Source organism: Talpa europaea, assembly GCF_964194135.1.
Source record: "Talpa europaea genome assembly, chromosome: 3".
Taxonomy (NCBI): Eukaryota; Metazoa; Chordata; class Mammalia; order Eulipotyphla; family Talpidae; genus Talpa; species Talpa europaea.
Window position 1 is genome coordinate 92,503,666 of NC_140069.1, and position 72,089 is coordinate 92,575,754.

A 72,089-nucleotide genomic window follows, 5' to 3' on the forward strand; every position below is an offset into this window, starting at 1 on the left:
TTAAGCCAGAAAGAAAAAGAAAAATACCAGATGGTCTCACTCATAGCATGAATCTAGAGAACTTAAATAAGGGACCAGGAAAAAGAATAAGAAAGTGAACATCAAAATCAACAAACAACTATGAACCAGACACTTTATAGGGGGTTGGGGGTGGGGAGGGGATGGATTGTGGTCAAAATAAGGGGGTCACAATTGTATGGGGAAATAAAAATTAAAAAAAAATTTATATACATAAAAAATAAAAAACCTATGAAACTAGAACTTGGATGCTGGGACATAAGGCACAAAAATCAAGTCTTCACAATCTCCATTATTAGCAGAAAACAATGCAAAGCAGCAGGAAGATGACCTTCAGCTGACTTCTGCCTTCCAAATCTCAACAAGTGCATCTAATTGGCTGGACCTAATTTACATTTACAATTTCAATTATACAGGAATCTGGCAAAGGCAGTTTTCAGCTTTTCAGTCTCTGCAGTATAGAAATACTATATAAAGTAGGGAACTGTTATCAATTGGCCATCACTCTGTGATTCAAAGACTTTAGAAATCTCTTATCCAACATCATAGAACTAGCCAGTGCTGGAGCAATGACCTTGAATCCCAAGATTTTGGCCACTTGCCCAGTGCTCTTTCCACTACATCCATTTACAGCACTGATTGCTACTCTCTGAAGACATTTGCCAAAGGAGACATATTCTCAAATCTTGTGCTAATTATATTTTTTTCACTGAAGCTTTAATGCAGGCCTTGTGAATATTGTTACCTTTTAGTCTTATGTCAAACCTAGTTCTCCTTCCAAACTCAGATTAATCTTATTTTACAGTACTTACAGTTAAACCAACATTGCAAGGGTTTAATACCTTTGAGTATTTTTCTCAGCAGGCTGCTATTTAATCCATTTAACGTCAATAACACAAACCTTTTTAAATGGTGAAAGAACATTATTAGAAATTGCATCAGTAGCCTTCCCTCTGCTTGTTAATACTTACCAGTATGGCAGTATTTGTACCTTATTTTAATGTAATATGTGTCTTCTACTACCCATATACAGAGAAAACATTCAAAAAGGAAATATTAAATGCGCTTGAATTAATCACACATGAAAAGAAAAATAAGATGCAAGTTCTCAGGGAGATTTTCCTAAATTGGTATTTCAGCATTAAAAACAATATAGACTATACAATAAAATATTTGAATGACTTGGAAAATTTTTAATGCATTAGTAATATCAATTAACAATAACTTTCATTCCAAATGCTTTTTAAAACAACGTTGGGAACATATTTTTACATACATATCCAGTGATCTAAGTGCAGAAATCCCTTCTCTATACATGAAAAGAATATAAATTACAAATTTTTGTTTAGACTTATTAACAATACTATGTTAAAATTAAAAGAAGGCATTAAGTTCATGTTTCTGCAGAAAAAAATCAGTTCTTGCTGAAGTTAACAGTTAACTTGAGTTGTTTAAGAACATTCAAAGATTGCATTTGATGCCTTTCATATAGTTTCTGTGTACAGTCAAAGCACTCTAGCAAGATTCACATTGATGTTCTTGCTAATATAGGTATTTGTTGACTTTTTGTTGGTGATAGTGATGGTGGAAGTTGTGATTTGCTTCTAAGAATCATGAAAAAAAAAAATTGTCATAAATCTGAGCCCTTTAAAAATTCTAGCTGAAGGGCCTCCCCGGTGGTGCAGCAGTTGAGCGCTGGGTTGTGAAGCTGCCCGCAGCCTCTGCGGCGCCGGTTTGATCCCCGGCTGCTCCCCGGCCACCAGAGGAGGGTCCCACATGGCGCACAGACCTCTCCTGCCGCCCGCTGCTCCCCTCAGCAGTGTACTTCGGTCCTTCTGCCTGCTCTGCTCCCTGCTCTGGCTCTGGTGAATTCTCTCACCCTCCCGCGCTTCTGACTGTACCCAGTGCATGTATAAACAAACAAACAATAAATAAATAAATAAATAAATAAATAAATAAAACATGCCTCTATTAAAAAAAAAATTCTAGCTTAAATAAGTAAATGTGGAAAATATAATAAATATTTGAAAGCTTGGCTTCTGAAGAATCTAGATAAGATTGTTCACCTTATAAGCTAATCTAGTTGTTAATCTTTTAAGGGCCAGTGTACTTCAAGATAATTATTAGATTTTCATGCTCATCTTAATAAACACACTTGTTTTATATGATTGTTTATAGATTCATATATCTAGAATGGAGTCCACGCAAAGCAGTAACTACAAAAATGTAAGACATTTGTTAAAAAACTGGAAATAAATTGAATCCTAATGCATTGCCATTAGGCCTTGCCTCTCTAAAGGCAGATGGGAACTCCATCTATGTTCAGGCAGGAAAGTAACTCAACTAAAGTTTTATTAGGGAAATTCTTATACCATGCCTTAGGAGGGAAGGGTGGAGAACATGCTGTTTATACAGGACATTCCACCCTCAGCCACATCCCCTCAATTAATTATGTAACTGGATCTCTTTTATCAGTATCAACTTACCAATCAGGTAATAGCAGATTTTTCTGATGCTTGTTATAGGGTTCACTTGAGGAAGGTCCTAAGAACAGTACATTTGGTACATGTTTAGCATAGCATTAATGTGAAAATATGTAACTAACCTGGGATACAAATTAGCATTTTCCCCAAGTGGTTAAAAAATTGTATTTCAGCCGCATTCCTTACAGCTATAAATACTGCATATTAATCGATAATAAAGTATATTCCAAAAGGTGGAGAAATAATTTCAGTTTACTCTATAAGAAAAAGTGAAATGTATTTTAAGTTATTAGAAACTATTAGCACTTTAGTATTTATTGCTGACTGGTGAATACAGCAAAATGAATAATTTTTGACTGGTGAATACAGCAAAATGAAAATACACAACTAATTACACATATATTTTTTAGCTCATAAAATGGAAACTAAGTTTGTCCTCAGACTGAAGACGCGCAAATATTTCACTTGTCTCTTCTTTCATTTATCTTCCATCTGTTTCCTGGAATATTAAAGGAGAGAGCAAGTTCTATAGCTTTATCTTATGTAATTGCTGAGTAATTAATATATCAGTCCTGGTCTCACCTCTCACTCAAACAGTTGTCAGGTTTCAAGTAGTTATTTAATATATGAATTTTAAACTGGAGGGTAAATACTTATGTTTTACTTTTACTCTTTATTTTTTGTTTTATTGTGAAAATTTTTCAGATGGAAAAGTAGAAATAACAATGCAACAAACACCAACTTACCCTTCAAAAGTGTGTTTATTTATAAATATATATACTAATTTATTTTTAAGGCCAGATCATTCTAAACTGCAGACACCAGGACATTCCATACTTATATGTTGTAGCATATGTTTCCTGAGAATAAGCAGCTTTTCCTACATAGCCTCAATATAGCTATTAACCTCTAAAATTCCTGATGCCCAAGCTACAACCTAGATCAACTACTTAAAATTTTCTGAAAGGGGACCCTAGATATCAGTAATTATTCTATGTTTTCAACAAAGAACACTTTAATTTTTAAATATTTTTTACTGAGGTAACATTAGTTTACAACACTCCTCATGATTTAGAATATAGGGTCTTGCCCTTCATTATCGGTATTTTTTAAAGTTCCACATACTACAAAACTTGAGGATTCATGTCTTGACTTTGAGTAAACATTTTCAAAAAAGAATACATCTTTTTTTTTAAATAGGCTTTCTCTTGTGCTAGTCTTTTAAAATGTAGGACATCTAAATTACAGATTTTAGGTCAGAGTGTCACAATAATTTGCATCACCTTTATCTTTTTTATCATATTAATGTAATTTTGTTTATAAAAATATATTTGATTTCTTCTCTATCATGATTTGAGAAACATAAAAAATGTGTTGTTATGTAACTCTTAAATACATTGTATTTAACTCTAAAGTTACATAGCTTTAAGCAAAAATATTATACATGTTATTTAATGTTTACTAAATCAGATATGAATCTTAGCGTATGAAACAGTAAGCATTCTCATCACCTTTCCCACAATCACATTTCTCATTTATATGAAAAGGTTGAGATAGCAAAAAATCAAAATCTAAATCTATTACATGTTAATATTTTAATAATGTTTTTTCATGTGTTAAAATTTTGATGTTTCCTACAACAAAAAAGTATCCCTAATAGAAATAATCCACCCTAAATAATAGGAAAATTGTCATTTTCCTGTAGTTTTGCATTCTACAACAGCAACTTATAAAACCCAGTATCATGAAGATAAGATGAGCTTAAAAGGAATGAGTACAATTTAATTAGAAGTTCTGAGCTACCTGGAGTTTGTGGTTTGCATGGTGTGCAATTGATGTCACTGTGTTGGCCTTGAAACCTTAGAGTATCTCCTGGTGGTAGTGCCCCTTCAAGTTTGTAATGGTGCCCTCAGGCTCCCTCAATACAGTTTGGGAAGCATGGACTTTGTTTTCTAAAATATTTGATATAAGGATAATGGGTGATCTAAGCTATAAAAGCAGAATATGAATGAAATAGAGCATACTGAGGGCCTGGGATATGTTGCCACAGAAATGAAGAGGTAAAAATTATGATAAATGTTTTGTCTGTATGAAATGCCCTTCCTTCCCCTCTTGACTTAGAAAATGCCTACCTGTCTCGAATTCAGCTCAGCTGCTTTGGAGCAATCTCCCCTAATCAAGCCCAAGTTCACTACCTATTAAACAGCCTCAGAAAACTCATTTCACACTTATTGCAGTTGCCATTATACATTTATTTGTAACACACTTCATTAATTCTTTTCCAGCAGAATGTTAAGTGCTAAGAGGATAGGATTGTCTGGTGTTACAGTAATGACAGTATCTGGTAAAAGAGCAGAAACCTTGCTGAATGAATTGAATGAATGCATGCACTTGTGACTGGATAGAATAAGCATCCATTGTAGTTATTTTCCTTTATTCTAAAAGAGCTGCAATTTGTAAACGCATTCCTAAAACTATTACTATACAATTTTAATCTTGTCTATACAAAGATCCTTTACTTAACTAAACTTGTAAAGTATTGACAATATAGATAAAATTATAATACAGAAATGATTTTGGACAATGAAAATCCTAAATTCAAACAGGAAATAAGGGTGTGGAAGTAGGAGAAAATAAGACAGTTACAACTAAAAACTTTTAAAAGGGTGAACTTCTTAAAAAATCATCAAATATTGATTCAAAGGAGCTTTATATTACATAATCCTGAAATTATGTTTTGACATTCATTTTTTTTACCCTTAAAGTTCCTGTGCAAGGAGGAAATGATTTGTTTATGTATGTTAAGTAGAATGGCTATAGATAAGAATACAGAGATGAAAGATAAGGTAAGGTAGAGATAGTTGACTATCCCTGGATTGGTAATCCATAAACAGCAAAACTCCCCTGTATGCAATTTTCTTTGGAAATTTACACCATCTTTTATCTTAAATTGAAAGCTGGCTTTCCCTAAAGCTATCATTTTCCTAACAGTACTCTCAAGTGGGTTCCTAATTTTTCTCTCATCACACATTCAAGGTACAGAGTTAATATCCACCTAGTTACCTGTCACCACTTCCCAGATCACTTTAACTTTATACACTTGTAAACTTAAAATAGAACAAAAACCTCAACTGTGCAGAGTTGTTGCTCTGTAGCTCATACTAGACTAACCTCCTCATCACCTCTTTATCATTCTGTGCAAAATTACTAGCTACCTATATCTTACCAACCATTCTCCATTCCACCAACCTTGTAGAGCAGTGCTTCTCAAAATTTTCACTGCTTCTCAAAATGTGCTCCTAACTCACCTGGAAGATCTTGTTAAATTCAGATTCTAACTCAGTAAGGACACTGAGACATTTTTTGCATTTTTCACAACTTTCATTTTTCACTGCATTTTTCACAACTTGTGGATTATTTTGAACAGTAAAGCACTAGAAACGATTATGCTGTTATCTAATCTACTAAAGTCATAATTCCCCATTTCTGCTTTGGCACTCATTTCCTCCTACTTTGAATATTTTTAATAGCTATTGTTCCTTTACCACTCCTAGTCTTACTTGCATGGCTAATGGGCTAATTGCAATCTCTCTCCTGTACACTTCCTCCCCCAACTGCTTAAGTATTGCCCATTTCAAGAAAACACACAAACTCCTGATTTAACTCTCCATTCCCCTAGCTATGTTCCTATGTGTCTCTCACAACTAAACTATTAAAAAAAAAGTGTTTGCTAATGTCATTTCTTCATCACCAGTTCAGCTCTGTATTCACTTTAATCTGATTAATATCTTCTTTTTCACCTACATGCAAATATTTTCTGAATGTATGCCTCCAGCTTATATGTCTCCTTTGAGTTACAAACTAGCATATCCTATTGTCTACTTGACATCTTCTTTTAAATATCTCAAAGATGACTCAAACAAAGGAAATTCAAAGCTAAACGAACAATTTCTCCCATACCACTACAAGCCATTATCACATGGCCAGTCACAGTCCTGAAAACTATTTTTATAGTTTTGACACATGTTGTTCCCTCACTGCCAAAAATATCCTCCATATTCCAAGAATTCTCAAGTATCTGTGAAATCTATTCACATTTCTCCATCTCCACTATCACTTCCACCCAAACTACCCCACCCAGCCAGTATCAATAATTGTTATCTCTTCACTGGCCTGTTACAAATGGTTTCCCAAGCAGTATTACTTCCATCCATGCCACTCTGCTCTTCTCTTCTTAATCTGTTCTGTGTCCTGCAGATATGGTGATATTTTGAAATAAAAATGTGTCCTCCTTTGCTCATGCTGAAATTGTTTCAGTCACTCAGATCTGCCACACTCTTACCCACTAAGGATTGCTGTCCATCCTGATCCATTGACTTGGCATTCTCTCTCTCTCCTTTCTCCTGGGTAATCTTACTTTATCCCTTGCACCTCAACTCAATCATCATTTTGCCTCAATGACTAGGTCACATTTATGTACTAGAAAATTATGCAGAATCATGTACTTCTCCATTAAAATACTCAGAGTGCATTTCTGTTTTTGTTCACTATAGTCTTCCCAGCCTAGTTTCTGGTACAAAAACTATGATTTGCATAATTTCTGGCACATAGGACTCACTCACAAAATATGTATTGATTTAATTAATGTGTGCTAATATCAGTGAAAGAATCCTTAATGACATAGCATTTGAGCTGGACACACACTTTCTTTTATTATTGAATATGGTGGAGGAAGATGAGTTAGGGCCATTGCAATGAACAAAATTTTGTAGTACTTACTGAACTATTTAGGCAGAAGTGGTATGGAATAAGTGAATATGACTCATGTTAACCTGGGGGATGGAATAGCCAACAGAGCAAAATTTCAGCTAAAGGAGATTTTGCTTTCTATTTATTGAAGCACTGAATTTGACAACAAACTCACAGGTAGAAACAATTTGAAAGCTTTTTAAAATGTAGGATGGCTGTTGTGATGAGATGTCATCTAGACGTTCTTATCTGGATGCCTTTCTGATGACAGACATTTCCTTTCTGTGTTTACTATTTTGATTAATAGCATAGGAAAGGTCTGAAATCTTAGAGGCATTTGAGATTGCTCTCTCTCCCTCATTAAAATTTTCTATTATCTACATTTTCTCTCTCATCTCCACCTTCACTGTCACTTCCCTGGACTTTAACATGGACTGTTTCAACAACCTATTTTCCTTGCATCCACTTTCCATCTACTTTGTTCATATCTGATTATTGACTTTATTTTTTTTTATTTTTAAAAATTTTTTTTATATATTTTTACATCTTTTTCATTTTTGTACAATGTAAGCATTTTCATCTTGGTTATAGTCCCCATACAATTCCCTCACCCCCCCACCCCCGTTTTGATCTTGCACCCTCCTCCCCCCTTCCCTCCTCCTCCCCCCAGTGTGTGTCTAGTTTATAGTTGCTTGTTGATTTTGGTTTTTACTTTATTATAATTAGTCTTTTTTCTGGTCCCTTATTTAGGGTTTCTGAATTCCTGCTATAAGTGAGACCATCCGGTATTTTTCTTTTTCTTTCTGGCTTTTAAAAGGCTTCTAGCACCTACAGAGTAAAGATCTATATTCTTTATCAAGGCTTCATGATTTGATTCTAGAATAACTGAACTTCATTTCCAGCTCCTCTCTCCAACCTCACCAGAGTGCTTCGTTCCTTTCTTACAACCCTAGGGAAACGTGATGGAATAACAAAGTTATTCGGGTGGGGTAAAGACATTATGTCTAGTATGGAGGCCCCCCCAAAAAGCCCCAAAACCCCTGCTAGCCTTCCTGTTTCAGCTCAAATGTGGCTTCCTGATGCACTAGGGAAATTCGGAGCGCCACCGTTTCTCTGCCAGCTCATAGTAATTTTTAGCAAAAAGTTAGCTGAGTCACTGTCTCTCATATAGAGGATGTTACGTTCTCTACTTGGCATATCTGTCCTTGAGACAATAGAACTTCAAGAGCTTGGCTCCACATAACGTTGTCACACCTCTTTCCCAGGCAGGGGATGCGTCCAGAACCTTTTCGACCTCACGAAAGTGGCTACTGGGTGACGTGGGCACGTATTGCGTCATCACGTGCCGCCAGGGTGGGGCCCCTCGGGGAGCGGGAAGAGAGGCGGGGCTAAGGTGGGCGGGGCGGGGCTACGAGGGGCGGGGCGGGGCTGCTGCGGGGTCTGGGCTGCTTCTGCAATTCAGCCGGCGCGGCGCGGGAGGCGGCGGGGGCCGTCCGCTGATTGATCGCCCCAGAGAGCGTGTGTCGGGGACCTTCGGCTCAGACCTGCGGCGGCCGCGTAGGCGAGAGGAAGCGGGTGGCACCGAGGAGGAGGACTGGCGTCGGCGCCCGAGCCCCGCTGGCGGGAAGCACCCAGCACCGGGGAAGCCCCGAGAGCTAGGTTCGCGGCGCCTCCCTTACCCAAGGGGCCACGGCGACGGTCCTGGGGCGCGGCGCCACCGCCCACGACCCGGGCCGGGATTCCAAACAGGCAGCGCAGACTCCTCCTCCGCCCGGCCGCCTCACCTGTGGGCAGCGCCGCGCCGCCTCCCTGGGCTTAGACGGCACCTGCGCCGCGGGGCTCGCGGGTCTCCGCCCCTCGTTCCCCAGCGGGCCTGGGCGGCGCACCTGGACGCGCGGGGCTGCGGAGTGGAGGCTGGTGGGGGCGCGGTGTGCTCACCCAAGCCCCGGGAGAAGGCAGGTGCAAGGGGCGCGGCTTCGCGGAACCCGGCGGCCGCCAGGTCTTGGGGACCCGGTCACCCGCGCCCGAGAGGAGCCGCCGCAGCCGGGGCACCATGAACAGCAGCAGCGCCAACATCACCTACGCCAGTCGCAAGCGGCGGAAGCCAGTGCAGAAAACGTGAGTGTCCCGGCGATTCCGCGCGGGGACTGGGCAGTCAGGCACGCGGGTGCGGGGCGGGGGGCGCCCCTCCCCACCCCAAATCCCCGCGGTCGCGGGAGTAGGTCCCTTGGAGTCAGTCGGGGGAATCGAGATTTGGAGGCTCGGGTAGAGATTGACTTCCTGCATTTCCCCGTTTTTAATTATTGCATTTTAAACAGTCACCCCACCCCCTCCCCAGCATACAAAGCACCCCCGGGTGCCCCCCACAGATTTGCAGCTCTGTTTTCTGTTTCTGTGGTCCTAGTTTGTTGACAGCTCTGGTCTGCCCCGCGGGGCTGGTGGATTACTTAACCTAAACCCTCCTTGAAGTCCCGTCCACTTTTAATATTCTCATCGGTTAGTTTAGAGGCTGGTCTCATTCCTAGGGGGGTGCTTCATAGAGGGAGGTGTTTTGAAGAGCTAAACACGTGCCAAATGCTGGAAAGGTGCTGGGTGCCTCTGAAGGTGTCATCTTGCTCCGATGCAACAGACTTTTGCTGCCCTCTTACTTATTTGGTAGTAATTTTGTAACCCTCAACGTGGGTCATATCTGCAAAGTGTGTAAAAATGATAGCAGGTATGAATATAGTGGACCGGATACAGTGGGAGTTTTGTAATATCAGCAACCTTTTGGGGAAGCTTTCTTATCAATTTGGGGGTGATTATTTAGAGTTTGTAAAGTAGGAGATCTGGAACTAGAATTATTTAAACAGACGTTTTCTTTCTGTCGTTCTTTCTCTAATTTTCTTTCTCTCCCCTACAAAGTTTTGGAGTTGTAAGAGCGTGATTACAGATTTATACTTGTTTGTTTTGGTGGAATATTTGGTGAGGTTACATGACAATACTTTAAATTTTTTAAATCCTTGCTTCAGACAGTTCTGTTTCTGCGAGTTCGCTGTATTCACATGTTAATTTAGTCTTCATTAACTCTGAGTTATGTTTTTCAAATTTTAATAAGCAATTCAGATTTAAAAAAAAAACACTCTACAAATCAGAAGTGTGTATTTTGCTTAAATCTTGTTATTCACTACCTAGAACCAGAGGAATAACAGCTTTAGATGTAGGCTAAATACCAGTTACTGCTTTAAAAGTTTCATTATTTTGGAGATTTCATTTTCTTTTAGAATTTCCATGACCTTAGTTCTGTAGATCTGAATTTGTTATTAACAAGATAATTATTTCAATTAGATTGATTAAAATTTGAAAGTCTTAACTTTGTAGTGTGACTGACACAAGAAATACTGCCGAGTCAGCAATTGTGTCTGGACATTTTTGTGGTTTACATTATTTTGCATTTTGTAGAGTTGTTTTTTATATAAAAATGTATTTGTCTAATTTAACTTTGTCATTGATAGTTAACTGTGAGACATCCTAAACGTGTCTTCTGTGTATTATTATTACAGTAGTACATTTAACAATAAAAAAGGGTATCATGGGTTTTATGTGGTTGGTCAGGAACTTGGAGATCTCCCTGAGAAGTTTTTGAGTTTTGCCTTATAATCAATGTTTTACAAAAGTTCAGAGATGAGATGGTTTTTTAAAAGAAAATCAATCATTATGAGGTTTAACATTGTTAGCTTCTAGCTAGCATTTAAGATTTCCCTTTTAAATATAATATATTTTTATCTATGTAAGATGTACTTTTTATTATGTTACCTCAATACTTTTGTATATTTCATGAGACTAACATAGTTGTAAATAATATCTCCTAATACAATATAACAAATATTTTCCTCATTTTAGTTAGCTGCATTGGTGGTCATCAGCTCTTTATTGAGCACGTGCATTACTTCTAATCATATAAATGCCTTAAAATGTCAACATCACTACATAAGGAAAGCCTAATGTTGATATTTACAGAATCATGTGAAATTATTTGTCATTTACTTTTACCTGAATAAAAAATGGTTAACTTTACATTGCAGTTAAATGTGATTTTAAGAATGTGGTTGTTAAACATAATACTAGGTTTAATATGAGTTTCCTAGTTACTAGTTTGTGCCTAATGGGACTTAAAATATGCCAGCATTGTCAGAAGAAATACATAGTGCTTAAGCTGAAAATGCTATTGAGATTCTTTCGCTTTTGATCCTTAAATGATATCCATTTTATTTTACTCAAAGGGAAAATAGGTTGTAGTGTAATTAGAGACTTGTTAATAAAATGGCCACTTAAATATACAGTTCCATAAAATTTTGCAATCAAGTTGGTGACATAATTCTAATGTGAAGATCTTAAGTGAATCTTCCACTGAATTTATTAAATAAGATAAACTCCCTCTAGTGGCAAGTCAAGCATTAAAAATTATTTTTTAGCAGGAAATGCATCTTAAATGTGTTAAATTAATCCCACCAGAATCTTGTCCATAGTAGATGATCAGCAAATGTTTCTTTGGGAATAATAAAATCTAGAATTAAAGAATCTGAAACAACTTAGCCTTTGATAGATGTTTCTGTGTTCAAGAAGAAATCTTTAGTGATAACATTAGGAATAAATTCTATAAATTTCCCTAATATGTTGCCCCATACTTAATAACTCTGCTAAAAACAATGAAAACGAGAATACATTTTTTTTATTTAGAACCTTTTATTAATTTAGTTTCTTTGGAAATGAAAGTATTTTTGTTCATTTGTTTCGTCGTGCTGTCTTATGAAGATAGGTTAAGAAGCATACCATTAAATTATATATAACCTGTTGTTTCTCTAGTGACTATAACTTTGGTTGTATTTTTGTATTTTGAAGTTTTAGTAATACAGATCAAGTTCTTCTGGTATTTCAGTTTACTGTAGTTCAAGAAAGCACTGAATACTGGCAAATAATAGGTTTGAGTTAAGGACATGTACACTTGAAAATGGTATGAACAGTAGCGGTGATCACTGCAATCAGCATCTGAGCATCAGCTACTCCTTTTTACTTTTATTACCATACTAGTATGTTAATGTAAAACAACAAGCATTGCTTCTTGCTGTGTCTACCGCATTACTACTTGTTCTTGTTAAACTTCATGAACTTTCATAAAATAAAATTTAGTAGAATAAAATTATGTAGTGTTTACTGAAAATCTATCACATAAATGTAATAAGATACTATTTTTAAACTAGCTTTTAATATAGAAGGATAGAACGTTTTAGTTACATAATTGTTTCTCACCAGAGGCCTTTGTATATTGGAACTATGAAATTAGTAAGAGAAACTGTTATTAGTAACATTTATTTTTAAAAAGTCACTGGCAAAAGAGGAAAGTGTGAGATAAAAATTGAAACAGTAGTAGGTCTAAACCAAAAGGTAAGGTTTAATTTCCTTGCTTTTCTACATCAGGGAAGGTGATTGACCAATAAAGCAAGATAGTCAACGCATGAACTGCCACATGCACTGCTAATTTCACAACTGAAATTAGCAGACCAAAAGCATTGTATCAGCTGGAAAGACTGCTAGTATATAAAAGAAATTAACACAAATCTATTCTTTAAGTAATTTTAGCTGACATTATTACAGAACAATAAATTCTCCTGTGAAACAGTGAGAGGCAGTATATGATTACATTCTCTGTGGATATGGCAGAACTGTGCCTCTTCTCTGGAGAATAAGCTTGTATAGTACTTGCTAATTGAATTATAAATAAGGCAGTTACTTGAAAATAAGTGCCATGCAAATCTTTTAACAACAGTACTTTCTAATTGCCAAACTTCATTCAAAATAGAGTATTTTTATATAGTCATTTTATGTGACAAAAACTTTTTATAAACTTCCCTTGATACAGGTGTGCATAGTGTTTTACATACATCATTTTATGAGTACTACGCAAATGTATAATTTTAGTTTTCTGCATAAACCTTGAGATTCAAATTAAAAGATGTCCAGTAGTAAATGACAGAACTGAATTTGAATATTGGATCGTTGTCTCTAAAGCTTTTTCCCCATAACTTGTGGTACAGCCATATCCTAAGGATTTCTTTTTTGTTCAGTTACTTCTCTAGTAGTTAATGTTCTGAATAAATTATGTATGGTTTGTCATACATGATTTGTACTTGCTTACCTCCCTCCTTGCACCCATGCTGTTTCCTCTTAGAATCTTATTGATTTATTATCTATCACGACTCCTTTAAAATATCATTTGTAATAGCTGCATAGTACTCAGTTGTGTTACTGTTCCATAATTTAATTTTTTTTTCTTTGGGGGGGTTATTTCCAAACTTTTAATATTCTAACTAGTATTTCCAAGTACTTTGAGATATGGTAATTTCTCTCCAAGTTCTTAGTTGTTTTCTTAGGGAAAATTATGTGAGTGGGATTTTGGGATACAAAGGTGTCTGCATTTTGAAATTTTATTGTACAATAAATTTACATTCCTATTGGTTTTTTGCTTAACAACATTGTCAATTTAATCGGCAAAACAGGTGAGAGGTAGTGGAATTTATATGTCGAGATTGTGGTTTTTTAGTAGGACCTGTAATAGTCAGAAGTAGAAGTAATAGTTTGTGAGTGTTCACAGATTTTTCTCCTTGAGGTTGATTTGCATATAATTTGCTTTGTCATATTTTTTTTCAGTCATTTTAAATTTGTTCCTTTACCTTTTTTTGATTGAAATATTGTCTTGAAAAGTAGCCTGTTAAATAACACATGCACAATAAAAAAGTCCATAATATGTGTATATAATGCTATCTGAAGTTTAGCATGTTTGACTGTTGATGTTTTGTTGTGATCGTTACAGTTACTAGCACTGTCTCATCTCTCCACTTCAGTCTCCCAATCTAATTTCATTACAATATTGTATTCAGTTCACTTTCGCATTGCATTATTTTTTTTCTCAAAATATTATTTACTACTCCACTATGTAATTATGTTATGATTATGTTTTCTTTCCTGTTCTATTGGCCATTGATTTCTTTCTTACCTATTTTTTATCTTCAGATCATTTGTGTCTTGGTTTAGACTTCTCTTGTTTTCCTTGTTTGGCCTGGTTTTTTTGGAAGAAGGGGTAGTTGCAGTATGCTACCGTATCAAACTTGAAGTTACCTTTTTCAGACCTGATTTAAATGCCGCATCCGTAAATCCTCACCGCTAACTCCACTGTTCATGAGCTCTGCTTTTTGAGCTCTTGAGCATCACTTTTATAGCACCTGCATTATTGAGCAATACATCATGTTTGATTTTCCTTGTTATAGAAAGTATCTCCTCCTACTAGGAAACAGCTCTTTAAAGATCTGTTATTTTTCTCTGTAGCAACCACAGTTTCTAGTACAGTATATATAGTAAATTTTTACGTATTATTTGAGTATTAAAAACTGACAACTTAAAATTTTTTTCTGGTAATGTTTTAGTAATTTTGACAAAAATAGATATATTTCATGCAGTTCAAAAGGAAATACTTCTAAAATGTGTATTCATAGAAGAAGAATAAGGGAACATTCTTGATTTTTTTTTTCCCCCAGGATTATGGAAGAATGATTTCTAGCATGAAATCAAGAATGATTTTACTGTTAAACTCTTGTGCTAGAGTCTAGAAGTTGTTCATATCTTTTCTCCTCTCCTTAGATATAGCTAAAAGAGGGAAAAAGAAGATCCCATTACAAATTTAGAGCAGCTGCAAGAGAGTGGAGAATTCCGACTCAAAATTACTTCCACTCAGAATTCTTGTAGATGTTTTTGCCTCAAATAGGGAAGTAAAATATTTACTTGGGTTTAGCTTGATAATGAAATTTGACTTTATGCCACAGATCACCTCTCCAATTTATTGGTGATAAATAAATTTTAATTTATAAGTTAAATTTATTCATTTAGCACTGTAAACATTTGACATTTATGTTCAGAGATAAGTGAGTGCATACGGAAGCCATGGGGAGGAAATGAAGAATGAGTGGATTTGAGAGTTGAGCCTAATGGTATATAGTTGATACGGAGAGATTTGCTGAGGTTTATATAGCTGTTGGGTGGAAAGTAGAAAGCATAGTAGATGCAGAAAAGGGGGGATGCCTGAGTTCTAGAGAATATGAATTAGAGGACTTTCAGGTACAAGGACTGGAAATAAAGTTAAACAAATTGTTGTTGGTAGACAGAGTCAGTCTATTAAATAGATTAAATCATCCAAAAGAAAAAGCTGATAGACTGAACTCGGTACTGTGATAAGTAATCTCTATTAGAAAAAATGTTCTTTTAATCTCATACAATTCCTGAAACTCTCTCTTTGCATGTTGTTTGAGATTTTATGAAAAATGTCATATAAAAATATAAACATTTACAGTTACACTATTTTGTGATTAAACTGGTTAAATTTTTCAATGTTGTGTCACACAGTGGGCATAAACGATGAACCCAACAGACATTTTAGACTGAGAGTTAAAAAAGCTTTAAAGATAGCATTCACACTGGCATTGGATAAGCTGTTGGGCCTGTTACCACCAGTGCAAGACTTCTAAAACAGAAGCATGGCATGCAGTCAGCGACAGCCTTGATTTCACAATGATTTTGATTTTGCAGGTTGGGACAAGATATTGGAGGTGAAGGTTTAAAAAAGGAATAAATTGTTCCTTTGCTACCGCCTCACATCCTACCGCCTCACTCTTTTTGGAGCTATCTGAACTCCACAGCTCTCAAATCCACTCTTACAGGGATGTTTATTATATTTCAGTTGCAGTCTTTTATTTAAGTAGATGATTACCAGTGTATTTTGGCAAAGATTGTAAAGACAATACAAAAGTAAAAGTATGAGCATAACCCAAGTGTAATTGGATGTAAGATTACTCTGTATTTTTAATTATTCTGTGCATTTTCAATGTTAGAACAAGTATGGATTATTTTCACAAAATAATTTTGAATTCTCCAAAATCAGTTGGAAAGTCTGTCAAATATATTACTTTATTTAATAACATTGGATTTGAAATGCCAAGTCCAGCGGGTACCTCCTCTGATCTTACTCAATCCTTTCGTGCCTTTGACTTTGCTCTGTGACCTCCATAATAATGTGCCCTGCTGCTTTTCTCGTCTGCCCTATTCCTCCTCTGTGATCATTGCCTGTGCCTTTTCCTCAACCTTGTACCTCCATGTTGGTTTCACTAAGGTCTGCCTTCATCTAGTTTCTCTTTGATATATCTTCCATTAGGAAATATATTTGTTATTCTAAGCCATTTGCAACCACTCCTTATTCAGTATTTTCTTTTCCCTTACTTCCTAGACCTAGTTGGTCTGCAGATCAGTTTAGCTCAGTGAACATTTGAGTCTGACTGTATACCAAGCTTCATGAGAGCCATAACGTGCTGTACTTAAGTGCCTCGAGCCAGTCCTTAACAACTCAATTCACTACCACTAACTTTGGTCAGGCTGCAGTCATTTCTCTTTTGGACACTACCAATCAGCATATATGAACTGAGAATTCACTTTGTGCTTAATAGCATGCTGTGTACTAGGGATACAAATAATTAGGTTTACATAGTAATGAGAGCAACAAACACGTGTGTGCGGTAGAGGTTACATATATGTATACATATTGGATCTCATATTATTCCATAAGAGTGAATTATATTAGATCTGTGGACAGTTTTGTGTTGGGTAAACAAGCAGTCTCATCTACAGTGAGTCAACACAGGATGAAACCAACACAACAATACCACATGGAGGACTGCCTGTAAGCTTCGTTCTCATACTGTTGTTATTTTTGCCTCTCTCCTATCACCTTGTCTTGCTTCCCAGTGTTTGATAATTATTATTGGAAAGCTACCAAGAGTGCAAGATTGGGTTTTATTTCATCTGTGGGAGATGTTATCAACAATCATTAATGGAATGGTTGTATAAGAGACTTGTAATTGATAAATCAGGTGCAGAAGTGGTACTGGAGGAATCCATTGTGAGTAGGTGAGGGAAGACTTTATAAAAAGTTAGCTACTTGAGTAGGGCTTTCAAGCAGGTGAGACACGAGATTCTAAGAAGTAGCATGTATAAAAGTATCAAAGTTCTAAGAAGTAGCGTGTATAAAAGTATCAAAGTACGTATTGGTAACTCTTAGCCCTGACGTATAAAGTATAATTGATAATTTCTTAGCCCTGAAGTATAATAAACAAGGAAGGCTTTAACTGGAGGAAATGAAGCCAAAGAAATAGAGGTTGTTTAAACATCAAGAAGGACTTTGTTTGCTAGGCTAAGCAACATGGATTGTTTGGAGCTACTGAAAGGTCTGAATCAGAGAAGTAACATGGACTTGCAATTTAAAAAGAAGTGCTATCCTCAGTGACAACTGGCCTGCATGCCATCCTGTCCATGTAAAACCCCAGCTGAAAATTTACCATTTGTATGATGAGACTTGCTGTTTCCACAAACACTTTGGCATCCCACACGACACTCCATCACTGTATTTGTGTCTGTGCTGAAATATCTCATTAGAGACTTTCTGTGGCCTTAAGAACCAGTACCCCATCACTCATTACTAGTTCCTTATCTTGATTTTTTTCTTAACACTTTTAACAGTCTGAAAAGTTATATGTGTATTCACATATATTTCTATGTCCTCACACTGGGTTGTAAGCTTCTTGAGAACAGGAACGCCAATAAGTTTTGTTCATGGCTAAGTATTTTGTGCTTGGCACGTAGTAGATGATCAGTATGTGTTGAAAGGATGTGGTCTTCTCTTGTACCCTTGTTCTCCCCACTTCAGACAGGGCTCTCTGTTCACAGTTCACCAGCCCCCAGCCATGCTTCTGAAATCCTGATTCTTGTTCAGACTTCATCTCAGACACCATCTTTTGTAAAAAAAAAAAACAACTTTCTTTCAAGCAACTTACTGCTTGAATATGTAGAAGAGTTGTCCTGGATTGTTCAGGATATGGTAGGTGCAAATAGCGATTTGTGATGACAAGTTGTTGATCAGTAGAGAATTATTCAATGAGTAGACATGCATTATAGGTAAAAATTAAAATTCAGTTGATGAGAGAAATATAGTAATTAGCTGTAATTTAAATTTAATTATAAGTCAATAAGATTAAGGGGAAATAGCTAGGGAGACAGTTACCAATTTTTTGTTACGTGATTATACAGATTATGCAAAGTCTAGAGAAAATACGTCACTATCAACTTATTACTTATGTAGAAATGAACCTTTTGAAAAGAGATAAACAGGTTGAAGAAATAATTTATTGGGGACAGCATTCAACATGCTAAAATTTCATGTTTATGCTATCATTTGTTTCTTGTTTCAGTATTAATATAAATTTTGGATATATACATTGAAAACAGAAGTTTCTGGAAATGTTTTGATTTAATCAAATTATTAGTGCTTTGGTCATGTCAGTTTCTATTTTTTAAGATATTTCAATTTAATTTGAATTGTCAAAAATGTCTGTTATGAGATTTCTTTTTAAGACAAATGGAAAGATGCAGTGACATGATCTCAAAATTACTTCTTTAAATATCTTCCCTGTATATTTCATCATGGGTGTATGCCGGTCTATTGTCACTTTAAGTAATGAATTTCTGCTTTGAATTCCTGGGTAAAGCCTTTGTATGAAGTTACCTAATTTCTCATTTCTGAACCAGTATACTCCTAACCATAAGTCTAAAAATAAATATAAATAAACACAAATGGTAAAATCATGCTAGTTGTTGGACTTTCAAACTCAGAAGTAAAATGTGAAAGCTAGTAAGTGCAATTACTACTCACCAGTCATAAAAGCAAAATTTATCAATAATCACAGTTAAAAAAAAAGTCATTTATTCATTTAAATATTGGAGGATAGCTGGGGAACCTTTTGGAGGTGCCAGAAGGGTTTTGGAAAGTTGTCATTGATGGAATGAAAGTGTGAAATTTAAGAAGCTGAGGATGAGAAATACCAGCTTATTATTTAGGGTTACTTATCTAACATAAAGTATGTCAGCGTGTTTTCTAGAGGTTATCAAAAGAAGCATGATTTTAACATAATGTTGCAGATTTCTTTTTTCTTAGTTGATTGTTTGGATAGAAATCACTGTATCACCATTGGTAAAAAGTCAATAAGGTGTTGTCTACATTTTCCTATGATGGTTCTTGAGTTTTTAATAAATTATGAAGAATTTTGCTTTGTCCTTGTTTTTCTTAAGATCTGAAAAGATCATTTTGAAGGGACTTATATATAAAGTCTAAGTAGACTTTAGATGTATGTTTTATTAGAGAAATATTACAGGAGGTGCTGTAATGCAGTAGAAATTTTTGCTTCATATGTTTTAAGGGATTCATGGTATTCTGCTTATTTTTCAGTGTCAAGCCAATCCCAGCTGAAGGAATCAAATCAAATCCTTCCAAGCGACATAGAGACCGACTTAATACAGAGCTGGACCGATTGGCTAGCCTGTTGCCTTTTCCGCAAGATGTTATTAATAAGCTGGACAAACTCTCCGTTCTTAGACTCAGTGTCAGTTACCTGAGGGCCAAGAGCTTCTTTGATGGTAAGCTAGCAGGCTTAAATTTCTTATTCACCACTTATGAAATACATATTTTGAATATAGCTGCCTCTGCTTTGGTGATGAAAACTGCAAAAATTAGCCATATGTGAAAAAGATTGCTGTATTTTAACACTTGACTCAAATCTAGATTTTTAATAATTCTATGAAGCAATTTTCCAGATTCATTCAAGGACTCTGCCTCTTAAATGTTAGTAACATTCTTTGAAAATCTTTTATTTGGAAATTATATCCACATTAAGAATGTTAGATTTCACTTCCACTTACACTAATGCAGTCTTTTAAAATCAATCTTTTTCTCACTCTTTTACTCTCCCCCCAACCCTCTCCCTATCTGTTTTTAGGAATGTTAACTATTATATTTTTGCTGAATTTCCTTTAGTATGTTTTCATAGATATGTCATTTATACTTTCTGAGTTATGCACACTTCTTTTTTATATTAACTGTATGTTAATTTCATGGAATGCAATTTTAAATTTTTTTCTACCAGAAAGAGTATCTTAGTATAGGAGTCAGTAGATTTGGATTTTAGTCTCCATTCTACCACTCACAAACTGTAATTTTATCCAAACCCAGTTAGCATCCCTATACTCCAGTTTACTAGTGAGTTTTACAGTTAAGATTTGAACTAGGTGATATTTATTACTTCTCAGTATATAGTGTTTCACTGTCATAAATATTTTGTTGTTTGAAAATATTTCATTTCTTTTTCATGTAAAATAACTCCTTGATTTCCCATTATGTCAGAAATTGATTTTTTTCACCAAATGTTCCATCTTTTAAATATGTTACTTTACAGTAGTAGTAAAGAATTAGTGATACAATCTCAGTGGCCTATGTCAGTGCTTCTCAGGCATTAACATGCTTGTAAATCACACAAAGATCTTGTTAAAACAAAGGTTCTTTTTCAGTAGGTTTAGGTGTGGCCAGTGACTCTTCATTTCTGACAAGTCTCAGATGAGGTTAATGTTGATACTGCTACTCTCGGTCACTAGGAAGTGCCCAGACACCACATTCACAGATACTTGAATTTGTAGTTTGTGGTTAGATTAGTACAAAAAAAGTCCACTTCCTTTTATATTTGTATTTAGATGGTTTGATCTTTTTTGCTTTTTTATATGTTCTTTATTTGGGATATAGTTTAACAGTTGTGCTCTGGCCACAGACACTGATTTGAGGATAATGATTTAAAGGCAGTATATATGTTAAAATTTCGTAGTGAACTCTTAGAATTTCTCTGACCTCTATAAAAAGTCTTTGAATTTTCATTTTTCATCTGTACCAGACCCTTCACCTTTGAAATCAGTTTTGTGATATTCAGTGGTATGGGTATTTATCAGGTATATTGTTACTATGTGATAGAGCTAGAAATGGAACCCATGTTTCTAGATGCCCAACATTGTTTTTTCTGACAATATCTCAAAATTACTTTTCTGGGAACATTTTATATAGCAAAGTCCTGAGTGCTTTTCCCTAGACCTGAGAGGTTCTCAAAGTGTTGTTTACAGAGAAGTAGCATTAGCATCAGAATTACTTGGGAACTTAGAAAAGCCAGCTCTTGAGCCCCACCCTAGCTCTACAGACAGAATCTTAGACACTGGTGGTTGAACTGGACATGTTGTAGATTGTTAGCTTGAGGCCACTTCCAGCTTCATGGAATGCTTTCCTGATCCTCAGCATTTATCCTCATATGCTGTTTCCTGCTTTACCCTGTGGAGTGGGATTCCATGCATGTAATATGTCATCTCTGCCCTTAGAGAGTTCACAGTCACTAACCTGGGAAACTTTATCCTTGACTCTGGTAGAGATTTGTTGACCTGAATTTTGCCTCTTCATTTCCTGCTCCTTTATAATGGAAAATCAAACTCTCTCTATATGTATTAAAAAGAAAAAAAAAGTGTGGGCTGTTCACTGTTTGAAATAGTAGGGCAGAACTGAACTGAAGTTGCTTAGAGAGTAGTCACTGTGCCATTTAAGTACTAAATTATTGCCTTCTAGGCATTGTATGTGTACATTTAATGTGCACATATACTTATTTATGTATGATTAGATATGTATGTCCTATTTAATTCCACAGTAAAGGACATACCAAACTCTAATCAGTTTATTTTTTTGTTTTGGTTCAGTGTATTTGACAATAGGATCTTATTACCATATTTGTACCATTCCTTCTCTAGTTATGTTATTTTAATTTTAATCTTTTACATTACTGCTGTTTAAACTTCAGTGTCCTTATGGATAACCTGGAAAGCTTGTTCACAGGCACATTTCAGGGCATGCCCCTCTTAAAAAGTCGATTCAGTAGATTCTGTGTAGAACCAGAGTCTGTATTTTAATTAGCATGCTAGATGAATCTATGGCAGTGATTTAACCTGGCCTGGAGTATACCCTGAATTAGTTGTTTATTTTTTAATTGCTTTCTTTGCCTACAGAAAGACAAGACTAATGCACAAAATTTTAGGAAGATTATAAATGTGTTTACTTGAAAGGCATGTACCTTAAGGAGTTTATTAGGTTGCTTAATATAGAAATAGTTAGATGGAAACTGAGAGAAATAATCACCAAAAAAAAAAGGTTCCAGAGTCTTCTGCAAATGCCAGTGATGTCTCTAAGATTGCAATACAATATTTGAGAGAACACAGAGGATGAAATTTTCAGGGTAATCCTTAGGATCTGGTAAAATAGTAGATGGAAAGGATGGCCAGTTATTAGAAGTTTTGTGTGCCATTAAAACCACTCTCTCACTAATTGGGAAATGGTATAGCCAAGTCAAGGGAAGCTCTAAGAGAATAACAGGATGCAAACAGGGGGTGTGTGAATTCCTGCGGAAAGAACAATATAAACGAGTAATCATACAATCTTGTTAGAAAGGAAACTCAAGTTTTACTGTAACAATAGATATTTTTCCAAGAAAATACATCTATTTATTGCTAGTTTAAATAATCCAACTTGGATGGATCTTCTTAGATTTGGGAGCCATGACTCTTCTGTGACTGTCTGAAAAGCAACACTTAAGTTTCAATTGCAACATTAATATTTGCCCATCTCTGATTAATCAAAACATTCTAAAATGTAATTTTGAAGTACTTTTATGAAACTAAGTCATTTTTCTTCGGACATGGTAAAATTAGGAACAGATTCTTTGACTGGATTAGGTGAAAATATTTTATGATAAAGTTTATAATTCAAAATTCTGCTTTATTCTAAACACTGTGAGGGACTGAGTTTACACAGAAGAAAAAGTGAGAAAAGATGGACATATTTTGATATGTTTAGGATTAATAATAATAAATAGAATAGTAGAAACTGAATTCTATTCAGTTTCCTCAGTAACACTGCTCTTCTGTGTCCTTTCCTACTTCTTCCTACTCATTTTTATTTTTTAAAGACTAAATTATGTCTTTGAAGCATTTCTGCAGTCTTTTATGTTTTTAGAAAACAACACAACACAAAATCCCAAATTGCTGTTTTCTCATACTGGCAGTAAATGAAACATTGTGGTGAAAGTGTAATTTTTGACTCTCAAGATAGATTAAATCAAACTAGTGGGGTACCTGAGGAGAGCTCACCCGATCAAGTAGAAATACAAGCTGACAAGTCAGTGTGAACTGATGTTCTAGAAATACAGATTGAAAGCCTGTGTTTTCATTCCCTAAAATCCTTGTTATTACCAGTATGTTCAAACTTTTCAACCAAATTCCAGAACGTAAGATTAAAGTATTTTTTTAATTTTAAAAAATGCAGTGCCTATGAACAGGAACCATATCACATTAATGCAAATGTGTTGCCACTGAGATGGAAAATACTCAAGAGTTGAAAAAATTAAATGACTACAATAAATAATAGTTTATTAAAGGAAGGCTAGTACTTAGATGGTGATAATTTAGCTTTTGAAATCCATTGATGTTATGGAAAAGGATTGTTTCCTTCTAATTGTGCCTCTCAGTGACAGGATCAAACAGTGGACACTGGGCTTCTTGACCAGTCTGAATCGGTATGGTAATGTTTTGCTGTTACTGAGAGTAATTTCAAAATACAAAGTATTTTGAATTAGATTTCATTATCCCTTTTTAAAATATTCATCACAGTGAAAGTACTGTCTAAATTACTCTACTTTTTGACAACAACTCCCAAAATCAAAAATTTGGGAATGACTAATACATATTCTCTGTTTAGAACAGATAATTTAAAGAGGTGAAAAAAGAAAAGTTTTCTTTTCAGTGACACTAGATGCAGCATGAAGCACTTGTGCATTCAGTAAATAGTCATAGTAAATATTGCACATTTAAAATTAGAAATCTTTTACATCTTCCATTATATCTGAGTCATGGTTGATTCTTTATGACAGCTTTATAATTGAGATGTATGAAGTTATGAAAAGAAAAATTTAGAAACCATAGAAAGTGGATTTTTTTCCCTAGATTACATTGAGCCTGATGGAAATAAGTTTAGGGGTCTGAGTCTTTAATTCTGGAGTCCTGCATTGGCAACTGTTCTCAAGATAGTTTTCTGGTTATTTTGAAACTAGGAAAAGTTAGGGGAAATATAAGTCTTGAATCATTATGATACATGTTTTAAATTGCCACCATTTTATAAGATGTGATATTACATAAATATTGGAACATTTAAAATCAGTAAGTGTAAAAACACTATGGGAGAGAAGAGAATGACAAGAGATAAGTTAACATTGTATGATGATCTGACATTTATTTGACCTTATTGTTTACATTTGTTTATCTTTGTTGACTTTCAAAATCCTAAGTATTCTTTTCTTAGTTGTCTTTGCAGATCCTTTAACAGTTCTTTTCCAGTTCATGAGGTTTTTTAAACGAGAACTATTCTGTTCATTCATTTTCAACATGCACATTTTTTTTGGATTTCAGTCCTGTGTTGGTATCTGTGTAACCAGAACATTATTCTTTAAAAGCGAATATATAGTATAGACATGAATAATGCTAACAATGAGCTTGAATATGCTCACTAAAAATGAGTTAAACAGTAAAGTTCCTTTAAGGGTTAACATTTTTATGAAGTATAATGAGTAAGTGTAGAAATATCTGAAATAGAATTGTTTGTCTAAAAAGATGTATACATTTGAAATCATTGTACAGTATTCAGCTTCATTTACCTGTGGTCTTAATCCATCTTAGAATTTAATTTATCCATAGATTTTTTTCTAGAAGGTACATTTTAAAATAGGAATCTAATTATGACATTCATGATACCTTCTATAACTGAAACTATAAATCTAGAGATTCAAAAATTTGAATATAGTGGTTACATCACCACTAATCATTTTTGTTCAGTAATAATATTTGTGTTATTTATAAATCCTGCTTTTATTACCTTTTGACTTTTTTGATCAGCCAGTTTTATTCAGTAGCTAAAATTCATTTCTTTGTTCATTTCTGGAGGCTTAGATACTGCAAACATTCTAATGTATTGGGAATAATATTTTAAATCATGAAAATAAATAAAATATTTTAGAAGGGACATCAGAGAGTAAGAGGGAAAATATCAACAATGAGGTGTTCGAAGGAGGAGCATAGTGGAGGGAAGCAAATCTATGGAATTATGAAACTATGCTGAGCTGATAGTGATTTCACTTAAAGATGCCTTCATTTGGTGTTTAGATTCTTCCAACTAGAGGGACAAAGAAAATTTTACTTAAAAGTATAAAATGAAATTGATATAGATAAATAATGGTCGCCAGATAATATCTGGTCCTTGGTTGACCCTAGAAGCCATAAAGCCATTCAGATGTGAGTAGCTAGAGGTTGAAAGGGTGACCAGCAGTCAGAGTAGATCAACTTCATGAATTTTAAATTGTATTGGATTATTTGTTTCTTGTAGCTTTGAATTTACCCAACTGATGGGGGTAGTGCTGTAGGTACCCTTTATGTTCATTGTACAGAATATTCCTTTGTTGGCTAGATTCCTGATGGGTCTAGTTCAGGTGTCTAGACGATGAGTTGTGGAGGCAGCATCCCTGCTCTTTATGTCACTGTGGTAGGAGGGAGGTTGTATCCTGTAGCAGAAGCACCAGTAGGCAGAAGGCTTGGAGGCTAGTTTGGTTAGCTGATCTTGTGGCTTAAAGAAGACCTTTAAACCTCACTCTTCACAGAGTGTGCATGGCCATGAAATTTGTAGTATATTTACCTTAAAGATAAGGGATCTGTGAGGTAAATTTTATAGTTAAATAATTGAAATTCTTTCTTGGGGAGTACTGACATTTTATGAATGAAAAAAATTTTGTAGTTGAGAATACGCATAAAGGATGCTAGGGAACCGGTATTACTATCATCAGAGAATTCCTCTGTTGAATTTATTTTTACTTAGAGGTGGAAATTTGCTAATATACTGCTTTCATTCTTTTGGCATAATATGTAATAAACTATTTCTCATAATTGTTTTAGTCTTTTATCAGAAGTGGCACACACTTAACTCTAGGTACTTTGTTTAGGGAAAGGTGAAATAACTTGCTCTGGTGAGGATGTAAGCTATGCACACAAGTGTGTTACTTGTTATGTATGTAGAGAGAATTTTTCTTTATTGTCCTATATTTGTCTTAAAATATGTGCTTCACTTTTCATCTTTATAAAATTGGTATTTTTCTAAAGACGCTTATATTAAAGTGTATTCTTCAAGCAAAAGAATAATTTTAGAAAATACTTCAAATGAGATGAGACCCAGAACATTTATTTATAAGTTACTTCCTATGTCCTGATTGTTCTCCCAGTTCTCAAAGACATCTTGTCCTTAATCACTTAGGAAATGGTTTGCAGTGGTAACTGAAGGGCTCCATCCTACTCATTTGAATCACAATTTTAGAGATGAGTTCAGCAATGTTTTAATAATCTTTCATGTGATTCTGACATCTACAAGTTTCAGAAACAATACTCTAGTTGAATAAATTCTGTTTCAGACTGTATCCATAATAGTTTGAAGTTCAGTCTTACAGTGGCAAATTCCTGCTCTTGTTGGTTCCATTAATTCAGAGACCTAACATATAGTTAATGTAGAATTGCATAAAAACTGGAAAAATATTAAGTAACATCTTTGTAAGTCATTTTCCAAGTAATTCCGGGTAGTAAATGATCCAACTTTTAAGGGCTTTTTAAGCTTTATAAAACTATATTTTAGATTTGCTGAAGATAGTAACCATTAGTTAAGCAACCTATATTCATTCAGGATACAAAGTCCCAAAGTAGGCAGAAATAACTGCTTACGTAGACTAAATATATTATATGGAAATTATAAATGTTTATCCATACCAAACTGGGGAATGTTTCCTTATAGTTCAGAAATATTGCATTACTTAACCCTTTCTGATTTTTAAGTATATGTATTTGGTTAAATTTTGTAAGTGACAGCTTAATGTGGGAATAGAATTTTTTTCTCATCGGAAGTAATAAAGGGGATAATAAATATAAAAATGTATTTATACCACAAGGAAAGATTAAAAAGACTTAATATTTTTCTCTGGCAAGACATGTCCCCTTTCTGCCTAAATGTAAACTATAATAACATTTATAGTTTACCACATGCCAATATGTCTTCCTCATGAATTTCTCACAGTCTAAAACATGTTTTCATAAAAGGAAATTCTTGGCTTGTTGGGAGAAAGGGAAATCTGCACTTAGATGTATAAGGAAGGAAAATTCAGTATTAGGAAACTTGGATGTAATTAAGTGCATGTGGGAGTAAGACTGAATCAGTCTGTATTGTAACAATTAGATAATTCTGTGATACATTCACATTCTCAATTCTCTCATCAGTTAAATTCTTACTATGTAATTATTTCACTGATCTCTCCATGAGGAAATAGTGAAATTTTTTCTTCGTTTTTCTTTATTGAGTTAACATTGGTTTACAACACTGTATATAATTTAGAGACTAGGTTCAGACCTCTTCAAGTGTATGTCACCACCCTACACCCGCTGTGAAGCCACCCATAGTCCTTTATTTTATATCATCGTGCCCCATCCCCACTTTGTTCCCACCTCCCCCTCCCTAGTAGCCTCAGTTCTGTGGTCCTATTTCTAGGATTTGTTTTGGATTAGTCTTATCAGTTCCTTTGTTTTTTCCTCTCTATTCCACATATGATTGAAATCTTCTGGTATTTATCATTCTCTTTGCGTTGTTTCCATAACTGACCTATTGCAGACAGTGCTGCCCTGAACATTGGAGTGCATATCTCCTTTCAAGGTAGTGATTTTGTATTCTTCTGTTCAGTACAACAGATACTTGTAGCAAAATCAGATGGTGACTTATTTGCAGATAATGTTTTTATGAAAGTCATTTATTCTAGAGGTGTAATGGAACAAGTTTCATATAATTTTGATGACAATTTACAGTTTTAAAGTACTTTTAAAATTCTTATAGCTATAATGTAGTCATAATAGTATCATATTACATAATATGACTCCCCATTATTGTCATCTGTTCCTAGTGGTTTGAGGATGTGTAAACCCTGTATTCAGTCCATTATCTCTATTTTTGATGGTCAGTTACAGATTCCAGGCATTCCCCAGGTACTCTACTTTTTAATTTTAGCCCTCAGAAGAAATTTTCTCCAGAAGTATCATTGTCCTCTTTTAAAAATGAGGAAACTAAAGGTCAAAGGTAGTTAGCATAGTGGGAGGAGTCTGGTAGATGGTTAATATTGGCTTGCCATTTAGGGTAGGGCTACCTAGGTTTTTATCTGAGCTCTACTACTTAAAGTTCTGTGACCTTGGAAAAGTTTCTTAACCTATCTAAGTGTCAGTTTCCTGGTTTATTGAAAAGTCAACAATTCCAGTCTCAAAGACAAGTAAATTAAATAAGCTGTAATAATATAATATATGGGAACTGCTTGATACATAGTGTGTGCCCAGTAACTATCATATATTACTAAGGAAATTATTTAGAGCACTCAGATGGTACAAAATAGTGTTGATAACAGTACACCTTTGACCTTCTGCTTTCTATTCAAGGCAGAAAATATGAACATGAAAATAAATAATACTAATACATCATCTAATAAATTTTAAAAAGCAAGGGGGTGGTAGGTATGAGGTCAATAATAGAGAAAATGGACAAAAATTTATATAATGTGGGTGAAGGCACCAAGATATGAAATAAGTTTTCTACAAAGTCATATTAGTATTTTTTTAGATAAAGAATAGGGAAGGAAATAAACCCCTCCTGAGCTTATCTTTGTACAGTATTAAAGTCTTACCTGATCTTAGTGATATTTACCGACCTTAAACAGGAGAACAGAAACATTTATTTTTGGCAAAACCTTTGGTATTTGTCCTATTTGAGCAATAGTTATACATGTGAACTGTTGTCCTTCCAACAGAGAATTGTAAACACTTCAGAAAGTGTTTTTTCTTTCAAGTTCCTATGGTTATTTTAATTAAATCCCATTTTTGTATTTAATGTTTTTGGAGCTCCTTTATGGCTCCTTGTTTCCCTATCTTATCAATCCTACTTAAAGGCAGAGTCTGTCTGATGTCTAATACTGTTTAATATCCCCATACCTGTCCACAAACAAACTGCAACTAACTCTGAGATGGCCTTTTTCCATTTCAGTTTAGCTATTCAGTGGTCCAGTCACTGTGGCTGGAACTGTCATCAAGTCATTGATTAAGAAAGCTTCCTAATAATTTAAACATTTTAAATTTGACAACATTAATAGCTATTCCTATTTTAGGGTTACTTTGCCACTTTCATAATGTAATGGGTTTGATTTTGTTATTTTCTTTTTAAATAGAGAAATCTTATTGCTATATGGTGTAACTCAATACTGAAGTGTAGTTAACCCTGACATTGTGAGGATTCAATGCATTCAAGCAAATTGGCCATTAGAAAGTAAACAAATTTACAGAATAAAAAGTGGGGGGAGGAACCTTTCTTTCACCTTCAGTGAGAGAAGAGTGTTTCCTTTTGGCATGATTAACTGTTAAATCAATTAATTTACCTCAAGCTATTTTTTTGGCTGAGGAAATCTGTTCTCTGGCCTTTGGAAATTGTTATATTCAGAGGCCAAGCTTTGGGCTTCTTTTTTCAAAGAGGTATATTTGAAGTACTGCACAGACTAGAACTTGGCATAAGATTTCAGTGTGACACATGCACTGATGATTTTCCAGAAAATATACTTCAAACATGAAAATTGCTTTTATGTGATGGTTTGCTCAAACAGAGAAAATCTAGTTAGTAGTAAAGCTCTAGTTTTTCACTGAGCCAGTTTATCTTTCGCACATAAAATTTTTTTTTAAAGATTTATTTTTTTATTTATACAAGCACTGGGTACAGTCAGAAGCGTGGGAGGGTGAGAGAATTCACCAGAGCCAGAGCGGGGAGCAGAACAGGCAGAAGGACCGAAGTACACTGCTGAGGGGAGCAGCGGGCAGCAGGAGAGGTCTGCGCGCCATGTGGGACCCTCACCGGCAGCCAGGGATCGAACCGGTGTTGCAGAGGCTGCAGGCAGCTTCGCAGCCCAGCCCTCAAGCGCTGTGCCACCAGGGGAGGCCCAAAAATCTTTTTGAAATAAATTTTTAAAGGAATGTCCAAGTTGGTTTTGCTATAGTAGATGGTGTATTTAAGCATTACAGGTTAAATAGAGATCAGAAAAATGGGAGCATATCTAAAAACTCTACTTTTTATGACAAGGTCATCCGAGGGCTATGGGAAGTACTAATAACTGCCATTTACTGACTGCTCTTGAGCTAGTCTAGGCCAGGAACTTCATGTATATTTTCATTATTCTTTGCAGCAACCTTGTAGGGTGGCTATTTGGTGGTGTTTTTTTCAGTCACCCCTTCATGTATTAGGGGACAGGCTCTTGGAGGTCACTCATTTAGTAAGTGTTAAGATGCGATTTGAACTCAATTTTGTCAGATACCAGTATCCACAGGCTAAGTGTGATGGTATTTGAGAGTACTTTGGAAAATGATAAGTAGGTAAGTGGTAGCTATGTTATTTCTGTTCAGCTGTGCTTTCCCCCTGATTATAAACACATATGCAGATTTATATATGTAAATTTATAAGCTTATAGTAGCTGCCTAAATACTTAATTTTAAGCAAAGTTCTTTGATCACACTGTAAGGACTTTAAAAATATGTTTAAGATTTTTTTAGGAAGTGTTGGGAGGTTCTTCTAGTTTTTCTGTGAAATAACGTGATGTTCAATGAGAAAATATATATGTGTGTGTGTGTGTGTATAAAATAAGAGGGGACAAGTGGGAAGGGAGAAGAGATATGTGCTCTCTTCTGGAGAAAATGCTCTCTCAAGACACAGCATTCCGCTGTACCAGCAGACCTTCCTTTATGTAATAGCAATTTGACTATAATAATGAAGATGCCACAGATTCTAATTAATAAAGAAGTAATGCCTAGGACTAAGCATAAAAGTAAATGTGCAAATCTTTTTTATAGACAGTTGTAAAAGACTATAATGGAACAAAAACAAAAGCAGACTTGCAAAATAGAAGCATGTAGTTGCTCTTGGATAGAAGTTTACTTATAAATTTAACATGAACCTAATGTTTTTTTATCCTAATCCAAGAGGATCTAAACTTAATGGAAATATATTTTGCTTTTCCCCCCAAATTATTATTTTTTTTTTTTTATTTATTCATACAAGCACTGGGTACAGTCAGAAGCGCTGGAGGGTGAGAGAATTCACCAGAGCCAGAGCGGGGAGCAGAGCAGGCAGAAGGACCGAAGTACACTGCTGAGGGGAGCAGCGGGCGGCAGGAGAGGTCTGCGCGCCATGTGGGACCCTCCTCTGGTGGCCGGGGAGCAGCCGGGGATCGAACCGGCGCTGCAGAGGCTGCGGGCAGCTTCGCAACCCAGCGCTCAACCGCTGCGCCACCGGGGAGGCCCCCAAATTATTTTTTTAATATTTATTCATAAATGAACTGGAGTGTAGGCCAGAGGTACAGGAGGTAAGAGGATTCACCAGAGACAGAGTGGGGAGCAGAACTGGTGGATCTACTGAAATTTACTGCTGAGGGGAGCAGTGGGTGAGAAAGGAGAGGTCTACTGCGCCATGTGGGTTTGCTCCCTGGCTGGGGATCAAACTCATGTAGTGGTGGCTGGCAATAGCCTCATATCACTGAGACTTTAACCCCTGCATCACCAGGGGAGGTCATATATTTATGAGTCCAAAAATGTTTATTGAGGTAAAGTAGGTTTACACCTGCATTTACTCCTGGGTTTAGAGGTTCAAACTTCTAGAAATACATACTTTCACACCCTGCCCACCACCAGTGCCCCAACAATCCTCTACCATGTTACACAGGGCCCCTTCACTCCCCAACTCCCACCCCACTAACCCTCCCCTTCTGATTGTCTCAAGTTTTCATTATTATCAGTGTGGTTTTCACTTTGTTTTGTTTCTCTATATTCCACATTTCACTGATGTTTGCACATTTTCATATAGATATTTTTTACAGTTTATATTCTGAAGAGCCTTATTCTCATAAATGGAAAGGGGAAGAGTATAGAAGTATGATACAATTCTTCAAAATGCCTGTTTTTTAAAATAAGACTTTATTAATTAACCATTTGGTTTAGATGATGAATTTTATGAGTAACAGCTTCACACCTTGATTATATGTATATGCCTTACTGTGCCCATCACCAAAGCTGTAGCTCCATTTCCAACCATTAAATTCATCTCCTCTCCTCCTCCCACCTTTACCCTTTTCTTTTGGTATCAACCATATATTTCAGAGTCCAAAAAAATCTAAGTGATATGCCAAAAATCATATAGTGAATTTAATTCAAAAATATTTTAACAATCTGTCAGCTCACATTGAACAGCATAAAAGCAAAAGATTACTTATTCATTAAAGTACCAGTAGACACCACTATGTCACATTGTCTCTTTGTTTCATGTACAGGGTTCTCTGTGATAGCCTTTTGAATTTGCTGAATTTAAGAGCTACCTATTCTATAATCATTGTTCCCCCCCTTTTTTTTTTCCATAGTTGCATTAAAATCCCCTCCACCTGACCGAAACGGTGTCCAGGATAACTGTCAAACAAAATTGGGGGAAGACCTGATCTTACAAGAAGGAGAATTCTTATTACAGGTAAATTTTAGTAAATATAATTGCTTATAATCAGGGAAGTCGTAAATGGGAAATGTCAATCAGTCTTGTAAATATTCCCTATTTATTTAGGAGTTACCCAGCGTTTCAGGCAACTTTTATCTGAATTTCAGTAGCATTGTAATGCTAGTACAGTGGTCTCCCCTTATTCCTTATTTCATGGTCAACTGGTTAAAAAATGAGTTACGATGATTATTTTGAGAGTGAACACAGTCACATAATTTTCCTACTATGTAAGCATAATATTTATAAAAATATTTGTATTGTTATAGTTCTATTTAGTTACTGTCAGTCTTACTGTGCTTAATTTAGAACTTAAATTTATCATCATAGGTATGTATGTATAGGAAAAAACATTACATATATAGGGTTCAGTGCTATACTCCGTTTTAAGACTGGGAGTCTTGGAACATATCCCCTGTGGATAAAGGGAGACTAATGTACATGAAAAAATGGAAGTGTATGAAGATGAGTAATTAGATGTCTGCTTATCAGTTGGTGCTTCAAATAGCATGAATTGGAATAACTTAAAGTTTCTCATTAAAACTTCAGATGTGTATATACCTTTTTAAAGAATATAGGTAATTGTACTCATTTACTAGTTCAAAATTGAGATTTATTTTTAAATGTGTTCTTAAAACTCTTGGCAGCTCTGTGTGCCTTAACATGCAGTTTACTTTAGCAACTGTTAATCCTAGTTTATGCTCAAGAACAAGTTTTTTTTCCTCTTGAAACTGATGTAATATTTGGTTCAGATGAAATGCTCAGTTATTTATTTTGTCAAAGAAACAACATGAAGATGTGTTCTGTATGTGCTGTCACTGTTATGTGATAACTTTCAGTTCCACTGAGTGAAAAACTTGGTTTGCATTATGACAAAAAGATAGCCATAAGTTGTAGTAACGCCAGTAATTTATTATTATAATTTTGTAATTGTGTTCAAATCCCTAATAATGAAAACTAACTTTTGCTTGCATTATGTTAAATTTAATATATGCAAGCATAAGTCCTCATCTTAGCTGAACATCTATGTGTATGTTAACTGAAACAAAATGAGTCTTTATTCATGCCATAGGAAAACATTCTAGTAATTGCTGCTGAAAGTGATTAAACACACCATAGGCATTACATTTATATAAAGTAATAATGAATGATTTCTATTATCAGCCAATAAATTTTAACTTCTAAAATATTTTCAGTATAGCCACAGTAAGAATACTAACACAAAAGTAATGGGTTTTTAAATTATTTAAAAATTGTAAACATTTAGGTATTTAAGAATTCACTAGGTATGAATTATATCAGATACCATTTATAGATTACTCTCCCATAGGATTTGCTTAGGACCATGCTTTTGTTTTTTTCTTTATGAAGTAGATGGCCAAAAATATTGTAGACATCTGAAGAGGGCTTATTTCATTATATATTGTTGCCATTAATGGCATCTTACTTAATACTTTCAACATGTAATTATGTCTATAGGGTAAATGGTTGATAGAGTATGTTTCCAGAGATGCAATATTCAACCTGGATTAAATTTTTGTTGAGCAGTCTTTTCCTCTGGTTTTAACAAAAAGCTCATAAATAAAAAGTTAAAAATAGTTTATCAAAATTTTTAAATTCTAGATTAACTTAAATTTACTACTACTTTACAAATAAAAAATCAAACAATAAAAATAGAATGTTCCAATACATAAAAATACATGAACTAAATAATTAAAAAGCCATCCAGTCCAATTTATTACCATGCTAATAAAAAATCTGCAGCTTCATTTTTGAGTTAGCAGTAAATAACACTATCAACTGCAGTTTACACATTTTTCAGGCAAGTAGGGTAAATCTTTGTGACTAATAATAGAGGACAAAGATCTTAATATATAATTACCATGTTAAATGTATTTAGGCAGAGTTAGATGATACAATATATTCATACAATAAAATGTATTTCAAATGATAACCCTAAAGTTTAAAGGGGTATCTAAATTAACCAAGGCCATACACTATTAGAAGAGACAGACAGAAATCCTGTCCACATCTAAACAACTTAGTTATTTAAGATGAGTATAGTGGTGTGAACATTGGACTGCCTAACTGCCAAAAGAGAAGAGTATAACTTGCAAACTAAAAGACAAATAACATTGTCCAAAAGTAGATATAATGGAAAAAGCATAGTACAGATGGAATAAAAATAGCACATAAAAAATGACAGCTTTAAACCTACACATATTTAGTAATTATATTAAATTTAAGTGGACTTATATTTGCTGTGTGTTCTTATGTGTAGTCCAGATTTTGATACTTTGATAGTACACAAATTTAATCATATTGCTTGAATTATCTTTGCATATTTTTTCTATCAAATTTCTCTAAGTATCTATTTAGTCAACATTTTTTATACTGTTCTAAAAATATTTGACAAGTTAGTGTTTATACAGCTTATGTTTAAAAAATGTGCAGTAAATTTAAAATGGAAGATCTAGAGTGTGAGAAAGAGTAGGAAACCATTTTTAAAATTAATGGGATTGAGCATTAAATTTTGCTGTAAGCTTTTTCCATAGCCAAACAAAAGATATTTCTCTCCAAGATTGTATGCTATGATTATATTTGTAAGGTGTACTAATATTAACCTTTTCAGAGAATATTTTTCAGTAGTAAAATAGCATCAACTGATAGTGTTTATTAGTAATGAATTTCATCACATTACTAATTTTGGAATGTTGTTTCCTTGTAGGCTTTGAATGGTTTTGTATTGGTTGTCACTACAGATGCTTTGGTATTTTATGCATCTTCTACTATACAGGATTACCTGGGGTTTCAGCAGGTAACTATAGGTTTGTTACTAATTTTTTGAAGATTAAGGACACAATAATCTGTTTATATAAAATATCAGTTAAGTAAATGCTGTAGATTGAAAAAGATACATTTGCAGCTAACATACTCTTATTGTATTAGAATTGCTTTAAATGATTGTGATTCTTCACATTGTATTTTTTTCTTTCACTTATTAAGAAACTACTATGAGAAACTCAGGTAAGGGGCAGCTAGGATTTGAATGGGAATGGAATAGAGAATATTTACCATCAAATCAGTTACAGGTATTGGAGTCCATATGACAACTATAATAAAGTGATATCTAAAGGTACAAGCAAAATCACTGACATAATTCTGACTTAATTGGCTTATAACTTTTCTGAAGAAAATGATACTTAACCTAAAGAAAGTATAGGATTTAGATGGGTCGACAATTGTAGAGGGAACATGAAGAAGAGACGGAAGTATTGTAAGCTAGGAATCCTTAAAGGAAGTGAACATATCTGGTTTGTTTAACACTATTGAATGAATGGTGGATAAGTAGAGTGGAAAAGTGTCTGGCAATTTGAGAGACAAGAATATCTCTAATAGGATTTGTAAATTGTTTTGAAGCATACTTGAATGCTAACTATTAGTAATAGTTCTTAAATTCTAGTGTGTATAGGAATCACCTGAATAACTTGGTAAAATTGCATAAAATCTTTGGGACTTAATCCTAGAGATTTTGATTCAGTGGGTCAGAGTAGAGTCCATGAAATGAATTTCTAGCTCTTTTTGGGGTGACTGCAAGGTTGCTGGTTTAAATAACATTGTCTACACTGTTATATACATATGTTAAACACAATGCAAACCTCTAAAGGTAGTTGTTATAAGGAATGTATATCCTCCAGTCTGCCTTTCAGAAAACTGGTATTATATAATAACTGGCATAGAGATGGTTTAATGCTAGGAGATTAGTAAAGTAATGGTCTCTGGCCACTGCCACGAAGACTGCAATTTAATGTCCATGGAAAAACCAGTTGGAAATTAATGAATTATATAAAGTACATTGATGATCATTTGATAATGACTCATAAAAGTTAAAAAATCAAAAGTTGCTTTTTCCAAGTCTACCTTATCATATGAATTTTTTCTGACTGTTCTTTAAGGAAACATTCATATCTGACATGAGTGTTATTTTAAGTTCCACTTAAAATTTTTAAGAGGTAAGCTTATTAATGGGTAATGAAGTTGATATAGTGGGTCATCATGAACAACTTTCTTTTGTTTAAAACTTGTTTTTCCATGTGTGATAGATGATGTATATTTTACCAGGAGTTGCAGTAAAGACAATTAGGAGAATGGTGATTTAAGGACTAATGATTTAGCACTGTAGCAAATGCTGGGAGGAAAGGGGAGGAGAGTGTCGAGTGATAGAGGCATACTCTTTTACTCTGATGGCGTCTGTTGGAAGGAAACTGTCAAAGTACAGTAAATGCAAAATGAGTGCAGGTAAGCCTAGAGAAGTTAAAGATGACTGAACATTTAGGCAGCATTTCAATGAAAGGAGAAATTAAAAGATCAATAAATGGATAAAAATAAGCAGAACTTAATGTGTTGCAGTTAAGGAATGGAGAGATGACTTACTTGAATGAAGAGTGTTCATGGCAGCTGCCTTTTGGCTTACAGAGTGACCTTCTTGTAGCTTTGCAGTCATTTGAATTGAATTACATTGTCACCGCTAACAAGTGCCCACTAATCTTGCTGGCTTTCATACAACCTTAGTAATCTTTTTTTTTAATCCATACTTTTTTTCTTTAGTCTGATGTTATACATCAGAGTGTATATGAACTTATTCATACTGAAGACAGAGCTGAGTTTCAGCGTCAGCTACATTGGTCATTAAACCCTTCACAGTGTACAGACTCTGGACAAAGAATTGATGGTAAGTGGTTTTACTATAAGAGGCTATTGGTGATTTTTCAGTACAATTTTCTGAAAGGAAGCAGAAAACTATATGATAAAGATTAGTAAGAAAATGGAAAGCTTAAGCCAAAGCACAAAAAGTATGGTGGTCTAAAGAATATTTTGAGAGAAGACAGCCATTGCCATACTCTATTTTATAAAAATAACATACCATTGAGAAGGATGTGAATAAATGTACACCATTGGCACTGGTTTATCAAATGTTCTGTGCTTAAATGGTACCAAATAGTAAAGCAAACTAGCATGTATAGGTATGAAAAACTTAAGAAGTCTGATACCTCAATAGAAATCAAAACTGAGTAGGTCAAGTGCTAAGTAGTAAAACTGATATATTCAATATGTTTTAGTTTTTTCTTTAGATCCGTTTCTGAAATAGTCTACGTTCTGAATACAAAAAAAGTAACACAGATTTAGGCAAAATGGAAAGTAAGTTTGCGTTGTTGCTATTATTCCTACAGAAGGTAGTGGTCTCTCACAGCCAGCAGTCTACTTTAATCCAGAGCAGCTTCCTCCAGAAAACTCATCTTTTATGGAGAGGTGCTTCATATGCCGGCTAAGGTGTCTGCTGGATAATTCATCTGGTTTTCTGGTAAGAGGAAAAAATCTTGTGATTGTAGCATTTACTATTAAGGAAAATAATTATATTTGAGCTTGGTCTTAAATATGGAGTTTTTAGAAGGTACTATAGTCAAATTATTTAAGATTTTTAACAAAGATTGAAAGAAATATGAAACCTACTTGCCTAGTTGTAAGAGTTTTCTGGAAGGGGGGCGGGAAATCAGAGAACTCTATTAGCAGGATGCTTGCTTTCTTTGGATTTAGAGCCTGTTAGAACAATTATTGAGTCATCATCTGAATTCCCAGGTAGGATAACTAGCTTCAGCATAGGCCAGATAACCCCAGATGGAGAAGGTCTGTCCATTCAGTTATCTATCCCCTTAAGAGCACTTACTCCACCAGGCACAAAAGAGACTACCAAGCCTGTTTTCTGAAAGTAATTTTGCTGAGTTAGAAAACTATCTCAAAGCAATTCTAAATGCCTTTTTCCCCCTGTACTGCTATCCTGTTGATCTCAAAACCATCCCTTGACTTGGTTAATACTGTTTTATGCTACTAAATTGGTCGTGTTCAAATTATCCTTGCTTCTTATCTGTTAGGATGATCTTCATACTCCCTTTTGAGATAGTTTTAATGGGTTTCCTTGTGGTAAAAAATTAAAGTAGCAGCTCTCAGCCTTAGGTACTTATCTGGAATTATCAAGAACCCTGGAAATAACCATTATTGAGCCCTTTAAAAGAATGATTTAAAGATTGTTATTTTTTAGTGAACTGGTTTTTGTTGTTTTAAGGCAATGAACTTCCAGGGGAGGCTAAAGTATCTTCATGGACAGAACAAAAAAGGAAAAGATGGATCAGTGCTACCACCTCAATTAGCTTTGTTTGCAATAGCTACTCCACTTCAGCCACCATCCATACTGGAAATCCGAACCAAAAATTTCATCTTTAGAACCAAACACAAACTAGACTTTACACCTACTGGTTGTGATGCCAAGTAAGTGAAACTTTTATAGCAGTAAAATATATTGTTTAGATTATAAGTTATTTCCACTCATGCAATATATCCTTTTTAAATGATTTCATCACTCATAAATCATTTACAATACATGCCACAATTTGTTTCATAAAGATGATATACTATATTAATGTTCAGCCCTAGAAGTAGAGTAACTATCACTGCAAAACATAGCCTACTCTTCAAAAATGCAGTAATAAGCTTTTTAATTAACATTTGTTTTACCTGCACAATCTGTTAGATTCATCATTAGCCATACTAATGTCCATGGTCTTTGTTTAGGAGAAGATAGTCTGAAACTAAAATTTGTAGCCATAAGCAAAAGATAAGTTATTATATATAAAGATATAATGTCCTAGAGTGAAATTGTAAATGTGGAAACACAGAAGATAACATGACCAATGAATTTCTTGTTTATTTTACCTCTCAAACAGAGGAACACTTGTCTTGGGTTACACTGAAGCTGAGCTGTGCATGAGAGGATCAGGATACCAATTTATTCACGCTGCTGATATGCTTTATTGTGCTGATTGCCATATCCGGAGTAAGTAACAGTCCCTTATGAACGTGTCTGAAAATATTACAGTGTCATGTAATATGTTTAAGGCAACTATATGTATAAAATTGTCCTCAATGGCATGATTAACCTGAGCTGTACTCTATTAATTGCTGTACAGTTGCCAGGAATATTATAGTTGAAATAATACAAAGGTGACTACTTTGTTCCATGTTTTGCTCAGTAGTCTTTTTATGAAATCATTTATGAATTTGTTAATAGATTTATGCTTTTAAGTTGTAAAAAGTTATATAGGAAATGTGCTGTATTTTAAATAAAAAGGTTCTAATATTTCCCCCAAACTATATATATACTCTCTCGCTAGTTTCAAGCATTGTAATATTTAAAAGTTATCAAGATATTTACCATCTTTGAAACCAAATCCCCTGACATATTTTTGGACTTATTACCAGAGTTTTTTAATATGTTATATTTTCTTTTAGTGATTAAAACTGGAGAAAGTGGCATGACAGTGTTCCGGCTTCTCACCAAACACAATCGATGGACGTGGGTACAGTCTAATGCTCGCTTAGTTTATAAAAATGGAAGACCTGACTATATCATTGCGACACAGAGACCTCTGACGTAAGCACAAAGATTTATAGTATTTTTTTAGTCCTTAATGTCCTTAATATCCTTCACCCAAGCTGCCTCCTAACTTTAAGATAGAATGCCTTATTCTATCAACTTTACTGAATACACAGAGCTCTGTCAAGAGAATTAGAGAAAACTATTTTTTCATAGATTTACAGATGATAGATTAAAAGCTGCAGTTTTCTAAGCAAGCAGTGATTTTTAAATTAATTTTATTCCTAGATACTTATGTTTTGTGATGCTATTTTAAATTGTGTATGTAGTGCTCTAATTATTTGTTACTGTAGTTCATTTTTAAACATCAATTGTAATAAGGTTTCTCTGCTATAATACAATATAGTTTGTAAGTAATTTTTTTCCCCTTACCTTCTGAATCTTTATAAACATTTTACTTTTATTTCCTTTCTAGCCCTGGCTAAAACCTCAGTACAATGTATGATAGAAATACCTAGTTTCATTTTTGTCTTATTCCAAAGGAAAAACCTTTAATATTTTACATTGAATATTCCTTTCTCTCTAGCTCACTGAAAGTAAATTATGGATGAGTGTTCAAATTTATCACATACTTTTTGTGCCTGCATTGACATGAAGACTAATCTTAATTTCTGTTGTCAAGGATTCAATTTCCTGTTTATTTTTTCTATTGTACATCTGTTTTGTATTCATTATGCCTGAGTATAATTTAAGGTTTTTCAGGGTTTTTTTCCATATATACAACCTATATATTTAAGCTATTAGTTTTTTGTCTCCCTTCATTTACACTTGTAACTATAGACCCTCTTATTTTGATGTTTAATATTTTTAGTTGCATGATAAAATTTTTACATGGATTTCCTTTTTTATTGTGCTTTTGGTATTATATTCTTTGAAATTAATGTATTTTGTGTTTATACTTTTTCTACATTGTTTACTAAGATTTATTGTCTCATTGTTTTATTAATAATCTTAAGACATTTTTCTTCTGTGAGCTAGGTGCCTCAATTTCTTATAAATACAATGAGCAGTTATCAGTTACATTTATATACATGTTGATTTCCTTTGCTACACAAAATTTTTACTATTCTTATGTCAATCTTACAACTTTTCTACCACCCAGAATTTACATTTTGTGCAGGATGTCAGGGAGCTGTAACCAGTAACTAGAATAATATTAATATATCTTAAAAAGTTTCATAGCACCACACAGCAGACAGTCTGGTCAAACTAATGTTTCTGTTTCCTCTGTCAAATACAATTGCAGTATATTTTGCTTACTATTTTAAATGTTTGATACAACTTCCTGATGTATGCACACTTTCTTTTACAATTTTAGAGATGAAGAAGGAACAGAGCATTTACGAAAACGAAATATGAAGCTGCCTTTTATGTTTGCCACTGGAGAAGCTGTGTTGTATGAGTTAACCAGCCCTTTTCCTGTCATGATGGAGCCCCTAAGGTCAAAAAATGGTGCTAGAAGAGATTCTGCTACCAAATCAACTCTAAATAAGGACTCTCTCAATCCCAATTCCCTCTTTGCTTCCATGATGCAACAAGATGAATCTATTTATCTCTACCCTACTTCAAGTAATGCACCTTTTGAAAGAAGTTTTTTTAATGAATCTATGAATGAACATAGTATTGAACCAAAAGGAAATGGTAGTATCCTGAAACATGAGCAAATCGGTCAGTCTCAGGAAATGAACCCAACACACTCTGAAGGTCATGCCGGGCTTTTTCAAGATAATAAAAACAGTGACTTGTATAACATTATGAAACACCTAGGCATTGATTTTGAAGATATCAAGCACATGCAAGAGAATGAAGAATTTTTCAGACCTGACTTTTCTAGTGAGGATGATTTCAGAAACATTGAGGTAGATGAAATCCTGACATACGTCCAAGATTCCTTAAATAAGTCTACCTTTGTGGGTCCGGGTTACCAACAGCAACAGTCCATGGTTCTGAACTCAAGTTGCATGGTACAAGAGCACTTGCAGGCGGAGCAAAAGCAGGTAGCAGTGGAGCAGCAGCAATTATGTCAGAAAATGAAACATATGCAAGTTAATGGCATGTTTACAAATTGGAACTCAAACCAATCTGTGCCTTTTGGTTGTTCTCAGCAAGACCTACAACAGTATAATGTCTTTTCAGAATTATCTGGGGCCAATCAAGAGTTTCCATACAAATCTGAGATTGATACTATGCCTTATACACAGAACTTTATTCCCTATAATCAGCCCGTGTTATCACAGCATTCCAAGGGTACACAGTTAGACTTTCCTGTAGGGAATTTTGAACCATCTCCCTACCCTACCACTAATTTAGAAGATTTTGTCACATGTTTACAAGTTCCTGAAAACCGAAAGCATGAACTAAATCCACAGGCAACTGTGATAACGCCTCAGACATGTTATGCCGGAGCTGTGTCAATGTATCAGTGCCAGTCAGAACCTCAGCACGGCCATGTGGCTCAGATGCAGTACAATCCAGCCATGCCTGGCCCACAGGCATTTTTAAACAAGGTGAGAGTTTTCTCAAACTGAATAAACCCTTTCAGAGATTATTTCTGCCTTGCAGACATGAGTCATAATCTTTTACGTTATTGATTTTACTCTTATCTATAGTGTTCGCGTGAGCACGAATTGTCTCTTCGATGCTAGAAAGTTTCTACAACTTTCATTAAGACTGTTTCCATATCTTCTATTTTCCAGTAGCAGATAATGAGATGAATTTCAGTGGTACTCATTAATTACAAGCATTTTAGAAATTGGTTCAGATTATTTTACTCGTTATGCGTTTCAGGAAATATCTGCAGTCCAGTGTAATAGTCTTGTATAGAATTCATTCATTGGTATCTAGAAATTGGTCAAACAAAGCAAGCATTTATCTAATTTTGGTATGACTTGGCACCCTTTGTCCTGTTGATCCTTACTTTGCCCACACCAAAGGCAACTCACTGGTAAAGTACTTTCCTAAGAAATGAAATGCCAAATCTAAAAGGAGTATTATAATACTCATCTGTAGCAGAGAAAGCAAATGGTTACAAACATATGTATGTAAATTGTCTTTGCTGAGTGATTTAAAACTTAGCAGAACCAAAGGAATTTGAAATTTAACAGCATGCAAGGTAAAAAATTTTAAAATACATTTCATTACTTATGGCTTGAGGAGTTTGAAAGATCTAACGAGTTGCATTGCTATTTTCATTTTCAGTTTCAGAATGGAAGCGTTTTAAATGAAACCTACCCAGCTGAATTAAATAACCCTCAGTCTACCCCACATCTTCAACCCCTTCATCATCCTTCAGAAGCTAGACCTTTCCCTGATTTGACATCCAGTGGATTCCTGTAACACACGGAGCCCAGTTTTAACCCTGGTCTTCAGTAAGTTAGTTTGCTAAAGATTAAAGAGTAATGGGACTGTCTATGTTGGGCATCAGCAAGTTCATGAGGAGGCAAAGACATTTGTGATGTTATTCTAAATGCAATTTCAATGTTTTTACAAGAGGACGTTTAAGTATATGTCTTTTTGAGAATTTTAGTCATCCAAACAGCAGTGCTGTCAGAGGAGAGAGAGACTGCGTACATTTCACATCATGCTAATAAACACCACAACACAGACACAGCTTATTCAGGGCAACTTTAGAACGCTCAAGTAAGAGAATTTTCTGTTGGAATTATTTGTCAGAGTAAAAACTTGCCTTTTGAACTTCTATCTCAGATTAAGTGGCTTGGTGCTTATGTAAAAAAAATAATATCCTTGCTTTCCTCCATTGTTAAGTGCCTGCCTCACAATTTCTATGTATTACATACACTGCAGGATGTATATTTTATATAAAATATATTCCTTTTAAATTAATAACATTCTGTGCACAAATTTTTTTCTTACATTCATTTTTATTAACCCAGGCATGTTTTAACTGCACTACTCACCCACTTTCTTCAGGTAAAGGACAAGTAATAATCGAAAAGATATTTATTACATAATCTAGCTGTTAGATTTTCAATGTTGCTATGTGCCTTATGTTGAAAAAATGTGTAAGTAAATTGTCTTTCTAAATTTTCAAGACAGCAGCGCAAAATTAAGTTTTTAAAAGAAAGGAATATACCATCCATTGATCTTTACTAAAAATTCCAGCATGATAGTTCAATGTGGTACAAAAAAATCTGGTGTTAAATGCAACCATGTTTATCAGTTTGCATTGAAAATAACCATTTCAATGTGTATAAAAATCTTTTAAATCATTTTAGATCTAAAGCAGATTTTCGATATACTGTTAACTATAAATTTCACTTAGTACAGTGGAAGCTATTTGTTTTTCTCATATTTGAGGAGTTTTAAGATTGATAATAGCAATGTCTGGTGCAAAGTATTGAGTTAAATGAATGGTGCATTGTGTAGTTTATAATGAACAAATTATTTGTAAAATATTTTCAATCTTTCATTTAAAAATATTTGCACATAATTTGGGTTTTACATATTTTATCACTGTCTTTTTAAGATACCAGATAATTCAATTGCTTCTCAGCTGGTGTGAGAAAAAGACTGTTAGGCTGTTTCTGTGCTATGACCTTTCTTATTGGTAAGGCTAATAATTGTCCTAACTTTACTGTCCTCAGGTGATTTAAGAATGCCACCATTCTTTTAGTCAAATATGATATGATGGAATCCTGACCTAAGATTACTATTAAAATGTTTTTTTTTTATTTTCCTTTTTTCCAGTAAATAATGTAAATAAAAGTGGCTTTGACAAAGTGTCATTTCTATGTATATCCAGTCAAAACTTTCAATCTATAGAATCAATTTAAGTGTTGAAATAAATTTGTCTAAAACATTTCATGTGTTTCCAGCATGAGGTAGTCACTGAAAGATTTAAGATCAGTGCTCTAGATTAATGATCCATTTAAACCTTTTTTTTTTTTTTTAAGAAGTCTTCATAAACCATTTTTGTTAGTTTCTTTCACATAGTTTCATATATCTGGGTGAATTATTTTAGGCTTTTGTAAATTGTGAAGATAATGACAATTCTATATACAAAAGTAAAATTTTTAAAGCAATATTGTATATTTTTATCTATATAATTAAAATTTACCTAAGAACAATAAAATCACATTAAACCAAATATACCTTTGTCTGTATTGCTAAGTGCCAAATACTGAAGGCCTTGTGTGCTGTTATATTGAGGGGCTTATTTTTACATGGTGTGCACTTCCAAGGATTCAAGCTCTTCCTATCCCAGATTGTTCTTTACCTGAAGATTTACCAGTGTCCTAATGTATTATGAAACTTTGGATCATTGCTATGCACAACTAGTGTTTTCAGTATTACTATACTTGAGATAAATGTTTTCATGGGTTTTTTCTTCAATATGTTACTGCTTACATATACCATGCATACATTTTGTTTAAAATAATTTATATCCTTATAAAACCAAACTGTATACATGTATGGTAATAAAGTAATCACCAAGTATGAATAACATGTTAATGTAAATTTTTTTCTGAATCATATAAAGGAAATAAGTGTTTATTATAAATGAGTATTATGACTTTGTTATATGAAGGCAACTGTTTAAGTATACATTAAGTCACTAATTCAAAACTTCTAAACTTCACCTGGATATTTTATCCTTTACATGAATATAAGACACACATTCCCAGTTACTTCATATTTTAAAATGATTCTGAAATTGACCATTCTTTTAAACTTTGTATTATCAGTGTTCTAGATGCAGTGCATTAGTACCTCAGATAGAAATCCAAATTCCAATTTAACAGGTAATATTTCAGTATTAAGAGTACTTAGGAGCAATTCTGAAAATGACCCATTTTACTTATATTTTCTGCTTAGATTAGAAACATTATCACCAAAAATTCTGCAGTTTAGACTTGGGTAAAGAAAACTTTCTAATAATTATATTTACATTAGTTTTCTGTTTATCCTTTATAATCATTAGGAATTTTTCTCAAACCGGTATAAACATACCACTTTAGAAAGACAAATCATCTTAGTCTTTTATCTAAGATTTATAAAAAATACTCAGTTTTAATCATTTGAATCAAGTAAAAATACAGGTGACTGTATTTTTGATCTCTGCTTTCACTCAGTAACCAGTCCTCTTTTCACCAAGTCGGCCAAACACTAATGTCAAGATGTTAGCTACTCACAGGTTAGGTAATACCTCCCATTTTTCTCCCAGTGTCTGCAGATGGACTTTTTTCCAGTTATAGTAGAGACCATCAAAACCCTGTAACACACACATCCTAAATGTGTCTGTACCTTCACCCCAGCAATGCCACCAGTCTTGGTCTCATACTCCTCCAGTATGTGAGGACAGGTTTCCTGAATGCCATCACTAACACCCTGCCTTTACACTTCTTGTGCATTTGGCCTGTGTACTTCCCCTCTCCAGAGTCTTCTCTCCTCTTAGATTGCCTGTGGGAAAAGACCTTCATCCTGCTTCCCTTACTACGTTTTAAACCTTTAACAGTTTTTCATCTCCTGAAATCTGATTTTCCACCTCATTTTTTATTGAAATTCACTTAACTCCCTTCTTACCATCACAGGCAGATTGTGACCCAGCAACTACACTGACTACACCCTTTTTGTCCCTTCACACCTATTATTTCTTCTCTTTCCTTTGTTAGCTCATCTCTTCTCCCACCTGGCACCAGGTACAGTTCTGACCATTCGTGGTTCTTTCCATACTGTTCTGTAGGGAGCCAGTCCACGCTACATTTACCTTTATGATGAATCCCCTCAAAGTCTTCCCTCACCTCTGAAAGTAAAATGTGCAATAAAAGGAGACCATCACTCTGACATTTGTGGAGCTTCCTTTCCCTTTGAGAGCAGCATCACAACACTAATGCACACTAATGCACAGTATGGACTCTCACTCCTGGCATCAACACATGAGATGAATGTGTTGGGAAGATTTCTTTCTCTGAGCCTGAGTCTCCTTTTCCAAAAACTAAGGATAACAGTAATACCTGCCTCACTGGATTGGCGGGAGACTCAGTAAATTATTTATGTAATTTATGTTTATTATGCAAAAATAGTTCCCTATGGCCAAAACTGGAACAATTTGAGCAACACAACTAACAGTGACGGCATTAGATTATAATCCGATAGGAAAATTTGCATCCCGATAAAAATAAATGATTGACTAAATGAGAACAAAGGGGAAAATTTCCCTTGCAGAAGAATCCAAAGTGTTTGTAGATACTACACCTTCCAACAAAAGATGAAGCTTAATACTCTTCCCCTGGAATGTGAGCTGCATCAATAAATTGCTTCCAAAGTGCACAGAGGAGAAAAAGTACTAAGTTTATATTGTAAAATCAAGCAAGCACTCCTTTTATCAAGTAGTTAAGGCTAATACCACGAATGATAACCATGATAGTATGTTCTCTCTAACAGGATGCTGTGACTAGAACACATCAGCTCTGGTTTTCTCAAAAATACATAAGCCCCATATAATCATGAGAAAATGACAAAGATGACAGACATCCGAAAAATTTCAAAAAAAAAATCTCCCAAAAATGTCAAGGTCATGAATAAACGAGAATGAGCCAAACAGGTCCGGGGAGAACACAGGGTGGTATGCTGTCTTGCATTAAATACTCCAAGGACCTCGATGGAAAAACTGAAAATTCAGTAAGGTTTAGTTCAGTTAATATGTATTGTACCCATGTTCATTTCCTAGTTTTGACCAGTGCCAAAGGTGCTGACATGTAAGATGTTCACTGTTAGAGGAACCTGGATGAAGGAAGCAAAGGAAGTCGTGGATTTACAATTTTATGTAACTTGAAAATTATTCCAAAATAATTTTGCTTAAAAAAGTATTTTATATTAAAAAAATACAGTTTGTTAATTGCTGCAGAGCAAGTGTTCCATAAATGGCTGTTGCTACTATTTCCCTGGGATACCCAAACCTTTTTTAATTGGCGGCAAATCCATGCATTGACACCAGCCTGTCTATACAGTTAACTGCTGGATTTGATGACTTGGCGTTCAGTCTCCAGGTCAGTGTTTCTTTCCACTTGGATCTGACATCCTTTTCAAGGATGCCCCTAGCCATGTTTCCATAACTCCAGCATATCAATGTAATAACCTAATTTTCCATTCTAGCTAAGTACAGCCACACCCCAGACTCTGAGCATTTGTAATTGCCTTACTTCCGTAGAGTTAAAATTTCCTCTCCTAATCAAAGCCTCTTTCCACTTTTCCAGTCCTTTCTTCTTTGTTCAACTAGCTCTTTCACGCTCATTGAGCTCCCCAGGCCCTTGAAGGCAAGTTCTTTTTCATTCCATCTGCCTGGACCTCAGTATCAGGACTTCAAGCAGCATTTGTGCTTGTATCCTAGAATTGCTCACTTCCTTATTGGTTACTGCCACTCAATCTTAACTCTGGTTAAAGCACTTTCTTTTCCTGGTAAGCAGAGTTGCTAGAAAAAGTGACAAAAATTACTTGCCTCATCACAATGTTTATGGCATACAATTGCCTACACCAATATCACTTTCCCTTCCTTTTTTTAGTGAAACAACACCGATTTTTCTCAGGTCACACTGAGTATAAAGAGAACATTTTCCAGCCGCTCTTGTGGATCAGCGTACTAATGTATGCTCTGACCAGATATGTGTAAGAGAAACTTAATGACACTTCCAGCAAGATTTCCTAAAGAACTCCGTGCATCTGAAAGGGACCTTTGTTTTGCCTTTCTGCTTTTCCTCTCTCTCTAACCTGTGAATGTGGAAGTGATGGCTACAGACCCAGCAGCTATCTTGAGCCATGGAGACGGAAGCCATAAACTAGGATGATGAAGCAAAAAACAGGATGACTCAAGGTCCCTCATGACTTGGAACCACCACACAAACCCTTATCTGCCTACCTCTGGACTTCTTTCATAAGATTAATCAGCTTCTGCCTCAGTTAACCCATCTTTCTAATCTTTATTCCCCACCACCCACTAAGTATCATCTTACTCTTCAAAGCCATTATCTCCGTGATCCTGCACCCAAAAATCTAATCTTCAATTCTCTATTCTTTTACATTTCTATCAGCTAACCTCTCAGATTCCCTTTACACCCCCATCTTTTTCTTGCATCCTCAGTTACTGAGTGCATTTGTTTCTTCAGCCCACAAGCATAAGACAATTACTTCTAAGGAAAATAAAATTATACTTCATTCTTTATTCATCCCCCTCTTTTTATTGCCCTGCATTGGAATAAAGCAGTGAAGACTTGCATGCTTACTACTTATCTTCACAATTTCAACTTATTAACAATTTAATGTGTATAAATCATTCCTTGCTACTTTCTGACTTTGGCTTGGGTAATCTGGTTCTCTCCTAATCTTCTTCCTGATTTGTGATTTGTCCCTCTGCCTCCTGCTATAACTTTACAAATAGAATTTTATCAGGTTCTGAATGCTTTTTCTTTGCTTCTCCATCTCTTTATAATACTACCTAACCATGCCAGTGTGTATAACTCAATATGTAGCCTACACCTCTCTTCTGAGGCTCTGGGCCAGATTTTCAGTGATCTATTTTGTGCAATAGATACATAGCACAGTAAGTTGTTGAACTATCTTACCAGCACTTAAATTGTCCTTGAGCAAAACTGAATGAATTATTTTCCCTATTACTACTAGCAATTCTCCTGTTGCTTTTGTTAACATCTCAACTCCTATGCTTCCAGTTCAAACCCAAGTCCTCACATCTGTCCATCAGTGTTACCACAGTAGTCAATTCCACTTGACAATGGAATCGTTTGCTTCTGTACTTATAATCCGAGACGCTTCCGAATTAAGTTATAGCTAGGAAGTCAGTTATAACTACCTGCCAGCTCACAGCCAAGGAAAGGCAAGAGTAGGGAAGAAAAAAGCTTACTCGAGACTGGAGAGGAGTTTGCACAGATTGATAGTTAGAATGAAAACTAAAATCTGTGCTTTATAATTAGGTTAATATAAGTTCTGACTAAATGAACCACACATACCATCTTTTGAGTATTGAATGAGACATTGCACTTAAAAAAGTTTACCTTCTTGCCAAGAACTGTGAAGGGTCTGAGATTTTACCCTGTATGCAAACTAACAGGTTAGTTAGCCAGTTTCAGGATGCTGGTAGAAGACATGCAACTCCCCGGTCACAGGCAAAGGGCAGTTCATTACAACAATAGCAGCAGCCAGAGTATAAGCCTTTGCACTGGTTCATCACAAGGCAAGACAATTATCTTCACCTGTAGTTACAGGAGCGGCACTCTGAACTCACAGAACCAGAATCTTGTGGGCACTATACAAGGCTTACCCCTTGCTCTGAAAGGAGACACTATTTCTATCTCCTAGTTGTTTACATCTTCAAAAAGTAAGCAAAACAAACACAGTCAGTACTTCTGCTTACAAAACATGCAGAGACACAAAAGACCCACAGGGAATTGTCACAAGCACTGGTTCAAACTGGTTCTACCTGCTCTTTCAAATGAAATGTTCTCCCAATCTTGCCTGCTTCCCTCCACTTGATTGCAGTGGCCACTGTTGTTTGAGAGGGAACCTGAAAAATTCTCTAACCTCCAAATTACATCATTCTTACTCCATGGAAATGGCTTTGAAACTTTGACTTTTAACACTCTGCTCTGCTCTCTCTAAGACACATTACACTATGACTCAGGGAGGCTACCCAGGTTTTAAACTCCTCTTTTGCTCCCTGGCTAGATTTGTGATCTGGGGAGCTTATTTGACCTTTCTGTGCCTTAATCACCTCTGTAAAAAGAAGGTATTATGATGTCTCAATCTTACAGGATCTTTTTGAGACCTAAAAGATATAATGTACACTGAGTGCTTAGCACAGTGAATGGTGCAAGATACAAAGTGTAAAGGAATTGTTATCTCTTATTATTTCAGATCTGTACTCGAGTATAGACCAAGATGGTATAGCAAAAGACAAAAAATGTATTGTTTAAAATAGAGACATTTTTCTAATACAAGTAGGCCCCATTCTACAAAGCCACCCAAATTAGTGGGGTAACTCTTCCATCCCCAATATGCTCCGGATACTGCTTTTTCCTACCAGAATTTAAAAAAGAAAGGAGCAAGGATTTTTGAGAGAATGAGTTAAAAATTGCACACATTGGGGCCTCCCTGGTGGCACAAGGGTTTAAGCACAGCACTATGAAGCTATCTGCAGCCATGGCAGCAGGAGTTCGATCCCTGGCAGGCCAGGGAGCTACCCACATGGTGCAGCAGACCTCTCCTGTATTGCCCACTGCTTCTCTCAGCAGTGTATTTCAGTAGATTTGCCTGTTCTGCTCCCCATTGTCTATGGTGAAGCCTCTCGCCCCCTGCACCTCTGCCTTACACCCCAGTTCTTGTATGCATAAATAAATCTTTAGAAAAAAGAGATTGCACACATCACTTCTCACATTCTGTACCTAAGAACTACTTTCATGGTGACACCTGGGTACAACCATCTGCCCAGCTACAATTATGTTTTCTATGGAAAAAAGAAGGAACAGATTTCAGGGGACATATAAAAGGTTTCATACAGATAAATAGCACCTCTTTCCATTTCAATTTTTAAGCTATTGAGATATAATAATAAAAAATATAAACAGAAAAAGAAAAGATATAATTAGCAGCCAGCATTTAGTGGAGCTTGCCTCCTCCATTTTCTGGTCTCCAATCTAGACCTCAGAACAGACTCTTCTGGAATATATTTTGAGTGAGCATGGTGAGCATGCTTTTCCATGTTACTAACTCAAACAGTTCAGATAGAGAAAAAAGACACTACATTCTTCATGCCCAGATGATTGCAGATAAAATGTTGGCCAATAAAATGTCAGAGCCAGTACAAGAGCAGGAAAAGGGAAGATGACTATGAACAATGGCTTCCGTCCTGTCTGCCTTTCCAGAGGCTGTAACATTGTTTTATAATCATTCCCTTTGACACTATCAACTTAACATTATTTACAACATCCATGCATTTCTTTGCTTTTTGGCTCTTCTAATATTCCCTGTCAAAGTTGTCTTATATCTTCTCCAGTTTCCTACTCTAAGTATATTTTCTTGTTCTTTGTTTTGCTAGACAGATTAAACCAAAGATGTCCAGAGTGGAAAGATTTGAGAGACCTGATGTGTAGATACAGGTGAAACACTTCCTTCCTCTAATATTCCATAAATAAGTGGTTAAAAATGGGACAATTGCAATTCCTATCTTTTTAAGGCAGGTTCAGGCTGAAACGTCATCACTGCCCATTCTCACAGAACGATGAGAAAAACAGGTTACACCTTATAGATGAGGAAAAGTGCTATGTTCAGATCACACAGGCAATGGTGGATACAGAATGGAGGTTTTCCATTTCTGGATTAAGATCACTGTCAAAGAGTTGATCTTTTACAGCCTCCATACAACTGCTTCTGAGTTGCTTGATCCAGGCTTCCTCACTGACTCACTGCAACCCCATGAGATAAACATAACTACTCCAATGTTACACAGAACTGCAGTCAAAATGAAGACAGGTGTAGTAAACAGTAATGGCCCCCAAAGATGTTTCTATTCTAATTCCCATATCAAATGGCAAGAGGATATTTGCAGATGTTATTAAATGAGGGCCTGAGATCAGAAGATCATCCTCAGTTAACTTAGTGGAAGAAATGAAATCACAAGAGTCTATAGAGAAAGGAGAGTCAGAGACGGGGATGTGATGATTAGCAGAAATGGGGAGGAGGGAAGGACGAAGGGAGGTGTCTGAAGAGGCCACTGCTGCATGAAGTTGGAGGTCTGCAGGCCAAAGAATGCAAGTAGCCTCTAAAGGCAGACAAAGGCGAGGAAATGAATTCTTCCCTAGTGCCTTAACAAGGATGCAGCCGGCTTACACCTTGACTTTAGGACTTCCGACCTCCAGTACGCCTATAACACAATACATTTTTGCTGTTTTAAGGCACTGAGTTTGAAATAATTTTCTACAGCAGCAATAGGAAACTAATACATTGGCCAAGATTTTAAAGTAACTAGGGAGGCATCTAGAAAGAAAATATTTTACTCCTCCATTATAAATATTTTTTAGAGAAGAACAAAAGAGCTGTTCTCTGCCCCTCTCTGACCATTTTTCAGGGGAGGAGACCAGGAAGGCACGGTGATATTCCCCACCCCTCCTCTCCAAACTCAGATATATCTAGGCCTGCAAAAGAACTCCCATTTTATAAGGAGGATAGTGATGCCTGAAGGGCTCCAGGCTTGCCTTGGCATCGCAAAGCAATGTGGAAGAACACAGCCAACTCAGTTTCATTATAGCGTTGTCTTTTCCAGATGTTTAGCTCACGTCAGAAGCCAGGAAATACACTGCTTACAGCCCCACATGTGTTTCGGAAGAAAGGTCCTGATAAATGTGGCTGGTCTTTGCAAATAATCCTAAAAATTGGCCTGATTCCTAGAAGAAAAGTGGCTTCACTAGTAAGTTCGACATGACACAGCAGTGTTAGTTATACATCTTTAAGTGTTTGTTCTGCACTTGAACAAAGCTATTTTGAGGATGCCTTGTACAGGTACCTGTGTATAAAAACTAATTGTTTACCTGTACCATAATGTTATCACCAAGTAGCATCTAAAAAGAGACCATTGAAAAGAAGTGAGTGACCCAAAACCATCAGGAAAACTTTTATTTTTGTGGACACAGTGCAGCATACATATGTCCAGTGCTTTCTTTGCACACAGCAATTTCACATATATTACTGAGACTGATACTGACTACTCAGACGATAAGGTGAGTTTTTCTGGAAAAGTCAGATTCAAGAAGATGAAGATTGATCAATGCAACTAAGCTAGTAAATACGAGCATCAAAGATTGTGTTCAAGTTATCTGACTTCCAAGTTGAAACTTAAAAAATATTTCAGGGTGATCTTTGATAGAACAAAGATCTGAAGTTTGTTTAAACCATACTCAAATATTTATAATTTCAATGTTTGGATGCTAAAATGTTGGTTGTCCTCTATTAGAAAGGCAGGTTTACTATTGTGGAGGCTGCTGAGAAATTACTATTCCTGTAGTTGAAGAAACTGACAGAATGAGTGATAATTAACACTTGATCTACCTGAAGTGCCACTTATTTGGTAAGAACATAACCACAGTTAAGAATTATTAGCCATTTGACTGACCAACCCCCTCCTTTTCATTTAAGTGAGCTGTGAAATTAAATGTCCCACTGAGCCTTCACATCAAGTAGGCCATTTGAAATGGCTCTTTGCTCTTGACAGAAGTTCAGCTTCCCTCGAGAATTAACATATGCCTCTGTGCAAAGGGATATGCAAAATGTATTTTAACATTTGTGTATGTGTCAAAAAAAAGGTCAATTTGGACATATAAAATGCTATCAGAGTATCTCAGTTTAAAACAAAAGTATATAAATCAGAAAAAATAATACAGAGAAACCAAATTGTTAGGAAAAAAGAACTTGCAAGATGACCATAAATCTGAGCAGAGAAGGAGAAGAAAGCACAAGGGGAGGTAAGAACACAAGGGACTAAAGTGATGTATCAAAGGGGACTACCCTGAAGGGGAGAAGTCAAATACTATCCAAAAATTAAGATGTAAGACAATAAATAAAATGAAAGTATGAGAACCCTTACATAAAAGACTTTCAATTTTTTGAATTTATTAAGCTATATAGCATTAAAATTTCATTAGAAAATCAAGTCACCAAACAGATTTGATGTGATTTTGACTTCTGAGTAGCTTCCATTTCTAGACATTCAACATATAAAAGCTTAAGGTATTTTTTCCCCCTTTTGGTTGGGGGCGGGGATGAAATACATCGATTTTATATCTGTGTGAAGTAGATATTTAAGAATCCTGTTTGTCTGTGGGTGTGTAAGATCTTTGAGTAAATTTATATTGTTCTGTTTCCTCTAACATTCTTCACAATGACATTTTACAAGTGATTTTAATCTTAATAGCACATTGAGTCAATGTCTTCAGAAAGTACAAAACGACTTTCAAAGTGTACTTTACAGAGTATTAGTCACACAAGATGTCAACATATGGATTTCATCATCAAATAAGTTTGAGAAACATTGGGCAAAGTTAATCAGATTTCTTTACTACATGTTTCTAATGTGTTAATGTGCATCATACTTTTCCAAGAAATCAAACTGATATGTAATATTTTCCAAATTTGCTTGCCCCTGGAAAAATTTTCAGAGCGCATCACATGATATTAATATTCTAAGGGAAATTCTTTGGGGAAGTCTCTTCTATGATAAGAGAGTCTGATTATTCATATGGCTCAGAGTCCTTATTTTACAGATATGATTTAAAGTCTATGATAAATCTATCCACATTAAACTATGTGCCACTCCTCCACCTAAGCACAAAAATTTACTAGTGCAGCTTTTCACTATTGGAAGAGTTTATTATTTCTATACCTGAATACAGTATGATTCCTTCTCTGTATCACTAATAAATGTTAAGTTTTTTGTTTGATTAAACTTGGCCATTTAAAAAATGCTTTGTGGCTAATTTGGCCATCTGCAGAAAGAGTTTCGCTGAGCATGGTTTTGCTCAGTGATTTTTGTTGAGGAGTACTGGGTATATACTTCATTTGCTATAGGGATTATAGCAAAGATCCATATGCTTTCTTAGGAAAGATCCATATGCTTTCTTTTTTTTTTTAATTTAGAGTTTTAGCAGAAAACTGCATGTTTTCTCATCAGCTGGAACTTATTCTCCTTTTATTTAGAATACCAGGGTTTAAAACCAAATCAAGACACAGTTTGAGCCTGCACATTTGTGTTATATTTTCACTTCTCCCTAACTTGCATTAACTGCCTATTTTTATATATATTTTTCTCTATTATTTTGTATTTACTTTTCTGTTTGCACTATTTTATGTTTTCTTGTTTTAATCAAGTTCATTTTTCCTGTTTGGAATGATTTGAAAAAACTCAAAGAATTTGAAAGAAAAAATAATTCTGGTACAACCCTGATTACTAGATGTCATGGTAACAGATCTACTGATGCTGCAAGAGCATTAGCACTCACAGGTCAACGGGGAATACATGCCAACAAGTTCATGATAGCTGATTGCTTTCCCGATTTTATAGGGGTGCCAGGGTACACATCAGAGGATCCAGAATATTCTATCCTCCTGATCGCTTCAGTTAAAATCCATAAATATCTAAATGTTTGACATAAGATAGTCATGAATAGGGAGGTTGACCAAGATGGCAACAGAGTCCCTTTCTCCCATGGTGACATCAGATCTACCATTGCTACACACAGAACAATCACTTCTTAAAGGAATTCATAAACCAACAAGGGACTCAACAAATATGCAAATGAGAAAAAAACCTTCATCCAGTCAGGAAATAAAGGCTGAAATAACAGCTAGTTATAAACTGCAGGACCTGCACAGCACCACGTAACTCAGAAATAATTCTCAATTCCCATTTTTTCTCTGAGAAGCAAAGGATTTGGAACCAAAGGATTTAATACTCCAATTTTTAGACTCTCAACTGAGTGACAACCCCCAAAACATCTAGCTCTGAAAGTCAAGAAGAACTTCTTCCACAAGATCAGCCAAAGTATAGCATAAAAAGAGACAGTTAATAACAGGCATGCAAGCAATTGTCCTCATGCCATCCCCCTAAGGCTCAGTGCTGATGAGGGAACAGGCAAGAATGTTCATCCCTCAGTCTTTCCCCCAAATGGGGTCTATTTGCATTCTTTGAAGGCTGCTGGCTGAGGGATAGGCAGTTAGCTAATTTAGCACCCCTATAGGAACTGGCTATGATCCTAGCCAAGAATTATGAGAAAGAGAAATTAAGAAATGAATGGCATTTACAGTAGCATTAAAAAGAATACTCAGGAATACATTTAATCAAGGAGGTGAAAGATCTATAGGATGAAAACTGCAAAGATAATGAAACAAAGATACAAGTGGAAAAATATTCTGTGCTTATGGATTGGAAGAATATTGTTAAAATGTCCACAGTACTCAAAATGATCTAGAGATTCACGCTCTACTAACAAGGTTAGATAGTTAAACATAACTGGATTCAATTTAATCCCTCTTAAATTTCAGCTTCCACTGTTACATAAACAGGAAAATATCTCTTAAAAATATATGAAACCACAAAAGATCACAGAAGCCAAAATAATCTTAAAAAAGAAAAAGCTAGAAGCAACATACTTCCTGATTTCAAATTATGCTATAACAGTATAGTCAAAATAATATGGTATTGATATAAAAACACACATAATTTAACAGCACAGAGTAAATCCACGCATATAGGATCAACCAGTATTTGACCAGGCAGCCAAGAACATTCACTGGGAAAATAGTCTCTTCAATAAATGGTGGTGGCAAAATTACATAGCCACATGTGAAACAATAAAACTGGACTCCTGTCTTACATCATACACAAAAATTAACTCAAAAATAGATGCTGGACTTGAAAGTAAAATCATAAACTTCAAATCTCCTAGAAGTAAACAAAGAAAGTAAGCTCTTTAACTTGATCTTTGCAGTGATTTTTTAGATTTGATGTTAAAAGCAAAGGCAACAAAAGCAAAAATAAAGCTGGACCTCAAACTAAAAAGCTTATGCTCAGCAAAGCGAACCATTAACACAATGAGGAGGCAATCTAGAGAATGACAGAAAACACTGGTAAGCACCATCCATTAAGGACATAAAATCCAAAATATAAAGGAATTCACATAGCTCAATAGCAAAAAAAATTAAAAAATGGAGGACATGAATAATCATTTTTCTAAAGAAAATACACAAACGATGAGCAGGTACATGAAAAGATGCTCATCACCAATCAAGGAAAAGCAAATCACTACCACAAATGAGCTATCACCTCAAACTGTTAGGATGTAAGGGTATTATCAATAATCAAGATATGTAAACAATCTATCTGTTGGTGCATGAACAGATAAAGAAAATGTGGCATATATATCAGAATACACACACACACACACATACACACACAGCTTTACCATTTAACTTAGAGCATCTAGGTTTGTATAGTTACTCTCTATGACATGTGCAAAGGCAAAATTACCTAATAATTCACTTCTCTGAATTTATCATCATTACTAAGCCATACATTACTATACACATACTAATGTATTCCATTGTGGTACAATGGAATGTTGTTCAACCTTAAAAGAGAATTAATTCTTGTCATTTGGGATATCATGGATGGATGAATCTGGAGGGCATTATGCTATGTAAAACAGACAAGAGAAACTCAAATACTTCATGGAATTACTCAGATTTTGACTAAAATAAAATGTAGAATTTGTAGAAACAAAAGAGTCAAGGTGTTACCAGCAATGAAGGGCTAGGGGAATTAGGGACAAGTTAGTAAATTTACAAATTTCCATTGTAAGATGAATAAAGTATGAAGAGCTAATGTATAATATGTTGACAATAGTCAATAATACTGTACTATATAACTGAAATTTCTAAGAATACAATTTAAATATTCTCACAAAAAAAAAAAAACAGTGGACAAGGTCAACATGTGAGGTGATGGGTGTGTTAATTCAATATGGGGAATCCTTTCAAATCCTATACTGTATGTTTTAAATATTTTACAGCTTTTTCAGGGGGGATAAAGATAGTTATGAATGGTACAAGTTGACTTTATGAGGCAAGCACAGAACTTCTGCATCAAAAAGTATACGCCCTATTTATTTTTTTGCCTCAGTGTGGTGCAGGGTTTTTTTTCTCTTGACAGCACTATTGATATTTGGGAACACACAATTCTCCTTTGTGGGGAGGCCAGTCCTCTGTGTTGATGAATGTTTAACAGCATTCCAGGCCTCTAGCCAACAAATGCCAGTAACAGCCCTACTTCCACGGTGACAACCAAAAGTTTCTCTAGCTATTGCCAAATGCTCCCTGGGGTTAGGGGGTCACCTGTTTGAAAAACACTAATAGGAGGAGCATTTCCAAATGACAGTTTCTGGTGCTAGAGATAGTCAGGAAATGGAATAGTGATTTTCAGAAAGGCCTTATTTACTCCTGTATCTTCTCTCCCCATGAAATTGGTAAATGGCTTTTGCTCTGTGGAGTCTTCAATTAGCAATAATCGCGCCTCGGATAAACCTCATTGGCTACGATACTGCCACTGCGCAAAGCTGTGGAGTCTTAATGATAATAGATTACCTGGCCCAGAGGGCCCATCACCAGGAAGCCAGTCATTCATTCAAGACCAAGAAGAGAGGGTTTTAATGCAATGAATTATGCAAAATGATAAAGCTTGATCATATGGTGATTACAAAACCGCTCTAAGACTAGTCATATTATATAATCATCTTAATTATTCATTTCTGCTTACAGAATTTAAGTCTAATATAAAAAGGCAAACACTAATCATGTGTGCAAAAGCAGTGCTTTCTATTGCAAAAATTTCAGAGAAAAGGAATCCATGCAACAAAAAAATGAAAGTATCATCTTCCCAAACCACTCTCTACAGGTTGCTATTTTTAATGGCCTACTGTCTTGATGTAAATTCTTTCATGTTCTATTCTTAAGCAATTGTTTCTATGTATTTTATGTAGGCTCGCCTGTTATATGAAGCCTTTTCATTCAACATTGTCAATTGCTGGGCCTCCCCGGTGGCGCAGCGGTTGAGCGCCGGGTTGCAAAGCTGCCCGCAGCCTCTGCAGTGCCGGTTCGATCCCCGGCTTCTTCCCGGCCACCGGAGGAGGGTCCCACAGGCGCGCAGACCTCTCCTGCCACCTGCTGCTCCCCTCAGCAGTGTACTTCGGTCCTTCTGCCTGCTCTGCTCCCTGCTCTGGTGAATCCTCTCACCCTCCTGCACTTCTGACTGTACCTAGTGCTTGTATAAATAAATAAATCTTAAAAAAAAAAAAATGGTCAATTGCATGACTACATATAATTCAGTTTTTCCTTTCTAGGAATTTGGATATTGATTTACTATAGGTATACATCACAAATTATCAACCATCATCCTCAATGAGAATTTAGGTTTTTTTAATTACTATTTACAAACAATTTAGAAATATCCTTATATGTATATCTATATGCACTTTGAGAATTCTGCTTGATAACTTCTTAGTTTTGGAATTTAAGTATCAAAGGATATGTACAGTGAAAATATTGAAAGATAACTGCCAAACTGCTCCAAAAAAATTGTACCAACAAAAACACCCACTACAGTATAAGATGCACCAAATACTAATAATCATTGTATAACTTTTATCATTGTAATAGAATTCTGGGATGCTTTAAAAAAATATATATGGCACATATGTAAAGTAACAGTATCAGAGAGAGAAGTAGAGTTATCTTCCCGAGTTCATAGAGAGTAAGTGGCCGAGCTAAAAGCAATACGGGACTGTATGATTCTCAAATATATACTTTCTTCCTCATCCAGTGAGTCCCCAGCTAGACTTACCATCAAACATACATGGTGCTTTAAAAATTTTTCATTTGCTCCTCCATAGATGGATCTGTATTTAAGTTCCTTGTTAACTCAGGGGTTCAACTGCATCTGATAAGATATGGGAAAATACTCTAAATTTAACATTCCAAGAGGAGGAGACTGTCCTGAGCACCTATCAGAAACTTAATCTCCATTCCTTCTCTGTGCAGGCTCTTCTGTTTTAAATATGCAGGTAGCCACTTCACCTCATTAGCTAGTAATGAAAGAAAGGAAACTTCATTTTTGTCAGGGAGTGGAAGTAAGGATTAGGCTTTTCTAAGATCCAACCTCTTTCTAATGGACTAACCCATCTGTGCAGAGCCCTGCTGACCAGGGGAGGGAGCTTCAGTGTCTGGGGCTGAAAGGCCTGTCAGATGTGTGCAAGCAGAGCCTGACTTGGGGAACAGGGTGAGGGCCGGGGGAGTTTTCAGTCCAGGTGCCATTCCAGCGCCCCTACCTCACCACATGCCAGACAAGCAAGGCACAGCCCTCTGCATTTTTGACAGCCTGAGAGAAGGAAGAAATGTGATGCTTTTTGTTCATGTGGTAGTTGGCAGCTGGGCCCAGTTCTAATTTGATTTGGGAAATGAAATGTGACATGATTTCCATCGGTAGATCAGAGAACAGTCTGCACTGGCTACTAATACAATAATAAACTATTTCACTTCTTAATGCCTTCATTTACAGTAAAAATAAATTTGACTTTTCTGCCTTTATTATTTCCTACTTTTCAGAGGAAAAACTACTGAGGGTCCCAAGAGTATTTCACAGGAACAGAGGTGTAGTGCTATGTCCTGGCTCGTGACTGCCATCTTGAAATATCTTGAGTGCTGCATGCAAAAGCCAAGATGTTACCTCCCCAAATCACACCCCAGAGGTGGTGCTGGGGAAACTGAATTACAGACACTTTTTATCTTTCTGATTTGTGCTGAAATATCCTCCCACACCCAGCCTTTCTGTTTTCAAGAGGGACTGGTTAGAAGAGGGTAGCTAAGCAACCTGTACTTTGCGTGGGACCAGGAGCAAGGCTATGGCACAAGAGCTCGCCTCGGCACACCTTGACCATGCCTGATGCATAGTCAGGCCGGTGTCTGGTAGTGGGTTCATTTATACAGGATGTTCAGCCAACCAGTGAGGCAAAGAAGATGTGCAAAGACTCCCCTTGATGCCAAAGTGCCAACCAAAAGGCACTCCCTCCCACATTGGAGGCAGAATATTTTGCCTAAGAATTAAGTGACGAGTAATTAATCTTGATCTGTGCATCTATGCATGTTCCAGCCAGAGACCCTCATTCTTAATTTTACACTCACCAGGACAACTCAGTTATAAATTATGTTTACCCTAGAGAAAAAAAAAATTACCTCCTACAGTGTTAGAAGTAGAACTTAGGAATTCTCTCATTTTACTCCCTCATTGTATAAATATTGAAAAGTCCAAAGAGAAACCAAACCTGCTCAACACAACATAACTAGTCATCAACGAATGCCCCTGTATTGTGAAACAAGTCAAGTTCGTTTTTTTCAGTCTCAAAAATTACACTTTATTATCAAGGAGGGAGAATCACCTGCTTCCCGATCTTTAATGAGCAGAGCAATCTTCCTGAGGCTAGGCTTATCACAATGCAAATTCTGATTGAGTAGGTAGAAGCTGGGCCTGAGATTCTGCATTTTTAATAAGCTTTCATGTGGTGCCCACACTGCTGGCCTATGCTTTTGAGTCTAAAGTAGGAAACGCCCCTACCTGGTGGTGGACCTGAACCTTCAGCAGACAGGTGTGCAATACTTTCCACCAAGAATAAAGTCTTTCCTGGTATGCTAATTCCCATTAGAAAATTCTTTTGCTATGCCTAAGATATAGGCAATTTCTTTGTGAGTGTTTCCTTCAGAGAAAAAAGTAGTAAAACGAAGAGGATGAATAATTTAAATGTCTTCATTTTGTGTAAAAGCAAAAATGGTATTCCTGAGTGTCCTTGGCAGAAGAACCTTCTCATAATTAAAGTTCACATCTGTGTCTCCCACTCAATCTAAGCATGCTTTGCTTACTCTTATGTAATAATCAACATTGCAAAATTGCAACTAGGCAACTAGCAAAACCTTCCCAGGAAATACGACTACTAGCTTTTGCTGATAACAAGTTTCCTTCTTTAGGCCACATTGTTCTCTCTTGCCTACACTCATCTGTGGCTTTCTCATCTTTAGTACTACTGACTGGTCATTCCTGGTTTTGGGGGCGGAGGTGGAGAGAGACAGGCTGTACCAAGCAGTGTTGAATATTTACCAGCAGCTGTGTGTTCTAGTCATGTCTTAGTCATGTGGAACCTGTTTTGACTCAAACGATTCCATCTTGTCTCTGCCACATGGAGACTTCTAGGAGAGACGGAACCAGCCTGACTAAGCACATCAGTGACAAGAAGAAACAGGAGACATTTGCTGATCCTGACAATGAGCCTCACACAACAGCCCTCAGTCTGGAGAAATTTACCCCTCAAGCAAAGACAGGCAGAAGGACTTTAGAATCAGTCCAAAAGGTTTCATGACGAAAGACCTAAACTCAGGCCATTTCCCTGCTTGACCCTTTCAAAGGCCCTGTGCCCTGACCCTGCTGGCACACTCCCTGGGACTACCCCCTTGGTTGGGGACTCAGGTCATGAGCACAATTCTCAAATAAATCCCCTTTTGATTATATTTCAGCCTGAATGTGGTACATCAACAATTTTGGGGTCCTGTAACAAAATACCTAAGACAGGATGGCTTAAACAACATGTATTTTTCATAGGTCTAGAGGTTGCAAGTCACAACCAGGGAGAAGCATATTTGGGTTCTGGGTAGAGGCCTCCTTCCTGATTTTGAGGTGGCTATCTTATTTTATCTCTACATGGCTGAAAGAAGGGAAAAGCTAGTTCTCTTCCTTTTTTGAGATCACTAGTCCCACCATAGCTACCCCACTAGATGCCAGTAGCACGCCAGCCCTAATCGAATGGGACCTTCCTGGTGGCACAAGAAGTTAAGCAACAGCACTATGAAACAATCCACAGCTACTGCAGCAAGAGTTTGATCCTTGCCCAGGGAGGTAACCCACATGGCGCAGCAGACCTCTCCTGATTTGCCCGCTGCTCCCCTCAGCAGTGTATTTCAGTCAATCTGCCTGTTCTGTTTCCCACTCTGTCTCTGGTGAATCCTCTCACCCCCCGCACCTCTGGCCTATACCCAGCTCTTGTGTGCATAAATCAATCAATCTTTTAAAAAAAAGTACAACTAACTTAAAACACAGAATTCTGTAATTACACAACAATATAATTTTAACTCTGAAAGGAATCTTAGAGGTCTTCTGTATTTTGAAGTCATATAGCAAGTTTAGGTTAAAAAGACCATATTACCATTAGATACAGTTCTTTCTATCCAAATAATGAAGTCAAGGTAATATCAATTTTCCCCTTTTAAATGGCACAAACTCCAGTTACGCAAAATATCAGATTCACTGTCTAAAAGTCTTTGCTGAAGGTGGGAAGTGGAAAGAAATCAACACTTTTCTCAGTTGTCAGTGCAAGTTTAGAGAGGTGTGGCCAGCACTGTGTGGAGCTCCAATTGGTCCCCAGAGGGAACATACACTGGGTTGTGAAATATCTTCAGTCTTATGTAAAGTGCAAACATACAAACATTACTTCAAGATAAATTCCTCACCCTTTACTCACAGCTTCGTAGTCACTGCCCAAGCCAACTAATTCTGGAGCAGCCTGGGTTTATATGCAATGACAGCAGGTCAGCGTACAATACACTCCACATGATTTTAGCAGAGGCATTCTCATAGCACTATTAAAGAAAAATGTGTTATTAGTACCCTACTGATAAGTGAGAGTAAGAGAACATGCAATTAGTGAGGTATTTGCCTCTTGGCAAATGCTGAGCAAAAAAAAACGATGTACTAAAGTAATTAGTATTAGATTTGTTATCTCACTGTTAGGAAAATTCTGAAGGAAAACATTAAGTACTTTAAGACTCGTCTCATACTTTAAGAATCATGTCCATAGATTCTCAAACATCAATAAAACCTGATAGCCCAGGAGTATGTCACTGTCAACACGTTATTTATGGTCGCTAATAGGAGTAGCTTGAAATCCTGGCCCAAGGCTGGAGGGAATGGTCTCCTTTCCCGAACTCTTCCCTCTGAGCAAAAAATTAAAAAAAATATATATATATCGGTTCTCTCCTAGTTCTAAGCTGTGCATACTGTTCTTCTTCAAATCGACATGGTCTGCTGGCCTGCAGCTACCACCACCTCCATGCTCATTCAGGTAATATTTCTTAATATAGCTACCATGTGCCAGACAATAATCAAGCACCTCCACATAAATGATCTCATTTAATTTCTATAACTAAATATGTTTGATCACTAATGGGGAATATAAAAAATTAAGGTTAATTATGCCTAGCCTATTTTAGAGTTCTTTGTGCTCAAAAACTGACTTTAAATTTTCTACTTTTTATTTTTTTCATTTCAACTTAATCACTGACTTTTGATTGATTTTTAAATTATATTTTTTACTGAGGTGATGTATATATACAGTATTGTTTATGATTGAGATGTTGACTGGTTTCTTAATGCAATAGTAGATATGCTCCCAAAATTAACAAGCAAACTGCAATTTTCTAAGTTGACTTACTAATGAAATGTATGGTTCAATGTTTAAAATTTTAAGTTCACCTTTGATAAACAAAACTTCCTTTGGTAAAATGACTAGCTAAATTTTAGTTCTAAATCTTAGAACTTTTCTGATACATATTTCCTCAAGTCAATAAAATCTAATCAAGTGTCAGATTATATTTTGACAGTGAACTAGTAAAGTTAGATACTTGGTATAGGAATGGAGTATGAACATCAATATTCAGACCAATTTTAATGTCAGGAACAGCTCTATGCCTGGAATATTTGCATTAGTTTCCAATTGTTACTGGAACAAACTGCCATAAACTTAGTGTCTTATGGCAATACAAATTTACTATTTCAAAGTTTTGGAGGTCAGAGATCCAAGATCAGTCTCATTCAGTTCAAGGCAATGTGTTGGCAGGGCTGGTTCCTTTTGGATTAGAAGGAATATCTATCTCTTTGCCTTTGTCAGCTGCTAGAGGCTGCCCACATTCCTTGGCTCATGACCCCCTCTTCACTCCAGCCTCTTGCATCCCTTCTACTCATCTAATCTCCAGTCTCCCTCGTGCAGTCTCTTGTAATAACATTGGACCCATCCCAATATTCAAGGCCAATCTCCTAATCTCAGGATCCTTAATTTAATCATCTCTACAAAGTCTTTTTCATCACATAAGGAAACAAAATTAAAGATTCTAGTGACTTGGACTTGAGCATTTTGGGGCTGTGCGTGGGGGGAAGCTGACATCATTTATCTAATTGCCATCTTGTAACAAATCTCAAACTAGATTTAGTAAAGAACGGATATGGAGCTAAATAATTGCCTAAACTATTTTAAATAAATAAGAAATAGATCCAGAAAATATTCACTGTGATAATTTACTGCACTAAATCTGGGACTTTCCATTGTTAGATTAAGCCCAGGAGTGAGACTTCCGAAAGAGATCATTTCAATTCCCTTTAATTGTAATTTGTTCCATGGAAATGAAATGAAATCTAAAAAGTTACCCAGAAATCCCCGAAGTTTGCTTTATTTATCAAATATATTGATAAATACTATAGAACTTTGTTTTGGGTTATTTTCTAGAAACTCTGAGTAGCGTGATTTTAACCATCACATTTATCCAGACCCTATTTATACTAAACATTATATATTTGTGAAAAGCTGGTTGGGGATTCAAGTGTGGTATGGATAACTTCTGCCTAAGTGTACTGCTCTGACCACCCTGAATGAATTTACTTAGATCTTTTGCTTGTGGAGTCAAGTGAACTTTAAATCAGGTGGTTCTGTTATCTACCAATAGATTTTAAAAACCACCGTAATATTTATATAGAGCATTGACGACACTAGTTCATTGAACCATATTTAAATGTTCCTAGTTTATGGAGGACATAAAGGTATATTTTGAGTCTAAAAAACACTTTTCATAGACAAAGGTAAGTTTAAAAGTCTCAAAAAGTCCTGAAAAGAGCATTTTGTTTCCTCCTCTTGAATCAGAGCAGGTCTGTGAAAGCTTCAAGCAACAGACTTCAACAACATGGCTAAAGCCAGGTCAGAAAGGACCCGGAAGCTGGAGGGTCATGATTGTTAGAACATTTACTCTCAGAGCTCTGAGCTGCCATCTAAGGTGAGGCTTAGAAGGTGTGAGGAAGCCCAGGCCACATGGAGAGTCCATGTGACAGGTAGTCAAGTGACAGTCCCAGCTTGGTCTTCACCTCACTACAGTCCAGGAAACAGGTAAGTGGAGAAGTATCCAGAGGATTCTACCACCATCCAAGTCACCCATACCTGTCTGACCCTCCTCAGCTGAGGCCCCTACCCATAGAGCAGAAACAAGCCATCCCAGTTATCCTGTGCATTATGAGCACATAATGAAATGGTGTTTCATGCCACTAAGTTTTTAAGCGATTGATACACAGCATTAGAAAACCAGAAGAATCTTCAAGGTTGACTAAAAATAAGTTTAACCCTTTTGTGTTAACCTGTATTTGTGACTGAAGTCATGAAGTTGGAAAAGTGTGCTGTTTAGAGTACAACAGATATCTGAATGTCGTTCTGTCATATTGATGAGGAAAAAAAATCTTGATATTGAAAGAAATGAGGTTATCTGAGGACCTGCTTTTGTTATTTGTTGCACTTAAAGTCAGTTTCCAAGAACTTATAGATGGCATTAAGTGAGGTCTCACTGTATACTAGTTACAATGAAATTCCAAACGTTAAGGACAGAATAAGCAGCAGCAGAATAGGCCATGATACAATCACTCCAACCCCAGTGTACTTAAGGACAGGACTGTGATGTGGGGCAGGGCAGAGCTAGAGAAGAATAATGGAGACTCAGTGGTTTGCTACAAGGGACTTTTCCCCTCACCTTCCTGTGATTCTCCCCATTGAATCCATGTCAGCTGAAAAGTGGTTCTAACAAAATAACTCCTCTTTCCCTTTTTCTTCCATAAAGCCTCAGCTTTGTCTTCATGCTTTTATATTTAACATCTATAAGCATTTTTACATACAGAAAATTTACATACTTTTACAAAAAAATTGTTTTGTAAGGTGACTCAAGTACTTTGTGGAATAAGACATAAGACTGAAGCAAATTTATCTTTTAGCCCCATCTTCTGTTTCTGGTTAGGGGAAAAGGATTTTGGCATGTCCTCAAATGACAATAAATCCAGAAGACAAGGATCAGGACACATTTTGCAAAGCAGAATTTATCACTAAGAATAAAGAAATACTTGCCTTACCTCAACAGTCCTCAAACTAGGGTGATTTTTTTAAAAGAATACTAATGCCAGATCCCTCTCCAGATTGATTGCGACAATCTCTGGAGGTAAAACCTCAACGTATATTCTAGAAGCTGCCCAGGTGATTCTAATGTGCTAGCAGATTAGTAATAATTGCAAGCAAAAGTAACTCAGGGAAGCTGACTAAGGAATAGATTCAGTAGTCGGAACTGAAAATACTTGAGAAGGTAAATTTCAGCCCTATGCTGAGAGGGGGTGTGGCACCCTGAGACGGGTTTTCTGCTTGCTACCCTGGACCAATCCCTTAGCCTCTGCCTCAGATGCTAGACTTTAAAATGATACCACCTAACCTCATGATACAGCTCCAAGTAGTATTGAGAGAATCATACAAACCTCAGACTACTCGTGGTAATATTTAAGCATGCAAAAAGGAATGTGAAATGCACTTTATTTCAGCCAGTTTAGTAACCAAACAACCTTGCCAGATTGACCTGCTGTTTATCAGATTTTTCACAGTATCAGAAAAAGCTGTTTCGCCAGAAGAGCTTGTCTGTTTTCATTTTCCTTTTCTCTTAATTTGGATACCATGCGATTTGTGGTCAATTTCTCTTTGTTTTGGCGATTGAAACACTCATGTAGCCCAAAACTTAGAACAAAATACAACTGATTTATTATCTTCTTTCCCTTTTTCCTCCTTAAAGCCTCAGCTTTGTCTTCATGCTTTTATATTTAACACCTATAAGCATTTTTACGTACATAAAATTTACATACTTTTACAAAAAAATTGTTTTGTAAGGTGACTCAAGTACTTTGTGGAATAAGACCACAAAATGCTTGCATTAGAAGCATTTTTTCTAGGATGAAATTCAGACTAATAGTTACTACACTTGATCTTAGCCAAAAGGCCGAGAAGCGATCAGACTAATAGTTAATTGGTTGTCAAAAACGCAGTTTAATATAGGAGTTATGAAAATGATGTATATATATACCTTAAATTTATTTTAACTCAAATATATAAATATACATCATTTAATTAATCTTTTGATAGAGCCAAGCAGGTCTTGATTTTTTTTTTTTTTTAGGTTTATTTATGCATGCAAGAGCTGGGGTACAGGCCAGAGATGGGGGGGGTGAGAGAATTCACCGGAGACAGAGTCGGGAACAGAAAAGGCAGACTGACTGAAATACACTGTTGAGGCGAGCAGCGGGTGAAGACAGGAGAGGTCTGCTTTGCCATGTGGATTTCTCTCTGGCAGGCCTAGGATGGAACTTGTGCTGCAGAGGCTGCGGATTGCTTCATAGTGTGGTGCTTAACCCCTTGTGCCACCAGGGAGGCCCCAGGTCTTGCCTTTAAAAACAGATCTACTAACGGAGCATATCACTGTCTTTTTTGGTAGCAGATTTTAACTACTGAAACTCTTCCCCAATGGAATGACAATGCAAAGATACTGAGGAAAAAGAGTGCACAATTTCTGTAGAATGTCATTTTCCTCCCTAATCTCTAACAACTTTCTTGCCCACACCTAAGTATTCTTTACTTTGAGAAGGTAGGTTTACCTTCTCCCCTAATTCTAAAGCCTTTTTAATGGATCCCTTCCTCAAAGTATTTTAAAATTTTTAACTGCATTTACATAGATGTGGCATCTCTTTCCCTTGCTGGCTCTTATTTGTAATAGTTATAAATGACAGATTTAGAACAAATGAAAGTGAATCTCAGTCAAGACACAACTGGTGGAAAGCCAAGTGCATGAGGCTTCTTCCATCGAGGGTCTGCACTCTAGAGCTCTGATCTGCAACCTTCAGACAAGGTGAGCTTTGTCTAAGTTGTTGACAAAACATATAGTTAGCCCTTGCGTGAGGACTGCAGTGGTAACTCAATAGACACACGTATGGAGGAAGGTGAGTGGATCACCTGGGCTAGCGCATGCAAAGATGTCTGTGTGCATGTGGATGGGCAAGGGTTTTCCTGCAGGAAATAATTTTCCTGATCACCCTCTCCTGGTATTGCTCTCATAAGGGTCTGGCAATTCCTTTCATTTGGTTGCCATTTCTAGAACTGATGCAACTTTAGTTTTTATTGGTTCCTTATAGTTCAAAGGTTGCTTCCAAAACTGGTATTTGCTATTCTTCAGTATTGCTGAGGGAAAAATAGGTGTTTTTTCCCTAAAGTAAACAAAGATAATTAACAGTGTATGCTTGCTAAGCAAATTCTTCCTCTTCATGAAATTACTAGATCATTGTGCCTCACATTATAAGTCCTCCACTTGGGGGGATTAATTTCACGAAATAGATCTCAATATTGCAAGCTGATTTAACACTGAATGAATATGAAAAGTACTCAATATTAAGGGAAGAGTTTAAGTTCTATTCTCTCTGCAACTAAGTATTATAAGCACTGATATGTCACCCATAACTGATAAAAAATGATTCAAGGAAGGGTGCACAAAACAGTTGTGTCAATAGGTGTGCAATTGCTTGAGGCAGATGCACAATTAAAAATCATACTCAAAATGAAAAGCATTGAAAGCAAAAGAGGTTAACTGATGGCCATTAAATCAATCATGTACAGCTGTAGAAATGTACAATTTAGATTACTTAGAATATCATGGCATTGGACCAAGAATAGTTTCCTTTGGGACCTTGGAACACAAATTGTCAAGTTTAAAAGGCAATTTAAAGGGAAGCAACCTACCCCAGGTTAGCAATAATGAAGCAGAGAGATACTTTAACAGAGCTCTTACATTTTCTCTACTAAATTTTAAGGCACATGTGCACTCTGGATCTTTATATGCCACCTCTGCTGTCTTAATGATTAATATAACAAACTGAAAAGGATATTTGTAGAAATATAATTTATTTAACAATATTAAGTTGAATAACAAAGTTCTGCTGGATGCGTACTAGTCTCTCAGTTCTGATAATGTGGTCACACAGCCAACTGTCAAGTTCTGAGAACAGTTGGGCAGCACATCTAACAGACTGTGTTTTACTACTTTTAATCACGCAGCTCTTAGGTTAGAGGTTTTATGGTAAATCTTACAATTTATCCCCAAACAGTTTTTTTCCCCAATACAGTTTTTGGTATGTTAATCTTATGGGAGGTAGTACATTTCCATTAATAATGTCTGTCTAGTCATTGTCAGTTAGCATGTATATATCCAAGTACTTGAAATATGAGCAAATTGTAAAATGTTCAGGGAAATAACATAAAATAGTCAACATCTTTTTCTTCCCTAGCGAGCAAGCGATTAATAGGACTATGTTAAATGACTACTGTGAAGTACTTATATTAAGGCAGAGTTGATCATTATTCACAGAAGGAATGTTAACCAGATGAATAATTAACATCATTTGGATCAGAGCCTAATTAATCAGTAGTGTATTGAAAAGTGATAGTGACATGATCTTAGATCCTAGAATTTTAAAGAATGAAATCACACAAGAGCATTGGTTTCTCAAGTGTTTTTTATGCTTTCCAGGAAATGCATAAAAGGATCCAATGAGCTAGGAAGAGTTAAAAACCAGAACTTAGATCTACATTAATTTTATACATGACTAGAAAACAAGTGACTCTTTAGTGGTATTTCGCTTACTATTTGAAAAGGGCCAGTTTCATGGTTTTTAGTGCATTTCTGAAGGCACAAGTAATGGACTGCACGTGAGTGTCTCAAGGAGAGAGGGCATCTCACAACCCAGTGGCATCCTTAGTAATTTACAGCTTTTTAGAATTTCGAGTGCTGCATATTACCAAGCAGCAAATGTCTGTCACACTATTCCTCAGACATCAGAATAATTTCTCTTGGTTTTACTAATAAACTTTATCATTTCTCTTTATATCCTAATGATTTCTATCTAGGTTTCTCC

The 72,089-nt window shown here is 35.8% G+C and overlaps 1 protein-coding gene across 1 annotated transcript; it reads left to right on the top strand.

The window, feature by feature from the left end:
• Positions 1-9,303: 9,303 nt before the first annotated feature.
• Positions 9,304-43,741, top strand: AHR (aryl hydrocarbon receptor; the record flags this gene model as incomplete). The annotated part of the gene is made up of 11 exons (XM_084229764.1): positions 9,304-9,368; positions 19,609-19,796; positions 32,792-32,895; positions 35,645-35,734; positions 37,525-37,648; positions 38,148-38,278; positions 39,038-39,240; positions 39,696-39,805; positions 40,261-40,402; positions 41,724-42,912; positions 43,604-43,741. The coding sequence occupies 11 exons, from the start codon at positions 9,304-9,306 to the stop codon at positions 43,739-43,741; spliced, it is 2,484 nt and encodes an 827-aa protein (XP_084085890.1).
• Positions 43,742-72,089: the final 28,348 nt, after the last annotated feature.